Source organism: Oncorhynchus gorbuscha, linkage group LG04, assembly GCF_021184085.1.
Source record: "Oncorhynchus gorbuscha isolate QuinsamMale2020 ecotype Even-year linkage group LG04, OgorEven_v1.0, whole genome shotgun sequence".
Lineage (NCBI taxonomy): Eukaryota > Metazoa > Chordata > Actinopteri > Salmoniformes > Salmonidae > Oncorhynchus > Oncorhynchus gorbuscha.
In genome coordinates this window covers 62,667,928-62,739,487 of record NC_060176.1, presented here as the reverse complement: position 1 = coordinate 62,739,487, position 71,560 = coordinate 62,667,928, and the positions used below count along the sequence as shown (strand labels likewise).

General features: G+C 45.1%; 4 protein-coding genes across 4 annotated transcripts in view; 3 read left to right on the top strand and 1 right to left on the bottom strand.

Annotated features, from left to right (window-relative positions):
• Positions 1 to 4,223, top strand: part of LOC124034448 (CCN family member 1-like) — a 6,399-nt gene extending 2,176 nt beyond the window's left edge. The window contains exons 1-5 of the mRNA XM_046347673.1: positions 1 to 1,154; positions 1,472 to 1,685; positions 1,922 to 2,287; positions 2,447 to 2,649; positions 2,887 to 4,223. The exon at positions 1 to 1,154 is cut by the window's left edge and continues 2,176 nt beyond it. Coding sequence (XP_046203629.1) covers positions 1,083 to 1,154; positions 1,472 to 1,685; positions 1,922 to 2,287; positions 2,447 to 2,649; positions 2,887 to 3,189 — 1,158 coding nt within the window. The 5' untranslated portion in view covers positions 1 to 1,082 and the 3' untranslated portion in view covers positions 3,190 to 4,223. The remainder of the gene's footprint in view (positions 1,155 to 1,471; positions 1,686 to 1,921; positions 2,288 to 2,446; positions 2,650 to 2,886) is intronic.
• A 2,531-nt stretch (positions 4,224 to 6,754) lies between these two features.
• On the top strand, positions 6,755 to 10,876 carry si:dkey-90l8.3 (LIM domain transcription factor LMO4.1). Its single transcript, XM_046345380.1, has 5 exons — positions 6,755 to 7,064; positions 8,013 to 8,249; positions 8,997 to 9,093; positions 9,532 to 9,690; positions 9,786 to 10,876. The coding sequence occupies exons 2-5, from the start codon at positions 8,032 to 8,034 to the stop codon at positions 9,792 to 9,794; spliced, it is 483 nt and encodes a 160-aa protein (XP_046201336.1). The 5' UTR covers positions 6,755 to 7,064; positions 8,013 to 8,031; the 3' UTR covers positions 9,795 to 10,876.
• A 27,789-nt stretch (positions 10,877 to 38,665) lies between these two features.
• bcl2l16 (BCL2 like 16) lies at positions 38,666 to 40,587 on the top strand. Its single transcript, XM_046347672.1, has 3 exons — positions 38,666 to 38,835; positions 39,141 to 39,776; positions 40,379 to 40,587. The coding sequence occupies exons 2-3, from the start codon at positions 39,297 to 39,299 to the stop codon at positions 40,508 to 40,510; spliced, it is 612 nt and encodes a 203-aa protein (XP_046203628.1). The 5' UTR covers positions 38,666 to 38,835; positions 39,141 to 39,296; the 3' UTR covers positions 40,511 to 40,587.
• Positions 40,588 to 41,630: 1,043 nt separating this feature from the next.
• On the bottom strand, positions 41,631 to 44,385 carry LOC124034446 (tubulin beta-1 chain). Its single transcript, XM_046347671.1, has 4 exons — positions 44,227 to 44,385; positions 43,204 to 43,312; positions 42,981 to 43,091; positions 41,631 to 42,850 (listed from the first exon to the last, which is right to left on the bottom strand). Exons 1-4 carry the CDS (start codon positions 44,281 to 44,283, stop codon positions 41,790 to 41,792), a joined length of 1,338 nt encoding a protein of 445 aa, XP_046203627.1. The 5' UTR covers positions 44,284 to 44,385; the 3' UTR covers positions 41,631 to 41,789.
• Positions 44,386 to 71,560: the final 27,175 nt, after the last annotated feature.

The window sequence follows — 71,560 nt, the reverse complement described above, 5'->3', positions numbered from 1 at the left end:
CCACGTCACCGCGAATCTCATAGTGTTTTTCAAAATTGTATCTTTGGATGACGTCATGGGATAGAACTTTTTAAATGTTAGATTTTTTCTACTAAATGTAGAAATGCATCGTTTTCACACATGTAGACACTGGTACTGTGAAAATGGAGATAATGAAAATGAGGTTAAAAAGTGGTTGCCCTTTAAGCTACACTTGATTGAGCTTTCAAGGCAAAAGGGGGCTGATGGGGAGAATTTAAATTGCATACTCCTACTCCTCCCGTCCTCTCCCTGCCTCCTTCTCAAAACCCATTTGAGGAGAAGGTTCGGGTGGAGGGAAATCTGGCTTCCCATCTAATGGGTTTTAAGAAGGAGGCGAGGAGAGAGGACATGAGGAATATGCAATTGAGATTCTCCCATGGAATAGTCCCAAAAGTGCAAACCACACCAATCTGGCGCTAAAGAAAGGCTCAATCAAATGCTCAACCTATTTGAAAGAAATCAAATACTATTTGAAGCCACTCCACACTTAGCTTACTTATTATGGATTTATCAGCAATGATCTTTTCTTGTAGTTTCTCAATAGCATTAGGGACATATGATAGTAAGCTGTCAGTGCACTGAAGTGCCTACAGAGTTGTTTTGTAATATAACCAGGGTTTCTCAGTATGGTAACATAGCAATGGTGCAATTTCTTCCTCTCCTACTCCACTCACTCAATCCCCCCTTGATTCACTTTCTCTTCCTCCTTGAGAGGAGAGCTGATGTCACAGGGAGGTGGCGGTCTGCCCATGTCTATAAGTACAGGCACCACAGAGGGAATCTCTATATGAAGTGGAGCTAACCCAGCTGAGCAGTGCTGACCCATGCTGAGAAAAGACACTGCAGGAGAACAAAGAAACACTATCGACTGGTGTACCTTTTTAGTGCGCTCAAACAGATGAAGGAATAAGTGAACTGACAGACAGACTTCTCTCCTCTGGACTCAGGTGCAGGCTCTGGACAGTATATCATCACAGACACTAGGTATCTATTCTAGAATTAACAACCTCCAGGGCGGAATCTTTATCTCTAATTTAAATTGTGTAATCTACACCTTCGGGATGTTTTCTCTGGTTAGTTTGAGACGGACCGTCTCCACACTGTTCGTTCTCCTCTCCAGTGCTGCTGTCATGGTGAGTTTCAAAGATGCATTCTTACCTTCCTGCCCTCCTTTTATTTATTCCCCATTCACTCTTTCTCTCTACACTTTGCATGACCATATTTACATTGTGTTTCTGTTTTTTATTTTTCTATGTAAAAATATTTTTTACAAATATAATTGTTGAACTTTTTGGGTATTTTGTTACAATGAATAAAGGCACTGAGATCAATATACTATTGTATCAGTAGTCACAGAAATCAGCCTGGAATGCATTCCCCTCACCTCCACCCTACTGCTGCTGTGCTGACCCTTTCTCACATTTAACACTGACCCCGCTGTCTCTCTCAGGTGGAGAGTGACTGTCCTACCCAGTGCTCCTGTGGCCCCTCGCCGCCATCGTGCCCAGCGGGCATTAGTTGGGTGACAGATGCCTGTGGCTGCTGTAAGGTGTGTGCCAGGCAGTTCAACCAGGACTGCAGCCCCAGCCAGCCCTGTGACCACATCAAGGGCCTGCACTGCCACCTGGGGGCTGGGGGAGACCCAGAGAGAGGCCTGTGCCGAGGTAAGGACCAGGAGCACCCCTAACATCAGTGGGAGAGATATGAGGTGGTTGGGCCAGTATGGGAGTATGCAGAATTATGGGAGTAGCAGCTGGGTATGGGTTTTTCAGAATTGTAGTAAGATTTTGATCATTAGATTGATCCAAGTAGATAGTTGTCAAATGCTCAGCATCATGGTAACACACTACCATAGGGGTATGAAGTCCACAGTGCTGCTAATGTCTCTGTTTCTCCCCAGCGGAGGCCCAGGGCCGGCCCTGTGAGTTCAACGGGCGTGTCTACCAGCATGGGGAGGACTTCCAGCCCAGCTGCCAGCACCAGTGCAGCTGCATGGACGGGGTGGTGGGCTGCATGCCACTCTGTCCCCAGCAGGTACCCTTGCCCGACTGGCGCTGCTCCCAGCCAAGGCTGGCACGGCCCTGGGGCCGCTGCTGTGAGGAGTGGGTCTGTGATGACAAAAATAACATCAGTGAGGACCCAGAGGAACCTCCACAGGCAGCCCTACCTGACCCACAACCCCTCCCAAACCACATCAACAACCAGCTCCAGGCCCAAGCCCTGGCCCAGCCACACTATCAGGCCAGCACTGGAGTCACCTTTAGAGGTACAGTAAAGCCTAACCTAAAGGGCCAGTTTCCCAGGCACAAATTGTCTAGTCATGGCTTTTCAGTACAGGACTAGGCTGAGAAACCGGCCCTATATGTTTGTTTTTCCCAAGCCTTACCCTACATGTTGCTGATAACTCTGTCCTTTTCTTCCACAGAGTTGGTGTCCCTCCCCAGGTCCCAGGTGTTGCTAAGCGCCAGATGCCTCCCTCAGACCACTGATTGGACGGAATGTTCCACCACGTGCGGGATGGGCATCTCAAGCCGGGTGACCAATAACAACGCAGAGTGTCGGCTGGTCAGAGAGACACGACTCTGTCAGGTCCGCCAATGTGACCTGCTGCTTACCCCAGCAATCAAGGTAAAGTGAGACACATGGTTATCAGATGTTAATGCGAGTGTAGCGAAATGCTTCTAGTTCTGACAGTGCAGTAATATCTAACAAGTAATCAAACAATTCCACAACAACTACCTAATGTGGGAAATTGCATTAGAGCACATATAACATTTCACTTTTAATTATGATAACTTTTGTAATATATATATTTTTTGTGGAATACATAGCTCAGATGTCTAACTCTGTTTGTTGACTGTCCAGAGGGTAAAGAAGTGCCAGCGTACAGTGCGGCCTCAGGAGCCAATCAGGATCAACTTTGCTGGCTGCTCCACAACACGCCGCCATCGACCTCACACCTGTGGCTTCTGTGCGGATGGGCGATGCTGCACCCCTTCACTGACCCGCACCGTCCGCCTGCGCTTCCAATGTCCCGACGGAGAGGGCTTCACACGCAACGTCATGTGGATCCAGAGCTGCAGCTGCAAGAAGAGCTGCCACAATCACAGTTCCCCTTCAAGGCCCTCTGTCAGCCTGCACAATGACATCCACAACTTCAGGCACTGAGGCAGGCTTAGGAAGATGCCCAACCCTAGCCTCAACACACTAGACAGGGCTACTGCATGCTAACCTCTCCCCATCTTCCACCCACCCTCTGCCCAGGGATAGCCCTGCCTTTCAGTCCCTTCCTGGACACCAGCCTCTCCCTCCTGCACCAGCGCCAGACTATGGGAGAGAGAGCCTCGGCTAGGTGGCCGTTCCATCCAACCAGGCAGAACTATCGCTTGCACTTTAAGCTTCCTGACACGTTGCCACAAGTTATCTGATATGAGAGATGTGGAGCAACTGCTCTCCACATCCAGGTCCAGTGTCCCTTCCCTGTTGATGACACAGTCACAGAACTGTTCTGGTGGAGGGGGAGGGACAGCACTGAGCACAACAGACTATGGATGGCCTGATGTGACTTTCTTGATGTAATTTTGAACTTGTAAATTAATCAGTTTGGTTGTCTGCTTTCCCCCCTCATTATTTATAATTTGTATTTGTTAACATTGTCAAGTTCCTCTTTAACCACAGAGGAACAAGGGAAAAGGAATGTATATGTATGTATGTGAAAGACATACATCACTTTTTGTCATAATAGAGATGTGTAAATTAGTGAGGCCAGTGAATGTGTAAGGATGTGATGAGTGACGACCATGGGCAATCTCATACATTCATTAAGTGTTTTGTCTGATACATCGATGGTAGAAAGAGGACAGGATATCATTCTACAAATTCATCAATGATTGTAATTAACTGTATATTACATTGTGTAAAGGTCAGTGTTTATGTGTGTGAGAGAAAATGAAAGGGCGAGAAACAGAGTGTTTACATGTGTGTATTTGTGTCATATGACAGAGTATAGTGTACAGACTTCACTCTTAGTGGAGTGGCAATTGATGAAGATCACCTCATTTTCCGGGGTGTGTTTTTATTGCCTCATAGTATAGAGACTTGTACTGGAGGGAAGATTGTATTTGATATATTTAAGATTTCTATATTGTTTGAATTCTTATCAATAATACTCTGAAAAATTGAATAAAAACATTCAACATGTGCCCCTCTCTGTCTTACTTGTGTTTCTCAGAGAGGTGTGTTAGTTGATGGTGATTTAGATGACAGTATCGGGTGGTTGGTCTGAGATGCTACAGTAAAGGGGAAAGCAAACATCTCTCCTGAGTTGGGATAGGATCACAGAAGGTGGTGAGTCTGACATGTACCTTGTAGAGGTACTTTATTGCTGAGTACTAGAGAGGGGAGCTGTGCTGAAAGCCAGCCTGTTGTTTTGTGGTTAGGGCTGGGGCCGGAGAGAAGAGGCTGGGTCTCCAGTGTGGCCGGGGTCAGTACTCTAGCCACGATCATGTTCCCTTGTGTCTTTATACATACAGGCTGGTCTCTGCAGCACAAACATCACAGCAGCCTCCCAAATTCCACACCCCGTCCTCCTCCCTCTGTCTCCTATCTCTCTCCTTGTCTATCTATTCCACCCTGACCTCCTCCAGTGTCTATCACACCACTATCTACAGACCTGGTCCGGCTCGGAACAGACTGACTTCCAGTGTGCCTGTTGCCTAATTGGCATCTCTGAGGCTGTTACAGCATGGGCCTACTGTTTAATGTATTCTGATCATCTCAATGTATCATCTTTTCACCTGCTCAATGTAATCCGTTTGAAATTCAGGTTTGGACACATCAATCATACACTATAGGGTTAGATAAGGGTATTCAACAGTTTGATTTCTTATGAGCCTATACATTCTCCTTGCATTTTGTTCACTGGTCCACTGACAGACAAAACCCTACAGAGCACACATGGCATTCCATCATCACCATAGAAACCGCAGTACTATCTGCCATCGTCTCCGATAAAGGCCCCAATCCTCCTATTGGCTGTATCCCTTCTGACTGTACCACGTTTCTCCAAAGACTATGGTCTCTAGTGTTTGTCTAGTGGGAATATTTGGTGTTGTAAATTCAGGGAAATAGTATCGTTCTCAGAATTATTGAACACTGGAGCTGATGTCCAAGGACAACGTTTGACAAAACAGCTGTCAAAGAGGCGCTCTTGCATTTCAGTGAAAACCATGGCAATATGAGAACTGGGGAGGAGGTTATAGGAGGCTGTGTGATAGTTGATTGTTCAAGGGAAGAGTATTAAACTGGGTTATAATATCATGGTATGTATTTTTATAAGGGTCCAGTCCATATTAAACAGAAGCTTTGTCATGTACTGATAGTTGAGAGTCGGATGATTGTTGACTTACACTAACACATATTATATGAAAGCAAAGCATCCGGTGAAATGAGCATTACTCAAAGGCAGTGTATAAATGTAGTTCTCTCCCCTGTGAATTATTTTGGCTGTAGCCTCCTTCTGCGGTGGAGTTGACTTTGTCCTGGACACCAGACTGGAAGTTACAGGTGTTGTCCAGCCTCACAGAAAACTGAGTTTCAGCATGGCCATAACATAGGAAGAGGAAATATGTCAGAAATAAACAGGGTCTGTGGGAAGTAGTGGTATGGTTGGGGCCTGGGTGGAAGGTTAACCAGAGCAGAAGAAACTCCCCCAAAAACATAGCATCCTCTGCAGAAGACAACTGTCATATAAGTAAATTAAAAACACCATTTTGTTTTGTTGCAAAAATTATTATTCCGAAGAGAAATGTCACTCTAAACAGGAGTTACACCAAGATATAAACATTCCAGCAGTTGGGGTGCTGCAATCTGTGATATGTATTGTGTAACACAACATTTAACTTGTCCCGCCATATAACTCTGAAGCATATCTTTACATTCAAAAATTATAGGGAAAAAATAACACTGGGTGGACATTTTCTGCAGCACAGTTTTCCAGTACACTGAAGTTCTCATTGTTCATTGCCCACTGTTGAAGAGACAGTAGGCCTACAACACAAGAGAACACTGTTCTCTACTGGCCCCTAGTAAGCAGTGCAGGTTAGGTTGAGCTTGGGCGAGGACATGGAAGCTAAGGTTAGGCTTATGGCTAGGGTTTAGGGTCAGGGTTGAGCCAGGCTCTCCCTTTGACCCAAGGTCAATGTAACCACTGTGTATTTGGCCTTCTCTAATAATAATACTAGGATTTAGTCTTATTTGAAAATGTTTTATTTTCTTATTGTTGATCCCCAGCTCTTTATTTACTATGAAATATATGATACGGAAATACATAATTTAATTTACACAAAATATAGTAACTATTCAAATAAACTATATTCAAATAAATGTATTGCCACATCTCGCCCAAACTTCTCTTAAAAGTAAATGGTAATGTCTAGTAAACCAAATTTGTATGATTCCGAATATATGAATTGTAAGGTGGAAGTGGTTATTGACAGTTTATGCGTTTTAATTGCACATATGAATTGTGGACTGGATTGTCATATTTGGAAACAGTTTAGTTTGGTTCAATCTAATGAGAAAATGTACAATGGCCCTCTCCAAACACATAAATCATTTTGACAGTAACCCCACCCCTGAGAGTCTAGTGGCTGCGCACACTGCATGTTAAAAACGTCACCAAGAAGCGAATTAAATACCCGCTTGCGCAATTCAGTTAATAGTGTAGCTGTCAAAGACGCTAGTGATAGTTGAGAGTCGGATGATCAATGTAATTGACTTAAAAATATGTTGCATGCAATCTCTTTAAAACGAATTTTATTACATTGTATCTTTGATAACGTGCGCTTTTTCCTTTTTGATAGTGTTTAAATCTTTCGAAAATGTTGTCGCTTTATTTGTGGGATATGGATATCATAGAAGCGCTAGTTTGTCACAGTCAGATTTAACTGTTGTTGAAACATTATCCGCTGTCGTCCATTGTTTTGTTTCTGCTTTTTTACAACAACTTCTCCACGTCTGAATTCTCTGGAACGCACATCAAGGTGAGCATCTTATCTTCTAAATGCTCCTATGATACGTTAATAAGCAGCCTATTTTGATGACCAAATTACTTAACGTAATGTTCAACTTAATTTTAATTCCATGAAATATACATTTATATACAGGCTATTTTCACCTAATCTTGATTCGATGTTGTGTGATGGTTCGAAGTTCATCCCGAGTCTCCTTTTTTTGTGACTGCTATTGTTTTTCTTGCACGTGAATCACTGACACTTACTTCTGTGTTTCACTGTATCATTTCCTTTATAAAAAAATGCTATTCCTAACCAGGACCTTATTCAACATAGGAAAGTGTTCCGCATGAATAGATAGCACAGCTCCCTTATCTTGTGGAATATAAATCAGTAGTTTTTTTATTTTGATACCTGTAAATGGCAGGTTAAACTGGTGTTAAAAGTCGTGTTATAAATGCTATGTTACAGTTTTTAATATAATGTAGCTTATTTTGTTCAACCAGTGAATATATTATTTGTTGGACTTTCTACATTATTGGTGAGTTGTGATGCAGGCAAATGCACATTTGCTAGATATACATTGTCTGCTTGGTATTTGGAATAAAACAAATCCTTCACCCAACCACCTAATATGGGCATCATTTATTCAAACCTTAGTTTACAGTTTACCTGGCTTGTCCTGTAGTGTAATGTTCTTGAACTAGCAAACATACAGAAAGTAAAGTTGTGGGGAATTAATTTCTCTGAAAATATAGTAAAACATGAGCATGTTGACTAAATACTAGTTAAAACACTTGGATTAATGTTGCCCATGCATGCTTGCTTTAATGGTCACCTGTTAGGACTTCTGGATATCCTGACCACTTCCAGTAGTAGATAATTGGAGGCTCCCTGCTTACATTGTCCATGAGGTCATTGTAACAGTTTTCTACCTTTGCCATGAAGCTTAAGTGTCAACATTGTCTTTGTTTCCAGGAGCTTCTGAGGGCTCAGCATGGTGAACAGTCAGCTGGTTGGTGGTGTGGCGTCACCCCCCAGGTCGTGTGCAGGATGCGGGGGGAAGATCACAGACCGCTTCCTGCTCTTCTCCATGGAGCGCTACTGGCACACACGCTGCCTCAAGTGCTCCTGCTGCCACGCACAACTAGGCGACATTGGCAACACCTGCTACAGTAAAGGAGGCATGATCCTGTGTAGGAGCGACTATATCAGGTGAGGTCCTAATGGGACTCTGGGGAGAGGACAGGAGGGGGAGAATCTAGACTTTAGCTCCCAGGCTAGGGCACTGAGACTGATCTGACTCTGGGGAGAGGACAGGAGGGGGAGAATCTAGACTTTAGCTCCCAGGCTAGGGCACTGAGACTGATCTGACTCTGGGGAGAGGACAGGAGGGGGAGGATCTAGACTTTAGCTACCAGGCTAGGGCACTGAGACTGATCTGACTCTGGGTAGAGGACAAGAGGGGGAGAATCTAGACTTTAGCTCCCAGGCTAGGGCACTGAGACTGATCTGACTCTGGGGAGAGGACACGAGGGGGAGAATCTAGACTTTAGCTCCCAGGCTAGGGCACTGAGACTGATCTGACTCTGGGGAGAGGACACGAGGGGGATAATCTAGACTAGCTCCCAGGCTAGGGCACTGAGACTGATCTGACTCTGGGGAGAGGACAGGAGGGGGAGAATCTAGACTTTAGCTCCCAGGCTAGGGCAGTGAGACTGATCTGACTCTGGGGAGAGGACAGGAGGGGGGTAATCTAGACTTTAGCTCCCAGGCTAGGGCACTGAGACTGATCTGACTTTGGGGAGAGGACAGGAGGGGGAGAATCTAGACTTTAGCTCCCAGGCTAGGGCACTGAGACTGATCTGCCTCTGGGGAGAGGACAGGAGGGGGAGAATCTAGACTTTAGCTCCCAGGCTAGGGCACTGAGACTGATCTGATTCTGCTGATCTGGCTCTGCAGGTTGTTCGGGCACAGTGGAGCATGCAGCACCTGTGGCCAGTCGATCCCGGCCAATGAGATGGTTATGAGGGCACAGGGCAATGTGTACCATCTCAAGGTAAGACCCTCTGGCAGTAAGTGGTTCACTGTTGTTAGTGTCTGTCACCATCAGTGCATTTGTAACAGGTTGTTTGTGTGAAACCAATAGATGTATACTTGAAACAAGATGCTTTATACACTATCCTAAAGTTACCTTGTATGTTGGAGTTTAGCGTTTGCTAACGCCCCAATAAAAAATATATATATTTAACGTTTATTTAACTAGGCAAGTCAGTTAAGAGCAAATTCATATTTACAACCTGGACGACGCTAGGCCAAATGTGCGCCACCCAATCACGGCCGGTTGTGGTACAGCCTGGAATCAAACCAAGGTCTGTAGTGTTGCCTCTAGCACTGAGATGCAATGCCTTAGACCACTGCGCCACTCGGGAGCCCACTAGAGTAAGGTGTGGACTTGGCATGAGGATTCTAACTCCTGTGTCTCTTTTATCCCTAGTGTTTCACCTGTGCCACCTGTAGAAACAGACTGGTGCCAGGCGACCGCTTCCACTATGTTAACGGCACCATCTTCTGTGAGCACGACCGGCCAGAGGTTGCACTGCTCAGCAGCCACCTGCCCCCACTCCAGAGTAACCCTGTGCTGCCTGACCAGAAGGTGAGAGAGGGACCAGGACCATGAGGCCTTTCACACTTTCATACACACTACTGTCAAGTACTGAACATTCTATTCCCCCCTGCTCTTTTCTGTAGGTGTGCTGAGTGGTTAGAGCAGTGCGGTGTGCCTTCATCCTTCCCTTGTCTCCAGAGGTCTCTCCATCCCTGCTCCTGATACTGTTGTTGTGGATCCTTTTTAATTCAACCTTTTCTTAAACAAGTCAAGTCAGTTTAAGAATAAATTCTTATTTTACAAGGACGGCCTAACCCAGACGATGCTGGGACAATTGTGCGTCACCCTATGGGACTCCCAATCATGGCTGATTGTGATACACCCCGAGATCGAACCAGGTTCTGTAGTGACGCCTCTAGCACTGAGATGCAGTGCCTTAGACATCTGCGCCACTTGGGATCCTCATCACCATCCACCATCTTGTCTCTTTGACCAGGAGGTTATTTTTACTTGCAGGATCAACTTCAGATGTGTTGTAATATCCATGCTTGAGACAGTGTACAAATACAACGTAATGGTGAGTCGTGTGTGATACAGTGCTGGTCTGCCCATCAAAGACAATATGGACCACATTAACTACTTCAGGACTGAGGTTACATGTTGTACTGTAAGTAAGGGACCCCCAATTCTGTGCACATCCAGAACTTTGGTGCTTGTGGACAAATCTCGGCATGAGTTTTAAGGGTATGGCCCGGACCCTCTCCAGGAAGAATAAAGCAAACCAAAATAAGCTTTTCCGTGGAGTCCACTGTCATAGTGGCATTGCTGTGGTTATCATTATTGTCAAGAATAACCCATCGCTTAGATAATGAACTCAGAATCCCTCTCAATGGCCTCACATCTGTTCCTTTGTGATGTTTAAACCATCATATGAATTGGGCTGAAGTCAAGGAAGAAGATAAATGTCCATTATTTTTCTATAATGCTATTGTGTGTTTCCCAGTAGAGTTCTATTTCCTGAATTAATGTTTCATTCAATTGAATTATGGATGCCTGTTCAATATGTGAAATGATCAGATGGAGACAGAAAATGCTATTAAAAGACTTGAACTGAAGTAATTGAAGCCTATGTACAGTTGGTTGGTCACATGACACGAGTCTTGAGGAATTACATGGTAAACTACTACCCGGTTGGTGTGGCATTTCCTCCCTGTTTGTGCTGCATAGCTCCCCTCAGCCCTGTATGGTGAAAGCCTGATTACCCCGAGGAATGGAATTAGAAGGCTACAGTCCTGACCATTTACAGAAGCAATTCAACTTGAGTGGTGTATCTGTGCAGCCTGCTGCAGTTCCTGCTCCTGGGAGGCTGAACTTTGGCCATATCCCGTGGCTGAATTTATTAAAGACTAATCTGGGAGCCGGCCTAATTAAAGGGAGGGGCTCCTACGCATCCAGCCAGCGTGTCTTGTCTGTAGGTTAAAAAAACACAACAACAATCTTGATGCTTGGACGGTTTACCATGTTGCAATTGAAAGACACAAGCCAGAGCTTTTCTTATCCCCCTCTGCTGCTCTTGGTTGTTCAAAAGAATGAGCTTTGATTGCTGTTAGGATCTGCATTGGCTAACTTGCTTGACCTTCCTTGAATGTGTCTGTTTCATGTACTGTAAAACTGGATATGACACATCTGTAGCCTGTATAGTCAGACATGGGTGTGTAGACCTGAGTGGTTAAGGCTTTAAGAAATACAGTTTGAGTGAATCAGATGACAGCATCTGCTGTGCTTCAAATGAGGTCTGTACTTTCACACCTTTGCTAGGAGCATGGCAGCCATCAGAATTGCGCCTTAATGTGCTTAGCTATTTCAGAAGTCCCACTTGTCATGGTAGGTGCTGATACTGCATCAATTATTTATTCCACGTTTGATTGAAAAGCATCACGCAAATTCATTAACTTATGGAAATGATCACAATTACAAATATCTTCATATCTAGATAGTGAGGAAATCAAATCTCAAGCCCACCACTCCACAAGTTACACTTTGCATTCAAACCAATCAGGCGTCGTCTGCATATCACTAATTAGCCCAGCATTTTCAGATGCCAATTAGCAGGTCTCCTAAAAAATATGTTTGCCTTGAGGCGTTGTTTTTTAAAGCCAGAGACGTTGCAGGTGTGTGGCTCACCATCTAGCCTAGCTTCTGTTATAGGAAAGTGTTTATACTCACTAATTCCTCATTAATCATATTAACACATGCAGATGAGTGTAATTGCCTTCGCTTCTACGCCTCACACTGTGTGAAGAGACCGAGATGAGCCAGGATATTTTTTACAAGCGTATGAAGAGGAAGAGAGGGTCTGAGTGGTGTCCTTCTGCCCAGCGACTCCTCTGATACAGATCCAAGATGTGTCCAGCTGTATGATGATGATGATCCATTGTCTCTGTACCAGCAGGACTGGCGGGAAGATCATATATGTTTCATGATCTCCCGAGAGGCCAAGGAGAGGGTTTGGAGCAGTCTGACAATGTGCTGGAGTTAAGAGACAGACACACAGACACCATTTAAATCCTCTCAGCTCAAGCGGTCTGGCTGCTGTTAAATGTGTTCCAGTGAGAATACAGTATGTCAGAGAGCTATGTGCATGTGGTCACCGTCAGGAACAGAGCCAGAGGCTGCTGAAAGGGTGTCTGTGTTGATAGACAGGCCTGCAAGCTGAGGTGATGTTCGCCTACAGACATGCATAACATTCATGGTAACAGGTTTCCAGTAAAAAAACACCATCTGTTTTTTGTTTGTTAAATTATCTATTGAAAAGCCAAGTATGTATAGTATGTACTGTTGCCTAAGGAATTGCAACTATGCTAAAAATCCTTCTTGCGACCATAAAATTGTCCTGTCTGCTAAAACAATAGTGAACAGGCTTAATAACAAAGAAAAAAAGACTTTACAAATATGAGCCTCACACAAGAATGAGAGAGAGAGAGAGGTAGATGTAGAGTGGAGAACAGTTCCCGGCCCAATCAGAACGCTTTGAATAATTAAACTGATCGGCTTAATTAGCTCAATTAGGTTAATTTGACCACGGTACACGGCCATATGGTGAAAGGAAACAAAAGAGGGGGGAACTAATTCAAAGTAAAATAATGAGGATTTGAATGAACTGCTTCCCCAGACAGCAGCGCACAGGGATCAGGAGCCTGGTACCATAATTAAAGTGCTGTAACGCTGGCAACATCTCTCCTTTATTTCTTCTATCTGTGAGGGCGCTATCCATCTAATTAAATCTGTAAATAAATTAGCAACATTGAGGGTTCCTGCTTGACTTAACACCGCCTGCAATCCACCCCGCCCCCCCCCCCCCAATAACAAGCTCACTTTACTCCCATCACACATGTCTACAACAGAATGGATGTGCAGTGCAAGCAAAGGTTTTACCAAATCTGATATTAACAACAGGTTGTAGATAGAGTGTGTGTGTGTGTGTGTGTGTGTGTGTGTGTGTGTGTGTGTGTGTGTGTGTGTGTGTGTGTGTGTGTGTGTGTGTGTGTGTGTGTGTGTGTGTGTGTGTGTGTGTGTGTGTGTGTGTGTGTGTGTGTGTGTGTGTGTGTGTGTGTGTGTGTGATTGTGTATATGTTCATGATGGAGGTTGTGCTATCATGTTTGTGCAGGCTGATGTTTGTGTTTGCTCCCTCTCATAACCCCAAACTCTTTTAAATTGAATCTACCCTGAACACCAGGATAACACAGTGACACCAGACCCTATCTCAGTGACACCAGCCCCCCCCCACAGGCCCCATACCCTATACCCCACACCCAAAGGGATATTGACTCAAAGAGCATAAGGTAAACATAGCTGCATGTTCTGCTCAGTAACTACCATGCTCTCTAGTATAAGGTTCACATGTTAAAATGTGAGTACCTAGGTAAGTCTATCTACCCTCTGGGCCAACCTGTCATATCTAGTTTGTCCCTTTGAAAAACTGCCCTTGATATGTTGTATTCCCACCTCTCTTGTCACATTTAGATCATGATCCTAGTTCACCCTGCTCTCCTGTCTCTCTTTCCTCTTCACTCTCACAACCTGCAACCTCCTTCCTTGGAAACAGGCTTTTCAATAAAATGCATTTAGACTGACAGGGGTCGATTGCATATTAAATGAACAACCACTTAAGGTTCTGAGCGAAGCGGAATGCTGCCAATTAGAAAATATGAAGAGCAGGCATGTATTCAGCTGTCATGACCATGGTTGGCAGAAACAGAGGGGTGGATGGGGGAGCACAGAACATACCAATGATTTGACATACAGTGCCACAAAACACACTGTACACATTATTTCTAATCCTATATACTGACTAATGGTTGAAGCTCCAGCCGCTCTGGTGTAATGCTGATTATCCCAGGTGCGGTCCATGTTAGGGTAAACCCACAGGGTGTTGTATCGATACATAAGAAGACAGACTGGAGACCCCCAGGGGGAGTAACGTAATTCTCACCTGAGAGACGGGGGACAGATGCTGTTCTGAGATGAGCTGTGACCTGTTTGTAAATGGAACTCCGTGTGGGATGCGGATAATTTAAGAGTCTATTCTCATACAGTATAAATAGTGATGACCTTATTTAGTTAGTTCCACTCTAGTCTTCCTGTCCCCAACTGAAAGGCTCCAGAGGCTCTTAGGACACCAGAGGCTCTTACTCTCCCTTAATCCTAATTTTAACCAGTGAGAGGAGAAGTCCAAAAATGACCATAGATCAGCTTCTACTGGCAACTTCATAAAACTTTGTTCCAGAGCACTATAGTCTCTACATCTTGAGACAAAGTTATATTATTGCTCAGAAGAAATGTTGTGAAAGGCCAAGGCCTCGTCGGCAGGTTTAGTTAGTGTGTGTTCCAACCCCCTCTCACTGGAGCCAGGTGGAACACACGTGCATTCATTAGCGCTCTGTTAATGAGGAGCAGATGCAACATGTTCTCTCTCTCCCTCATTCTCTCTCCCTCGTTCTCTCTCTCTTTCTCTCTCTCCCTTGTTCTTTCTCTCTCTCCCTCATTCTCTCTCTCCCTCATTCTCTCTCTCTCTCTCTCTCTCTCTCTCCCTCTCTCTCTCTCTCTCTCTCCCTCATTCTCTCCCTCATTCTCTCTCCCTTGTTCTCTCTCTCTCTCTCTCTCTCTCTCTCTCTCTCTCTCTCTCTCTCTCTCTCTCTCTCTCTCTCTCTCTCTCTCTCTCTCTCTCTCTCTCTCTCTCTATCTCCCTTGTTCTCTCCCCCTCGTTCTCTCTCTTTCCCCCTCATTCTCTCTCCCTCGTTCTCTCTCTCTCCCTTGTTCCCTACCCCTCATTTCTCTCTCTCTCCCTCGTCATCTCTCTTTCCCCCTCATTCTCTCTCCCTCGTTCTCTCTCTCTCTCCCCCTTGTTCTCTCGTTCTCTCCCTATCAATCTCTCTCTCTCTCTCTCTCTCTCTCTCTCTCTCTCTCTCTCTCTCTCTCTCTCTCTCTCTCTCTCTCTCTCTCTCTCTCTCTCTCTCTCTCTCTCTCTCTCTCTCTCTCTCTCACACACACACACACACACACACACACACACACACACACACACACACACACACACACACACACACACACACACACACACACACACACACACACACACACACACACACACACACACACACACACACACACACACACACACACACAATGCTGGCCTCAACTCTATTCAACCCTGTTGTGGAGGTCTTTCACAGCTCAGACGAGTGGGCCTCATTAAAGGACATTTGTCCAATTTAGAAGAATGACTGAGATCGTATATCATTCTCTCTCGTCACTCTATTTGTATCCCCAAGGAACTGAGTGTATATAGTTCAGTTTGAGTTTTGAACACTAAAATGTGTTCTGGTGGCGTGGTTGGGTTGACTCCCTTGGCCTCACATTCACCACCTTAAAGTTTGAGTTTTTCCATTGTTGTCTAGAGTGTCAATCATACAGTATCACTGTAGTCTTTGATAATAGCTCACAGATGTGATATTCTTCTCTACATCACCAGCAGCACACTGTGCTCTAGATTTGCAGCCATGTGTAATGAATGGCCTTCTCCCACTCCTCAAGAGGGCATGCTTTCAAGGCACACTATCCCTAATTGTCCATTAAAGTTAACTCACACCATCCCAGCCAAGCTTTCTAATTGAAGTCCTTAAAATAAGAGAGCCAGCCTTCCAGGGGAGCTCTGATAGTTTGAGCACTGCCACTTTGGGACTGAACTCAGTATGGTCCCGGACTTCCAGGCCTATGGGGCTGGACCTCTTCTATCCCGGCCCATGGGGCTGGACCCCTTCTATCCCGGCATATGGGGCTGTGGACCCCTTCTATCCCGCCCCATGGGAATGGACCCCTTCTATCCCGGCCCATGGGGCTGGACCCCTTCGATCCCGGCATATGGGGCTGTGGACCCCTTCTATCCCGGCCCATGGGAATGGACCCCTTCTATCCCGGCCCATGGGGCTGGACCCCTTCTATCCCGGCATATGGGGCTGGACCCCTTCTATCCCGGCATATGGGGCTGTGGACCCCTTCTATCCCGGCATATGGGGCTGTGAACCCCTTCTATCCCGGCATATGGGGCAGGACCCCTTCTATCCCGGCCCATGGGGCTGGACCCCTTCTATCCTGGCATATGGGGCTGTGGACGCCTTTTATCCCGGCCTATGGGGCTGTGGACCCCTTCTATCCCGGCCCATGGGGCTGGACCACTTCTATCCCGGCCTATGGGGCTGTGGACGCCTTCTATCCCGGCCCATGGGGCTGGACCCCTTCTATCCCGGCATATGGGGTTGGACCCTTGCTATCCCGGCCTATGGTGTTGGACCTCTGCTCTCCCGGCCTATGGGGTTGGACCCCTGCTTTCCCAGTCTATGGGGCTTGACCTCTACTATTCCATTGGGCAAATTAAGATTCTACATCTGTAGTATCATTCTACCATTACACTCTTCCACTTTATGGGGCGGCAGGGTAGCCTAGTGGTTAGAGCGTTGGACTAGTAACCGAAAGGTTGCAAGTTCGAATCCCCGAGCTGACAAGGTACAAATCTGTCGTTCTGCCCCTGAACAGGCAGTTAACCCACTGTTCCTAGGCTGTCATTGAAAATAAGAATTTGTTCTTAACTGACTTGCCTAGTAAAATAAATGTAAAAATTAAAATTGAGTCAGTGCATGAAGGTTTGTCTGAGCTGAAGTCACGTATTGTACATAAGCAGGAGAGGATGATGTCGATCAGAAGTGGCGCAGCAGCTGAAATGTCACTGTGTGGCCGGATGCTCTGGCATTTCAGAGAGAGATATTATTTCAGACAGAGGTTAGAGATGTGCTGACCTGATTTAGGGGTCAGTCTGCACCTCATAGTGTGCAAGGGACTGTGGTTTTCCTATGAGTATGTGACACTGGCAAAGGCCCCAGCCAAACAGCTGGGGGAAAGGTCTTCTTGATGCAGGGTGGTGATGCTTAATGCTAGTGCAGTAGGGCAGAAAGCCGGCTCTACTGAGAGTCTGTGCCTTGGTCTCTGGGATGATAAGAAGAGCCTGAGTGCCCTCCTCCATGTTACCTCCCCACATTTGAAATGCCAGCCAAGGGCAGAGTTCTCCCCAGCCAACCCCCATGGAGACCCACCTCACTGAACCATGGGGCACCTCTACACCTTATCAGCGCTCACACAGATAAAAGCGGGCCATGGTAGTGTGTGTGTGTGTGTGTGTGTGTGTGTGTGTGTGTGTGTGTGTGTGTGTGTGTGTGTGTGTGTGTGTGTGTGTGTGTGTGTGTGTGTGCGTGCGTGCGTGCGTGCGTGCGTGCGTGCGTGCGTGCGTGCGTGCGTGCGTGCGTGCGTGCGTGCGTGCGTGCGTGCGCGCGTGCGCGCGCGTGCGTGGGGGGGGTGATATGTGTGTGTGGGTGAGTGTGTGTCACACGCTCAAGGCAAGCAAGTCAAACCACTGTATACATGTTTCTCCACTCCACTAATGAAGTCAGTTTGTGGTTTGTCACCTCAGTGTTTCTGTGTGAGCCGTACCAAACTGTTGTCGAACTGAACTTTCTATTCACAGTCAAGGTTTAGCGAGGTAGCAGAAGATAAGAGATCTGTCACTCCACTCCAACAGTCACTCTACTATCTTGGTTTCTATTCTCACAGTCTATTTGCTTATTCTCTACTGTTCATGACCTCAGTGACTGCAGAGAGAGAGGGATAAGCATATCTGAAAATGAGACCAATTTGTGTGAATTGTTTGCACAATGTGTATGGAATTAGTATGTTTACAGACAAGAGTCTTTGAGCTTTGTGAATTGTGCTGTACTTCATTGGGCTTGACATCAATAAGAGCTATTAAGGCGATTAAGTTGACTCGATTGTTCCCCAAAATACAAAATGTTCTCGGTGGCTAATGATATTTGTGATTGTGTGTTCTATAATTGTGTAAGTCAATGAGTAACTCTGATAAGCCGCATGGAGCCGTAAGTCAGGGCAGTGTGTAAGAGAGTGAATATATGTGTATATCAGAGGAGGCTGGTGGGAGGAGTTGTAGGAGGACAGGCTCATTTTAATTGCTGGAATGAAATCAATGGAATGGTACCAAACACATCAAACACATTGATTCCATTCCAGCCATTACAATGAGCCCTTCCTCCTATAGATCCTCCCACCAGCCTCCTCTGCTATATATGTGAGCACCCTTCACCCCATACCTCCTGTATGTGTTTTTGAACTTGGAGATGAAGTCATCTGCAGTGCTCTAATGAGAGGCAGGACTCTCCAGTCCCCTCGGCTCCCCTCCATTTTCTGCTCCCATAGTAATGGGAAAATTGGTCTGTCTTTCCGCTCTACTTGGGATTGGCAGTGTTGATAAACAATGTAGGGACAATTAAAGGCAGTTTCATTGAGAGGCACTCACATGAAGCTCAGACGTGGTTGGTGGCTGATACCCATGGGACTGTGCAACTGCAACAAACTGAAAGGTCCCCTCCTAAATTCCTTTCAAACATCCCCACCATTAGGGGGTAATGTCCAATACTGCAGTAACCAACATTTGTCTGTACTGATATGCTCAGCTCGTGAGACAGCCACTACATGTGCACATTCCGCAAACTGCATGTTTTAGCTTGGTAATATCATATGTCTCTGTCTCTGTCTCACATTCTGCCCAGCTATGTTACTCTGATAGCTCAATTTAGACAACTCTGTCTAGAACATAGCAGGAATCATACTCAGGATAAAATCCCACTTTGTTTGAATAAGTGATCATTTTAACAGTCTCTATAACGTTTTTACAGAACTCACACATGGCTCGGATGAAGACCTATTAGGGAAATGTCTTGCTGTGCTGCAGCTCCTCAACTAATTATAATTGTGCTGGCAAAAGGTCCAGTATGACTTGGAGGTGGAAAGGCAGCAGAGCCCGGTTTGTGTTCATTGGGGGGAGAAATGTGAAGGTGTGGAGGGGGATGGGGGCGTTGTTTATGGGCTAAGTGAAGTGGACCATCACGAAAGGAGTCAAGCAAAGGCAGAGTAAGTGACAGAGAGAGCGATTAGAGGAGAGAGAGAGAGAGAGCGGTATGAAAGAGGACTCAATGCAGGACTCAATCGCTCTCATCAACTGCACTCAGCAACAAAACACTCCCACCAATCCCTCTGCCTCCACAGTGGAAGCATTTAGCAATGGGATATCCAACGCCAGACCAACCCTTGTTTTGAGTGTGTGGGCCACTCACTATTGTAAATGCAGAGGCTCCTTGTGGTTTTTCATATCAAGTCTTTCCTTTTATAATCCCACATTTATACGTACATTCAACCCAATCGATACATTTGACCCTTTCCCCAATATCCCGAATCCAAACCGCACACTCTGTAAACCCCATTTCAAACAGTTATCATAATCAGTTCAGTTACAGTGTGTTTGGAAAGTATTCAGACCCATTGCCTTTTACAACTTTTGTTAAGTTACAGCTTTTTTTCTCAAATTGATTCAATTGTTTCCCCCCTCAACATATCACATTTACATAAGTATTCAGACCCTTTACTCAGTACTTTGTTGAAAAACTTCTGGCAACGATTACAGCCTCGAATCTCCTTAGGTATCATGCTGCAAGCTTGACACACCTTTATTTAGGGAGTTTCTCCCATTCTTCTCTGTAGATCCTCATAAGCTCTGTCAGTTTGGATGGAGAACATTGCTGCACAGCTATTTTCAGGTCTTTCCAGAGATGTTCGAATGGGTTCAAGTCCGGGCTCTGGCTGTGCCACTCAAGGACATTCAAAGTCTTGTCCCGAAGCCACTCCTGTGTTGTCTTGGTTGTGTGCTTAGGGTCGTTGTCCTGTAGGAAGGTGAAAATTCACCCGTCTGAGGTCCTGAGCACTCTGGAGCATGTGTAACAGTATAACTTTAGACCGTCCCCTCGCCCATACCCGGGCACGAACCAGGGACCCTCTGCACACATCAACAACAGTCAACCATGAAGCATCGTTACCCATTGCTCCATAAAAGCTGCGGCCCTTGCAGACCTAGGGGAGCCACTACTTCAAGGTCTCAGAGCAAGTGACGTCACCGGTTGAAACGCTATTTAGCGCGCACCACCGCTGACTAGCCGTTTCACATCCGTTACACATGTTTTCATCAAGGATCTCTCTGTACTTTGCTCCGTTCATCTTTCCCTCGATCCTGACTAGTCTCCCAATCGCTGCTGCTAAAAAACATCTCCACAGAATACCGCTGCCACACCCAGGCTTCACTGTAGGGATGGTGCCAGGTTTCCTCCAGACGTGACGCTTGGCTTTCAGGCCAAAGAGTTGAATCTTGGTTTCATCAGACCAGAGAATCTTGCTTCTCATGGTCTGAGAGTCCTTTAGGTGCTTTTTGGCAATCTCCAAGTGGGCTGCCATGTGCCTTTTACTGAGGAGTGGCTTCCGTCTGGCCACTCTACCATAAAGGCCTGATTGGTGGAGTGCTGCAGAGATGGTTATCCTTCTAGAAGTTTCTCCCATCTCCACAGAGGAACTCTGGAACTCTGTCAGAGTGACTATCAGGTTTTTGGTCAACTGCCTGACCAAGGCCCTTCTCCCCCGAATGCTCATTTTGTCCGGGCGGCCAGCTCCAGGAAGAGTCATGGTGGTTCCATACTTTTTCCATTTAAGAATGATGGAGGCCACTGTGTTTTTGGGGAGCTTCAATGCTGCAGACATTTTTTGGTACCCTTCCCCAGATCTGTGCCTCGACACAATCCTGTCTCGGAACTCAATGGAAAATGTCTATGACCTCATGGCTTGGTTTTTTCTCTGACATGCACTGTCAACTGTGGGATCTTAGGTAGACAGGTGTGTGCCTTTCCAAATCATATCCAGTCAATTGAATTTACCACAGGTGGACTCCAATGAAGTGGTAGAAACATCTCAAGAACGATCAATGTAAACATGATGCATCTGAGCTCAATGTCAGGGTTTGAATACTTATGTAAATAAGGTATTTCTGTTTTTTATTTTTTATAAATTAGCAAACATTTCTAAAGACCTGTTTTCGCTTTGTAATTATGGGGTATTGTGTGTAGATTGATAATAATTGAATCCATTTTAGAATAAGGCTGTAACGTCAAACAATTTGGAAAAGGGAAAGTGTCTGAATACTTTCCGAATGCCCTGTATCTATGGCTACCCGTGCTCATACACCCACGGACCCCACACATATTCTGCTTGCTTATTCCACTTCTCAAACTTTAATTATTTGTCTTCCAGCCCCTTCTTCTGCCTCCATGAGCATGCTCACAATCATGACTCTAACTCTCTTAGGGGGGTGTGGTTAAATCCCCACCAAAACATATCTAGCTTTACAGCTGTTGGCCCACCTCTGAATAAAGATAAAAGGTATAATTGTGTTAGGTGAGCCAGACTTCACTCACAATACTGGAGCTAATTGGCCATAAATGAGTCCATCTGTTTTGATTTGGAATTCAGTGAGGCAACAGGATAATGTCTCCCTCTGACCAGTCCCCCTCCTCGTCCCCCTTCTAGTCCCCCCCGGCCTCCCTACTCCCGCCCCCACCTCACTGCCAGGACCCAGAGGACCACCTGGCCTCACCGTCTGTGACCACAACAGTATTGTCTCTACTACACAAGCTCAGAGCATTCTTCCTCTTGACACATAGGATGTCTCAGGATGCCATAGCTCACAGTTCACCACAAAACAGTCAGCAACAGCAGCCGTGGAAAGACTATGTCTTATGTTTACCGGGTCTTTGTATGTCCTGTGTTTGCAATAACAAAAACACAAACTGGATCAGTATAACATCAACAACTCAACAGCATACCTCTTAATGCCCTCCATTAGATACACATTCAATACAATCATGCAACAATTCCATAATCTCCTAAAATAAAGGGACATTAACGTATCACAACATTGTAATAACCCTTTACCCTTTGCTCAGTTTAGACTCACATTTGACTTGTTCCACTCCAACAGGTCCAGACCTGTTGGCAGCATCCACAGACCTCGAATCTCAAAATCCCCAAAGCCTAATCGGGTTCTGTGTGTTTGCACAGCTTGCTGATCAACATGTTCTATTATGACCTCAGAGCAGATCAAACTGTCGGACCCTTTCTGGATCAGTGTGGATGGATGCAGCTTGCCCCACACACCTAGGTCCTAGTATGCCTTCAGGCTGTGGACATGTCCCATGAGAGGGATTCATAAAGAAAGTACAAAGTAAGGGCTCGATTAAATCCATGGCGCTGAAGACCTGCACTAGCATGATAGAAATTGAAAGGCAATGTCCGAGCTCAATAGGAAATTACTTTTAAATGTAAATCGTGCTACATCGCTGATCTTCAGCGCTAGGGAATGAATCGAGTCCTAAATGTGGTCTTTATACTCGCTGTGAGCTCCATGATCCCTACTCTACTGGCTCTGTGGTTGTGGCAAGGAGGCCACAGTACTTCTTGGTTGGGGTTGAGAGTGGCTAGCCTTAAATAGCGCTCAAATTCCCTCACTAACTATATTCTACCTCTGTTGACAGGCCTGGAACTAAGGCTAAACTTCAGTTATTATGCATTGTAATGTAATGCCTTATATGATCAATAGGGAGGATTAAAGGGCAAAACGCAAGCAGTAATTGATGTGGGAATTCAGTAATAGATGGTGAGAAACAAAGCTGTCAGAGTAATTGTGGGATAGAGTTGAAAAAGTAAAAGTCCATTCACGTTAAGGACTGTGGTGTTTCTGTAAGTGTCTGCTGATGCAACTCTGTTGGATCTTTGTCACAATTGTTATTTGTATTAAATTTCCTCCAATTCAGATTGTAGGTGATCACATGCCGTACCTCTTGTCCTTGAGCGAGAGAGCGATAGAGCGATAAGCGAGAGAGAGTGTGTGTGTGTGTGTGTGTGTGTGTGTGTGTGTGTGTGTGTGTGTGTGTGTGTGTGTGTGTGTGTGTGTGTGTGTGTGTGTGTGTGTGTGTGTGTGTGTGTGTGTGTGTGTGTGTGTGTGTGTGTGTGTGTGTGTGTGTGTGCCCGCTCTTCTTTTCACCCCAGGCGCTCTAATTGAGTAGAGGCTTCCGTTATATAAACAAGAGGTACATCTGTAGTTGAACATGTTAATCTGGTGAAGAACAGTCAGACAGTGCTGGTTGAGAGTGATACAGATTCCAGTGGGTGAGCTCTCATCATGTCACACGTCTGACAGTGAGAGGGAGTTATTGGTATGGAGAGACAGCTCATATTCCACAGGAGAGTCAACTCTCACCCTTCCTCAACAATGAACAGAACATTCTCTCAGCTCTATTTCTGTAGGCCGAGGTCAGAGCACATTGGTAGAGACTGTTATACATTTTAATAGCTTGCTAAATTCATCCAGGTTTGGAGAGGTTTAGGAGGTGGAGAAGAGAAGAGGTTTAAAGCTGGGTGGTCCAATGGGTCTAACTGCTAATGTAGGGTAATATAAAGAGAGGACACTTGAATAACAGTTGACCACTTTAGGAGGCTCAGCACCCACTCTACCTTAACCTGACCTAGACCTCAAAACTGTATTCTATCCATATAATTTACTGTCCCCCATAGAGCTCACCATATCTGAGATACAGTACATATATATATATATTATATGATCACCTGCATAACTTTATGAAGAAAAATGTGAAAATTGTGGAGGTTAACTTCAGAAGCAGAGGCCGAGTCAGACAGCGATCACAGGCAGATAACCATTCAGAGAGACACATTCATCATTCATCTCTCTACTGTCATCGTCCCAGCATGAAGGAAATGTGGCTTCTGCATCTACAGTAAAGAACCTAAAGCTAGAATCGTTAGATGCTACATCCACTTTTGGACCTATAAAGTAATGAGATATACCCATTGATTCTTGAAGAATATAACTTATAAAAGCCTCATGAGCATATTTCAACTGTCGCACCCCATCAAAATAGAAGCTTGTTTTACTCCAATATTTGTAAACAATGTAAATGTAAAAAACACCGAAGAGCCTCAAAACATGATTACAACTAAACATTTGTTTTATTTTTTAAATGAAGGATTCTAGCTTTAACACCTTCTCGGATTTGGCTTTTGGTATCTGAAGAGCTTGTACAGCACAAGAACATCTGGAGGAGAAGGTAGAAATCGATAACTGCTATCCTCGCCTGATGGGCCCCTAATTTCCTCCCTGGCAGAGAGGGAAACAATAGCGGGCATCAACACCTTCAATTGGCGGAATGGAGGTGGGGTGGGAGACAGCGGGACACAGAACACAAGTGGGTCACCTCTCCTCCAGACACTAAATGGACCTCAATCGATTGCATAAATTCAGTCTGGTGGGAGACTGAGAACAGGTTTGGGTAGGGAAGCCATTAAGACTGGTTTGGAATAAAAGGCAGTAACAGGGGAGGGAAAATGGAGTGGATGTTTGAGGCCAGGTGGAGATAGGGAGGTATAGGTATCTTCAATTACTGTCAAATTCAGAGCAATTTCTCCTCTTTCTGCCCAGCCCTCCCTCTGTGAGGGTGATAGGAGGCTCACACAAAACAAAGGTATAGAGGGGGTGTTTTTCCATTCACTTGTCTCCTTTTACCTTTCTTAGTCATCTTGCAGCTTTGTATTGAGCTGAGTGTTTTTATAGAAAAGGTCAAAAACTTCAGTGTTTCAAGTTCTGTGTAGATAAGAAACTTCCTGAACACGAGATATAGATACAAATGCATTACAGATAACAGACAGACAGGATGGAAGGAGCATATTGTTCCAATTGATAGAGGAAAAAACTGTTTGTGTTTCTGCTTTTTCTAGTCATTACAATGGGTAGCACGCAGAGGTCACAAGATTCATCTTCCATCGTAAATCCTTTATGTTCATTTACACCACTGGTCAAGACTCTAATGTTTCCCTTTCCTTCTTTGTCTTGATTGGGAGGCTATTTGCCGTGGATGACAGAGGATGAGTTGTGGGGATGTTATTGTGCTGTCTTCAGATGCCGTTTCTACAGCTTTCCTGTTGCTAGATGTTCTTCAAATCAAATGTTATTAGTCACACGAGTCGAATACAACAGGTGTAGACCTTTTATTTATTTTTTAAATTTTATTTCACCTTTATTTAACCAGGTAGGCTAGTTGAGAACAAGTTCTCATTTGCAACTGCGACCTGGCCAAGATAAAGCATAGCAGTGTGAGCAGACAACACAGAGTTACACATGGAGTAAACAATTAACAAGTCAATAACACAATAGGAAGAACAAAAAAAAGTGGAGTCTATATACATTGTGTGCAAAAGGCATGAGGTAGGCGAATAATTACAATTTTGCAGATTAACACTGGAGTGATAAATGATCAGATGGTCATGTACAGGTAGAGATATTGGTGTGCAAAAGAGCAGAAAAGTAAATAAATAAAAACAGTATGGGGATGAGGTAGGTAAAAATGGGTGGGCTATTTGCCGATAGACTATGTACAGCTGCAGCGATCGGTTAGCTGCTCAGATAGTAGATGTTTGAAGTTGGTGAGGGAGATAAAAGTCTCCAACTTAAGCGATTTTTGCAATTCGTTACAGTCACAGGCAGCAGAGAACTGGAACGAAAGGCAGCCAAATGGGGTGTTGGCTTTAGGGATGATCAGTGAGATACACCTGCTGGAGCACGTGCTACGGATGGGTGTTGCCATCGTGACCAGTGAACTGAGATAAGGCGGAGCTTTACCTAGCATGGACTTGTAGATGACCTGGAGCCAGTGGGTCTGGCGACGAATATGTAGCGAGGGCCAGCCGACTAGAGCGTACAAGTCGCAGTGGTGGGTGGTATAAGGTGCTTTAGTGACAAAACGGATGGCACAGTGATAAACTGCATCCAGTTTGCTGAGTAGAGAGTTGGAAGCAATTTTGTAGATGACATCGCCGAAGTCGAGGATCGGTAGCATAGTCAGTTTTACTAGGGTAAGTTTGGCGGCGTGAGTGAAGGAGGCTTTGTTGCGGAATAGAAAGCCGACTCTTGATTTGATTTTCGATTGGAGATGTTTGATATGAGTCTGGAAGGAGAGTTTACAGTCTAGCCAGACACCTAGGTACTTATAGATGTCTACATCTATATTGGAACCATCCAGGGTGGTGATGCTGGTCAGGCGTGCGGGTGCAGAAAGCGAACGGTTGAAAAGCATGCATTTGGTTTTACTAGCATTTAAGAGCAGTTGGAGGCCACGGAAGGAGTGTTGTATGGCATTGAAGCTCGTTTGGAGGTTAGATAGCACAGTGTCCAAGGACGGGCCGGAAATATATAGAATGGTGTCGTCTGCGTAGAGGTGGATCAGGGAATCGCCCGCAGTAAGAGCAACATCATTGATATATACAGAAAAAAGAGTCGGCCTGAGAATTGAACCCTGTGGCACCCCCATAGAGACTTCCAGAGGACCGGACACACTGCCCTCCGATTTGACACACTGAACTCTGTCTGCAAAGTAATTTGTGAACCAGGCAAGGCAGTCATCTGAAAAACCGAGGCTACTGAGTCTGCCGATAAGAATATGGTGATTGACCGAGTCGAAAGCCTTGGCAAGGTCAATGAAGACAGCTGCACAGTACTGTCTTTTATCGATGGCGGTTATGATATCGTTTAGTACCTTGAGCGTGGCTGAGGTGCACCCGTGACCGGCTCGGAAACCAGATTGCACAGCGGAGAAGGTACGGTGGGATTCGAGATGGTCAGTGACCTGTTTGTTGACTTGGCTTTCGAAGACCTTAGATAGGCAGGGCAGGATGGATATAGGTCTGTAACAGTTTGGGTCCAGGGTGTCTCCCCCTTGGAAGAGGGGGATGACTGCGGCAGCTTTCCAGTCCTTGGGGATCTCAGACGATATGAAAGAGAGGTTGAACAGGCCGATAATAGGGGTTGCGACAATGGCGGCGGATAGTTTCAGAAATAGAGGGTCCAGATTGTCAAGCCCAGCTGATTTGTACGGGTCCAGGTTTTGCAGCTCTTTCAGAACATCTGCTATCAGGATTTGGGTAAAGGAGAACCTGGAGAGGCTTGGGCGAGTAGCTGCGGGGGGGGCGGAGCTGTTGGCCGAGGTTAGAGTTGCCAGGCGGAAGGCATGGCCAGCCGTTGAGAAATGCTTGTTGAAGTTTTTGATAATCATGGATTTATCGGTGGTGACCGTGTTACCTAGCCTCAGTGCAGTGGGCAGCTGGGAGGAGGTGCTCTTGTTCTCCATGGACTTCACAGTGTCCCAGAACATTTTGGAGTTGGAGCTACAGGATGCAAACTTCTGCCTGAAGAAGCTGGCCTTAGCTTTCCTGACTGACTGCGTGTATTGGTTCCTGACTTCCCTGAACAGTTGCATATCGCGGGGACTGTTCGATGCTATTGCAGTCCGCCACAGGATGTTTTTGTGCTGGTCGAGGGCAGTCAGGTCTGGAGTGAACCAAGGGCTATATCTGTTCTTAGTTCTGCATTTTTTGAACGGAGCATGCTTATCTAAAATGATGAGGAAGTTACTTTTAAAGAATAACCAGGCATCCTCAACTGACGGGATGAGGTCAATGTCCTTCCAGGATACCCGGGCCAGGTCGATTAGAAAGGCCTGCTCACAGAAGTGTTTTAGGGAGCGTTTGACAGTGATGAGGGGTGGTCGTTTGACTGCGGCTCCGTAGCGGATACAGGCAATGAGGCAGTGATCGCTGAGATCCTGGTTGAAGACAGCGGAGGTGTATTTGGAGGGCCAGTTGGTCAGGATGAAGTCTATGAGGGTGCCCTTGTTTACAGAGTTAGGGTTGTACCTGATGGGTTCCTTGATGATTTGTGTGAGATTGAGGGCATCTAGCTTAGATTGTAGGACTGCCGGGGTGTTAAGCATATCCCAGTTTAGGTCACCTAACAGAACAAACTCTGAAGCTAGATGGGGGGCAATCAATTCACAAATGGTGTCCAGGGCACAGCTGGGTGCTGAGGGGGGTCGGTAGCAGGCGGCAACAGTGAGAGACTTATTTCTGGAGAGAGTAATTTTCAAGATTAGTAGTTCAAACTGTTTGGGTATGGACCTGGAAAGTATGACATTACTTTGCAGGCTATCTCTGCAGTAGACTGCAACTCCTCCCCCTTTGGCAGTTCTATCTTGACGGAAGATGTTATAGTTGGGTATGGAAATCTCTGAATTTTTGGTGGCCTTCCTGAGCCAGGATTCAGACACGGCAAGGACATCAGGGTTAGCAGAGTGTGCTAAAGCAGTGAGTAAAACAAACTTAGCGAGAAGGCTTCTGATGTTGACATGCATGAAACCAAGGCTTTTTCGATCACAGAAGTCAACAAATGAGGGTGCCTGGGGACATGCAGGGCCTGGGTTTACCTCCACATCACCCGCGGAACAGAGGAGGAGTAGTATGAGGGTGCGGCTAAAGGCTATCAAAACTGGTCGCCTAGAGCGTTGGGGACAGAGAATGAAAGGAGCAGATTTCTGGGCATGGTAGAATATATTCAGGGCATAATGCGCAGACAGGGGTATGGTGGGGTGCGGGTACAGCGGAGGTAAGCCCAGGCACTGGGTGATGATGAGAGAGGTTGTATCTCTGGACATGCTGGTTGTAATGGGTGAGGTCACTGCATGTGTGGGAGGTGGGACAAAGGAGGTATCAGGGGTATGAAGAGTGGATCTAGGGGCTCATTGTAAACTAAAATAATGATAACTAACCTGAACAACAGTATACAAGGCATATTGACATTTGAGAGAGACATACAGTAATCACAGGTGTTGAATTGGGAGAGCTAGCTAAAACAGTAGCTAAAACAATAGGTGAGACAACAACAGCTAATCAGCTAGCACAACAACAGCAGGTAAAATGGCGTAGGCTAGACAGGGGGGGTCGGATTAACTACACACAGAGCCTGAGTGCTGCTGGGGCCGACAGATAAAACATAAACAAGCAGAATGGAGTACCGTGATTAATGGACAGTCTAGCACACATCAGCTATGTAGCCAAGTGATCAGTGTCCAGGGGGGCAGCAGTGGATGGGGCAGGGAAGCTGGACTGGCGAGTGTTATCCAGGTTAAAAAAACAGTTAGCAGTGGCTAACAATGACTAAATAGCTTGTAGCTAGTTAGCTGGTTAGCTTCTGGAGGTTCTTGAGTGTGTTCTAAAAATAAAAAATAATGGCGATTCCGTATCACATTGGGTGAGGCAGGTTACCGGAAGGTATAAACAAATTAAAAATCGAAAAGGGAAAGTAAATATGGGTCCAGTGAGTGTTTGGGACGCGGCGATTCAGACGGTTAGCAGGCCTGTGCTAACAAGCTAACAGTTAGTAGGCCAGGGCTAAACAAGGTAGCAGTTAGCGGACCGGGGCTAAACCAGCTAGCAGGCCGAATTAGCAAGCAAGGACGTCGCGATGGGGTGAGTCTGTTTATTCCTCTTCATGAGGTGACATCGATAGACCGGTCGAGGGTCCGGATATTGTAGCCCAGGAGTATACTTCGGTGGTAGCACAGGAGCTCTGTAGTAATCGCTAGCCAGGAGTAATCATCCGGGGTTGCGGTTAGCTAGATAGCTAGTTGTGAAGAATCCAGCTGAAAATTTTCCGTTTGCGGTGGGAATCCGGTGGAATCCGGGGATAAAAAATAATAGGTCCGTTATGCTCTGGTTAGAGTTGCGTTGTTCGAACTAGCGAGATTTCCGAGCTAAAGGTTAGCTGATGACCGGTTAGCTGAAGACCGCTAGCAATGGTTTGCTGACTGATAGCTGGTAGCTAGCTGGTAGTTAGCTGGCTAGCTTTAGTTGAGGGGTTTCGGATCCAAAGTAGATATAAGTACTTTAGAAGAAAATAGCTACATTGGGTGAGGTGGGTTGCAGGAGAGTATTTAGATGGAGGTTTAACAAAATGTTTTAAAAGATATGCGAATAAAAATATGTTTAAAAAATATAAAAAAAACATATATACAAGGGACACGACACGACAAGACGTTCGACTGCTACGCCATCTTGGACCATCACCTTACAGTGAAATGCTTTCTTAAAGGCCCTTAACCAATAATGCTGTTTTTGTTATGCAGGTGAATGAGGACCCAAAAGCAACTTGGCGAAAACAGAGTCTTTAATCCAGTAAAGTAAATCTACAATCATAAAGCATAATTCCACTCGTAATGATGAGAACAGACTGGAGACTCGATCATGAACTGCAGGTTGCCTCGGGAAGGCACTTGAACGTAGCAGACTCAGACACCTGCTCACCACGCAGCATCTGAGGGAAACACGACACGACAGGGCGATACACAGACACAGCACAGTGAACAATAGACAAGGATCCGACAGGGCAGAAACGGAAAACAAGGGGAGAAATAGGGACTCTAATCAGGGGGAAAGATAGGGAACAGGTGTGGGAAGACTAAATGATTGATTAGGGGAATAGGAACAGCTGGGAGCAGGAACGGAGCGATAGAGAGAAGAGAGAGAGGGAGGAAGAGAGAAAGAGGGGAACGAACCTAAAAAGACCAGCAGGGGGAAAACGAACAGAGGGAAAAGCAAAATGACAAGACAAAATAAGACAAACCATGACAGTACCCCCCCCACTCACCGAGCGCCTCCTGGCGCTCTCGAGGAGGAACACTGGCGGCAACGGAGGAAATCATAGATCACAAATGGTCCAGCACATCCCGAGAAAGAACCCAACTCCTCTCCTCAGGACTGTAACGAAAAACGATAAAAAGGGAAACTAGGGTACTACTCTAAAAAAAAAAAAAAAATGAGACACGGGTAGAGAACTGAAAGCTTTAGAGCAAACAGGACCAAACAGGCCAGGAGAGTAACAACTAGGGACAGACTGAGACACAGCAAGGGCAGGAACAAGAACAGGAGAGATGCGATGGCAGGGAACAGACTGAGACCCAGCAAGACCAGGAGCAGAAGCAGAATTTTTTTTACCAGACTTCTTCTGCGCGCAGTCTGAACACGCAGCCACGAAACGGCGCGTGTCACGCTCCTGAGTAGGCCACCAAAACCGCTGGCGAATAGAAGCAAGCGTACCCCGAACGCCGGGATGGCCAGCTAACTTGGCAGAGTGAGCCCACTAAAGAACAGCCAGACGAGTAGAAACAGGAACGAAAAGAAGGTTACTAGGACAAGCGCGCGGCGACGCAGTGTGCGTGAGTGCTTGCTTAACCTGTCTCTCAATTCCCCAGACAGTCAACCCGACAACACGCCCAACAGGAAGGATCCCCTCGGGATCGGTAGAAGCCACAGAAGAACTAAAGAGACGGGATAAAGCATGAGGCTTGGTGTTCTTAGTACCCGGGCAATAAGGAATAACGAACTCGAAACGAGCGAAAAACAACGCCCAACGAGCATGACGCGCATTCAGTCGTTTGGCATAACGGATGTACTCAAGGTTCTTTTGGTCAGTCCAAACGACAAAAGGAACGGTCGCCCCCTCCAACCACTGTCGCCATTTGCCTAGGGCTAAACGGATGGCGAGCAGTTCGCGGTTAGCCACATCATAGTTACGTTCCGACGGTGACAGGCGATGAGAAAAATACGCACAAGGGTGGACCCCATCGTCAGTATCGGAGCGCTGGGACAGAATGGCTCCCACGCCCACCCCCGACGCGTCAACCTCAACAATAAACTGTTTAGTGACGTCAGGTGCAACAAGGATAGGAGCGGATGCAAAACGCTTCTTGAAGAGATCAGAACAACAATCATACGACCGGTGAGGAGGAAGGGAGTTGGTTCTGGACCGACTGAAGACCGTGCGCAGACCATGATATTCCTCCGGCACTCCTGTCAAATCACCAGGTTCCTCCTGAGAAGAGGGGACAGAACAAACAGGAGAAATAGCAGACATTAAACACGTCACATGACAAGAAACGTTCCAGGAAAGGATAGAATTACTAGACCAATCAAAAGAAGGATTATGACACACTAGCCAGGGATGACCCAAAACAACAGGTGTAAAAGGTGAACAAAAAATCAAAAAGAAATGGTCTCACTATGGTTACCAGATACAGTGAGGGTTAAAGGTAGTGTTTCATATAATATACTGGGGAGAGGACTACCATCCAAGGCAAACATGACCGTGGGCTCCCTAACTGTCTGAGAGGAATGTCATGTTCCCGCGCCCAGGCTTCGTCCATAAAACAGCCCTCTGCCCCAGAGTCTATTAATGCACTGCAGGAAGCTGCCGATCCGGTCCAGCGTAGATGGACCGGTAAGGTAGTACAGGTACTTGACGGAGAGGACCGTCTAGTAGCGCTTATCAGTCGCCCTCCGCTTACTGATGAGCTCTGGCCTTTAACTGGACATGAAATGACAAAATGACCAGCGGAACCGCAATAGAGACAGAGGCGGTTGGTGATTCTCCGTTCCCTCTCCTTAGTCGAGATGCGAATACCCCCAGCTGCATGGGCTCAACACCTGAGTCAGTGGGGAAAGACGGTAGTGTCGGAGAGAGGGGAGACACAGTTAACGCGAGCTCTCTTCTATGAGCTCGGTGACGAAGATCTACCCGTCGTTCAATGCGAATAGCGAGTTCAATCAAAGAATCCACGCTGGATGGAACCTCCCGAAAGAGAATCTCATCCTTAACCTTAGCGTGGAGTCCCTCCAGAAAACGAGCGAGCAACGCCTGCTCGTTCCAGTTACTGGAGGCAGCAAGAGTGCGAAACTCTATAGAGTAATCCGTTATGGATCGATTACCTTGACATAGGGAAGACAGGGACCAGGAAGCTTCTTTCCCAAAAACTGAGCGATCAAAAACCCTTATCATCTCCTCTTTAAAGTTCAGATAATTGTTAGTACACTCAGCGCTTGCCTCCCAGATAGCTGTGCCCCACTGCCGAGCCCGACCAGTAAGGAGTGATATGACGTAGGCAATCCGAGCTCTCTCTCTTGAGTATGTGTTGGGTTGGAGAGAGAACACTATATCACACTGGGTGAGAAAGGAGCGGCACTCAGTGGGCTGCCCAGAATAACATGGTGGGTTATTAACCCTAGGTTCCGGAGGCTCGGAAGAACCGGAAGTAGCTGGTGACACGAGACGAAGACTCTGATACTGTCCTGAGAGGTCGGAGACCTGAGCGGCCAGGGTCTCAACGGCATGCCGAGCAGCAGACAATTCCTGCTAGTGTCTGCCGAGCATCGCTCCCTGGAACTCGAGAGTAGAGTAGAGAGAATCCATAGTCGCTGGGTCCATTCTTGGTCGGATCATTCTGTTATGCAGGTGAATGAGGACCCAAAAGCAACTTGGCGAAAACAGAGTCTTTAATCCAGTAAAGTAAATCTACAATCATAAAGCATAATTCCACTCGTAATGACGAGAACAGACTGGAGACTCGATCATGAACTGCAGGTTGCCTCGGGAAGGCACTTGAACGTAGCAGACTCAGACACCTGCTCACCACGCAGCATCTGAGGGAAACACGACACGACAGGGCGATACACAGACACAGCACGGTGAACAATAGACAAGGATCCGACAGGGCAGAAACGGAAAACAAGGGGAGAAATAGGGACTCTAATCAGGGGGAAAGATAGGGAACAGGTGTGGGAAGACTAAATGATTGATTAGGGGAATAGGAACAGCTGGGAGCAGGAACGGAGCGATAGAGAGAAGAGAGAGAGGGAGGAAGAGAGAAAGAGGGGAACGAACCTAAAAAGACCAGCAGGGGGAAAACGAACAGAGGGAAAAGCAAAATGACAAGACAAAATAAGACAAAACATGACAGTTTTAGGAAAACACACAAAAAAAAGTCATAAAAATATAAAAAATGACTTAAAGACACAAATTTAAATGACAAAAAGTAAGAGATAAGAGTAAGCAGCAGTGAATAACAATAGCGGGGCTACATACAGCGGGTACCTGTCATGATCGTTGGAATGAATGGACCAAGGCGCAGCGTACTTACAGTTCCACATGTTTAATAAATATGCACCTCACCAAAAACAATACAGACGGAAACGAGACGTGATGTTCTGGGCTGCTCACAGGCAGCTACACAAAAACAAGATCCCACCCAAAACAGGTGGAAAAAAGGCTGCCTAAATATGATCCCCAATCAGAGACAACGATAGACAGCTGCCTCTGATTGGGAACCATACCAGGCCAACATAGATATGCAAAAACTAGAGTACCCACCCTAGTCACACCCTGACCTAACCAAAATAGAGAATAAAAAGGATCTCTAAGGTCAGGGCATGACAGTACCGGTACAGAGTTAATGTGTGGAGGCACCGGTGTCAAGGTAATTGAGGTAATATGTACATGTAGGTAGAGTTAAAGTGGCTATGCAAAGATGATGACAGAGAGTAGCAGCAGTGTAGAAGAGGGGAAGGGGCAATGCAAATAGTCTGGGTAGCCATTTGATTAGCTGTTCAGGAATCTTATAGCTTGGGGGTTGAAGCTGTTTAGAAGCCTCTTGAATCTAGACTTGGCACTCCGGCACCGCTTGGCATGCGGTAGCAGAGAGAACATTCTATGACTAGGGTGGCTGGAGTCTTTAACAATTTTTAGGGCATTCTTCTGACACTGCCTGGTATAGAGGTCCTGGATGGCAGGAAACTTGGCACCGGTGATGTACTGGGCCGTACGCACTACCCTCTGTAGTGCCTTGCGGTCAGAGGCCGAGCAGTTGCCATACCAGGCAGTGATGTAACCCGTCAGGATGCTCTCGATGGTGCAGCTGTAAAACCTTTTGAGGATCTGAACCTGCTCCTCTCTAAACCTGCTCCCCTACAGCCCCATCGATGAGAATGGGAGCGTGCTCGGTCCTCCTTTTCCTGTAGTCCACAATCATCTCCTTTGTCTTGATCACGTTGAGGAAGAGGTTGTGTCCTTGCACCACACGGTCAGGTTTCTGACCACCCTATAGGCTATCTCATCATTTTCGTTGATCAGGCCTACCACTGTTGTGTCATCAGCAAACTTAATGATGGTGTTGGAGTTGTGCCTGGCCGTGCAGTCATGAGTGAAACAGGGAGTAGAGGAGGGGACTGAGCACACACCCCTGAGGGGCCCTCGTGTTGAGGATGAGCGTGGAAGATGTGTTGTTACCTACCATTACCACCTGGGGGCGGCCCATCAGGGAGTCTAGGATCCAGTTGCACAGTGTTTAGTCCCAGGGTCTTTAGCTTAGTGATGAGCTTTGAGGGCACTATGGTGTTGAACGCTTTGCTGTAGTCAATGAATAGCATTCTTCCATAGGTGTTCATTTTGTCCAGATTTGAAAGAGCAATGTGGAGTGCAATAGAGATTGCATCATCTGTGGATATGTTTGTGCGGTATGCAAATTGGAGTAGATCTAGGGTTCCTGGGATAATGGTGTTGATGTGAGCCATGACCAGCCTTTCAAAGCATTTCATGGCTACAGACGTGAGTGCTACGGGTCGGTAGTCATTTAGGCAGGTTACCTTAGTGTTCTTGGACATAGGGACTATCGTGGTCTGCTTGAAACATGTTGGTATTACAGACTCAGACAGGGAGTGGTTGAAAATGTCAGTGAAGACACTTGCCAGTTGGTCAGCGCATGCTCGGAGTACCCATGCTGGAAATCCGTCTGGACCTGTGGCCTTGTGAATGTTGACCTGTTTAACGGTCTTACTCACATCGGCTGTGGAGAGCGTGATCACACCGTCGTCCAGAACAGCTGATTCTCCCATGCATGTTTCAGTGTTACTTGCCTCAAAGCGAGCATAGAAGTTATTTTGCTTGTCAAGTAGGCTTGTGTCACTGGGCAGCTCTCGGCTGTGCTTCCCTTTGTAGTTTGTAATAGTTTGCAAGCCCTGCCACAAGCCCTCCCGCTCCTTGAAAGCAGCAGCTCTACTCTTTAGCTCAGTGTGAATGTTGCCTGTAATCCATGGCTTCTGGTTGGGGTATGTACGTACAGTCACTGTGGGGATGACGTCCTTGATACACTTATTGATAAAGCCAATGACTGATGTGGTCTATTCTTCAATGCCGACAGAAGAATCCAGGTGCTAGCAAAACAGTCCTATAGTTTAGCATTGCTCACAGTGAAGCTCTACATGATTCTTTAAGGTTCCAGCAAAGACCGGAATTTTCCCAAAGAAACAACATGCGATCAAGCAGTCAAATTATAATATTCCACATTTCTGTTCTCAGACCAATTGAATGTGTTAATGTGTGTGTGATGCTGGGGAAGCTCTGAAAACCTCTCGGCAAGGAGAGAAGCAATGAACCAGTAGAAAGAGAGAGATATACATGTACATGTGGTCTTGGGGGGCAGATATAAGTGGATGAAAATGAGCAATGTAAAACACAATAATATCATTATTTCTTACTCTCGTCAAATTGTCCATAACTGGCACGATTTTTCCACAATATCCTTTGTTTGTATGAGAAAGACAAAACATTAAACATCCTATATCTACACTATATATACAAAAGTATGTGGACAACCCTTCATATTTGTGGATTCTGCTATTTCAGCCACAACCGTTGCTGACAGATGTATAAAATCGAGCACACGGCCATGCAATCTACATAGACAAAGATTGGCAGCAGAATGGCCCAACATCAGTGCCAACCTCACTAATGCTTTTGTGTCTGAATGTTCCAATATCTAGTGGATGCCTTCCCAGAAGAGTGGAGGCTGTTATAGCAGCAAAGGGGGGACTAACTCCATATTAATGCCCATGATTGTGGAATGAGATGTTCGACGAGCAGGTGTCCACATACTTTTGGTCTTGTAGTCTATTTTGTTTCACCAAGGACATAGAAACTACAGTAAGCAACATACTCACGTACTCTCAAATACTTCAGCTCTCAACAAAAGCTGGTGTTGGAAAGCAATTATCTTGTAATCAGCTTGTCAGATGAAACTGTCAGAGTGATTTTGTTTCATCTGGTTAGACACTTTAGTTTCCCTGGCAGGGACTGAACCAACTTCAAAGGGCCCTGTAGCCTACAGTAAAACTCTAGACAGGAAGTTCCCCCCCTGCAGATGTTGCCACATGAACATATGAGAGCCCTGATAGCAGGTACTATCAACGATGTCACTTCCCCTGCACCCTGTCTCCTGTCCCTGAGGAGGAGAACCATGTTACAGTCTCATTGTAACGTTCTAGCATTGTCTGTTGAATGTGTTGAAGAATAATAAAGTACCTCTCTCATACGGCATCTATCTATGGGGAAGGATGAGGGGACTTGTCATTTTTCATATCTCCTTCTGCATGTACAGTATGTGCCAGATGGGCAAACACACGGAGCTGCTGACGATGCTACTTGAGCTGGTCTTTGTCTTCACTTATAAATCAACGGAGTAAACAGGACTACATGACTTAACCCTAATTGAGCCTGTAAATCTCTCTGGGTAAGAGCGTCTGCTAGATGACTAAAATGTCAATGTAAATGAGTGCATCTGATGGATCCCCAAATGCCCCATCAGATTAACGGGTACGTAGATAGTTAACACACAGGCCAGTGTAGATGCACACATGAACACGAGTGTGTCATTAAGCCATACACTGTCGCAATAAGAACCCGTTCTTTTTGTCTCTTTAAATCAACAGACAATTATTTGGTTGCAATATGCGTAATCACAAGAATAAAAACAAAACGTATTGAAACCCAAAATGCTTGACAATGTGTTGAAGATAAACGATTGTTTCCATGTTGCTGGTGCCATGGCCATACAATATACTGGTTGTATATACAAAGCTGCAGGGGAGGAAGTACAAAGGAAACCATTTCCTGGTCTCTGTTATTTCAATCAATTACAAACCTACAGTATTGCAAAACCATAATTTACAGTTCAATACTGACTGCAACTTACAAGCTCAAATCTGTTTAGTGACACACCACTGCATCCTAGTGGAAGTCCATGTGCTTGCATGCGGCTTTTATTGCCCTGCACTCCACTGGTCAGCATTATTCCTGGTGGAGGAACAGATAGGTAGATTGGCAGACTCCCATTGGAGGAAAACAATGGTCAATAGAGGATAGCCTTCAGCACCTCTTAAAGCCTACGCTTCCTTACCACATTCCCCTGACTGGCACCACACAGATTACAGACAGGCTCAAAGAAGATCACTGGAAGAAACACAAGCTATGCTAAATTTGTATGTGAAGGAGTAGGATTGTTGTTGTATGTTTATCGTGATGCTGTGTGAGTGTGCGTGTGTTTGTGGTCTCTGAATTAAAATACCACAATCAAACATCAATGACAAATGTTCCAGAGCTAAAACTGTATAATTGTACATCTATGTAAGGCTGCACAACATCACAGTATGAAATCTGGTTTTGATGAGGGCAGAATCCAAAAAGAAACATCTCTGAATGGTTTTCAAAGGTAATAGCTCAGTGAAATATTAAACCTATCAACTGATGACTTTATTTTGGCCCGCCTCCTCTTTGACTGTCTTCACCAGTATGATCTCACAGACTGTTCAAATGAACCTGTTTCTATACTGAGCCACAGACACACTCTCTCTAAGATCTATATTTAACTTTGCTTGTGTTGGAATGGGGATGTGTGTCAGAGGGTTGATGATTGTGCATATGACGCAGGAGTTCAGTGTCAGTTTCCAACAAGGCCTCTAAATTTAGCCCAGGCTAAAGGCAGCAACGAGCGGACCGGTTGGCGACCCACTCCTGCTGAACTATATACTGCTTTGGACCCTCTGTTGTTCCGCCACCTGCACCACTAATTCCTTTTTGTGTTTGTGTGTGTGTGTGTGTGTCTTGGTACCACTTGTGTTTTGGTGGAAGGGAAGGGGTGAGTTTTAAATACTTTCTCTGTTCATTGCTAGTGTTGTTTATTGGGAATGTGCGCATTTGCTGTATTAGTTGATCATTCAGAATGTTATATTCAAATATTGTATGATATGTCTGTGTAATATGATATTAGTCTAATAAACATCATAATGGAGTTGGAGAAAGGCACAGATTTGACTAACATTAACTGAAAATAATTCCACTTGTTTTGTTTATAAAAGGTATAATAAGTGCTAAATGTTTTTTTACCCACTGTGCTGTTCAACATGTACAGTGTAGAGGTTGATGATTTGTTTGTGGTTTCAGGTGATTGGATCTCTCACCCTCGATGAGGAATTGACATTGCTGAGAGGATGGCTGATGGCAACTTGGCACAGGGACTGTTTATCTGTGAACGGCCCACTGCTCTAATGCAAGTCACAGCGTTGTGATTTGCGACAGGGTGTCAGTCAGCCGGAAGTGATGGGTCAGTCAGAGGGGCTAGAGAGCAGGGGTGGCATAAACAGCCCTGACCCCCTGGTACGAGAGGCCTATCTGATGTTACATGACTATATAAACTATGTGATCGCAGGGCCCGACGGCCACATTGGCCCACCCCCTACTGCCACAGCAGCAGCCCTGCGCCATGCTGGGGATGAGCTGCTAGTTAGGTTCCCCATCTTCTTCAGGCGTTGGCCACGCGTCTTCCACGATGTGACCGAGGCCACAGCCTGTCCCATGCTAACCGCCATCCTGGATGAGCACTTTGCCACCACCACCCCTGGGGGGCGCCGACGGGACCTGGCCTGGAGTGCGGTGCTGTCTGTGTATGTGCTGGCTGGCCAGATGGCCCTGCACTGCCATGAGAGGGGCATGGAGGGAATCCTGCCCCAGCTTAAGGAGTGTGTGGGGGGTTACGTGGAGAGGGTCATCTGTCCAGAGATTCGGGACAAGGGTGGATGGGTAAGTTTACTAGTCAAGGTTCTTCACTGGCAAAGTAAGACTAAGGCCTAGATTCAATCAGATCAAGCGTTAACCAGTGATGGCAGACAGCCACATAATGGATGTTTTGGCGGCGTTGGAGCCGTTAAATCGGTGAGCATCTGATCTTACGATCATTGTCACGAAGCCACACCCGTTAGAAGTTCAGAACAAGAAAGTGTAAGCTATATAGAAATAATTACGCTCCAATTATAAAATATAAAATCAAATAATGAGGGTTTTCATCAGTCTAATTGAGGTGTAGATTACAGCTCATATTCCAGGGTTCAAACTTGGTAACAAGGCTGGCTGCATGGGATTTATTTTCATGCGACTCTGCAGCCAATGGCAATGTCCGCTTTAGGTATAATGCCAGGAGCCGCTTGTGAATTTGACAACTCTAATGCAGATCCACCTCCGACATCGCCAAAACAAGGACATCGCTTTAATAAGGATGTCGGCTAAAGCAGATGTGATTGAATAGAGCACTAGACTACAGTTTAAAATGTTAGGTTGTCCTGTTGTTGTGAATCTTAAATTCTGTTTCATTCCTGGGATCTAATCACATTTTCTGTTGATGGCAGACAGGCTTTGTGTCCCGCTTTGGGCAGAAGCAGGACTTGGAGGGCCAGGTGAAGAAGGTGTGTTGCTGGACTCTACTGCTATTGGCTACCAGTATCCTGTCCTATTTCCTGTGGAAACGAATCAAATCTTAAACAACACCCCCACCTGGTGACCACAATCAGATCGCTCCAAAAGTACGCTTATTGAATAAATATTTTCCCAAAGCATATATTTTCCAACTGTATTTCAATGTCCCACTATTGTCTATTTTAAACCATTGAGGTGTGCAATCATGCTGGTAAAAACATTACCTCAGTAATAATGTGCCAGGCAGTTACGGGACTTTGCATTAGACGTTGACGTAACAGTTTCAGGGCTCAACATACAATAGGCTCCCAGTATTAACCAGCCAGCTAGTTTACAACTGAATCATAATTCAGTAGAGATAAGCTTTTCACTGTGTCAGAGGTGTCAGCCAAGGATATTTGCACAACTGAAACCGAAATGCCCTATCCAACATATATTTTTTGTTGCTGAAAATGCTCCATCCAGGCAGCAAATTCTGATTATTTTTCCCTACATCAGATATCTTTGAGCTGGTTTGATTGGTCAAGAGGCCAATTAATGAAACACCAGATATGGGCTGCTTGTGTAAATGCAGACTTTAGCTTGTCAAGTTCAACCCATGTCATACATAAATGGTGAATCGACAGGCATGTTCTAATATTACTCAGACACCTTTGACATTGTCAGCCAAATTAGCAATAAACTTCATGATAGTCTACATTTGTGCTCACTAACATCGAAATAAGGAACGAGAGGGTTTATGAAACACCACTTTAGTCTGTCAACATCACAGGGGATAAAGTCCTTGGATAACTAGCATGGTTAGTGCTACAGGGCATGTTCTGTCAGACTAAATCATAGCTTGAAATGGCTAATTCTAAACAGATTTACCATGAGTTTAGCTCACTAATCAGATTTCAGAGGCATGGCAAAACATGCAAAAACCTGAGCTATGCCTCAGAGAACTAGCACGATTGTGCTGGGGAACACTGTAGCCCCTCATCTTACTATGTATAGACTACATACATCAATAACTTCATAAATGCACCAACACCTGCGCTACAATTATGAAACTGTGGTTACATTACATTTGTCATTTGATTGTTTTCATCACTGAACTATTGCCTAGTTGAAGAACTGTTGTTGTCAGAATGATGTGCGACATGCTATTACTGAAGCAACCATTAAATTGAGAAATACAGCATATTAAACAAAAGAAATTTTATTGACATGTTTCTGTACAGACAAGAAATGACAGGAATAGCAGAGGTGACAAAACAAAAAGGACAGGTAACAGAACACTAGAAAGGTCAAGACTGACATGTCAGTGAATTATACAGCTTGGATGTGCACAATTACGAACATTTAGGCCAGCTCCTCTTCTCCCTCCTCTTCAAACTCTCCCTCCTCCTCAGCTGTGGCATCTTGGTACTGCTGGTACTCAGACACCAGGTCGTTCATGTTGCTCTCAGCCTCAGTGAACTCCATCTCGTCCATACCTTCTCCGGTGTACCAATGGAGGAAAGCCTTACGCCTGAACATGGCAGTGAACTGCTCTGAGATACGCTTGAACAGCTCCTGGATGGCTGTGCTGTTGCCGATGAAGGTAGCAGCCATCTTGAGGCCACGGGGAGGAATGTCGCAGACTGCAGTCTTGACATTGTTGGGGATCCATTCAACAAAGTAGCTGCTGTTCTTGTTCTGCACGTTCAGCATCTGCTCATCCACTTCCTTCATGGACATGCGTCCACGGAAGATGGCAGCCACTGTAAGGTAGCGTCCGTGGCGGGGGTCGCAGGCGGCCATCATGTTCTTGGCATCGAACATCTGCTGGGTGAGCTCAGGCACAGTGAGGGAGCGGTACTGCTGGCTTCCCCTGCTGGTGAGGGGGGCGAAGCCAGGCATGAAGAAGTGGAGACGGGGGAAGGGCACCATGTTGACAGCAAGCTTACGGAGGTCAGCGTTGAGCTGTCCTGGGAACCGCAGGCAGGTTGTGACACCGCTCATAGTTGCCGACACCAGGTGGTTGAGGTCGCCGTAGGAGGGAGTAGTGAGTTTGAGGGTACGGAAGCAGATGTCGTAGAGAGCCTCGTTGTCAATGCAGAAGGTCTCGTCAGTGTTCTCCACTAGCTGGTGGACTGACAGGGTGGCATTGTAGGGCTCCACCACAGTGTCTGATACTTTGGGTGAGGGCACCACGCTGAAGGTGTTCATGATGCGATCGGGGTACTCTTCACGGATCTTGCTGATGAGCAGGGTGCCCATGCCCGAGCCGGTTCCACCTCCTAGTGAGTGGGTGAGCTGGAAACCTTGCAGACAGTCACAGCTCTCGGCTTCCTTCCTCACAACATCCAGGACTGAGTCCACCAGCTCAGCTCCCTCTGTGTAGTGGCCCTTGGCCCAGTTGTTTCCAGCACCACTCTGGCCTGCAAAACAAGATATTAGATAAATTATTGTAGTCTAGTACTCTATTCAGTTTATGTACAGGCAACATTATGAATATGATTTTTTTAAATATTAAAAAAAACTGTACAAATATGAAGCAGAGAGACCTACCGAACACAAAGTTGTCAGGTCTGAAGATCTGGCCGAAGGGTCCAGATCTCACAGAGTCCATGGTCCCTGGCTCCAAGTCGACAAGCACTGCACGAGGCACATATTTACCACCTAGACAACCAGGAGGAAAATGAAAGAGCAATGTCAGAACCATACACAATCAATTGTGAGGGATAAGGAATTTGACAAATGTGGTTCTACATTAAAACGAACAAGGCTTTACCTGAGGCTTCATTGTAGTAGACGTTGATCCTGTCGAGCTGAAGGTCACTGTCCCCATGGTATGTACCAGTTGGGTCAATGCCATGCTCGTCACTGATCACCTCCCAGAACTGCAAGAAGAGCATTCGGATTTAGTCTACAGCGCAAAATATAATTCATATCAGGTAGGCAAATATTCCATTCAAAGTGTGATCCGTTAATCAAATGCGTGGAAGGCCTAGGCAATTAGATAGTTTCAATATTCCATTTGATCACGTCAAAGGATCAATTCGGCTATATTGCATGGTTCGTTATAGGTACATAAAATGTATGGTTGGGTATCTGGAATGAAAATCTCCCTCCCGTAAAATTCCGCGCGCGCGGCATGACCTCCGATTGGCTGAAATCCATTAGCAATGGTTTTGAAAATGTCGAAACGTCACTTGATGAAACACCGCCCACATCTACCAAAAACCGGGCGCGGCGTGCTATCAATGATACGAATGTGGGTCATAATATGGGATTGAACAAATGGCCCATTTCCCTCCCCCAAAGAAATATGTTTATTGCGACAATAACCGAAATGTAGTCGCTATTTAACAGATGACTTGGAATATAGCATCACTGAGGCCTACTTCCCCCTTTGCGCATTGCAGTAGGGCGAGTAAATAGTCGTTATCCATACCCACATTTAAATTGATCAATTTGACATTTAATAAAACAATTTCTTAATACACATTTATGTATATTGTCTCACTCGCCAGTAGTCTATAATTTAAGGATCATTCCAGTCCAAATAAAACCGGTCGAATAAAGATAGAGTAGCGCATAAAAATAATACCATCGCTCCCCCCCCCTTCTTCCCACTCACCCATCAAAACAATAACGGTAATCAATATAGGTTAGGAATATTAATTGCTTGCATTTCCATTAACAGTACAGTTCTTTGGGTGTGGTTAACTGGACACGCATACAAAGAAACTGCGATTTTACGCAGTTATTTATCGCACGATTTGCATCAAATTAATAAAAACAGATGACAAACCTTAGCGCCGATCTGGTTTCCACACTGTCCAGCCTGAAGATGCACGATTTCCCTCATTTTTACTTTGAAGGTAGAACAACTCTTATGCCAATAAAAAAACCAGTGGCTTGGCGTCCTTTCTTAGAGTGCGCTAAAAGAATGGTCTCCCTGACTATATAAGAGAATTTTGTGCCCGCCCCTTAGATTCTATGTCACCAAGTCTGACAAATCTATTGGCTAATATTTCTCAGGCTCAATTATTGACACGCTTATAGACCAATCATATTCACAAAGAATGATTTTCATTGGCCTCTTCTGTCTATCAATCAAAAGATACACAACGTGTGATCCTCACGTAAATCTTGAAGATTTGTCCTTATGCCAGCTAAAATCACATCTCATTTTAAACTATACTTTCTTCACCATATTTTGATCCAATAAACCACACAGAGTACATGATTAAGAGAGGCACCGGTTGACTATTTAAAATATGTGGAACCTTTTCACATAAAATGGTAGAACTAAGAACAACCTCACAGATGTAATATAAATGCACGTGGCTCATTGTTACATTGAAATCCTTCCTGTCATAATTATTTCAGTTTCTTGGGGTGAAACATAGCTATTTCGTTTCTCGATTTACATTTTCTCACATGAGATGGATCCAACATCATGTCACATGTTTTCTGTCAAGAAAGGGATCTAATATGTCATCGAAGATATGTCAGTTGTTTTGTTATCATAACACAACATAGTCTACAGCCTTTGATACTGTCCCGGAAACCTTTGATTAGATTATATGTACCCAGAGTCATTTATATCCCTAATTGTTATCGTTGTTGTTACATATTTCTGAATATGGGCGCCTCCCTTTTTGCGCATTGTAAAACATGGCTGCCTCGGCTGTGTCAGGGCTTTACAGACAGACTGCTTGACTGCTCCTTTCCCCTTACAGGCCACAGTGAGAACTTCACAACGGGATTATTATACTTAAACTAAATCGAGACGAAATCCTGCATATACATAGTCTATTGTTGTGAATGAATCCATGTCTGATTTATATAACGTCAATGTATTACCATTTCCAACAGATGACTCTGACCTGGGGCCCCAATGTAACCATCTCCTTGGTATGTATTACTGATCACAACATAGTCCAGTCATGAAGTGACAGACAGTCCAATACAATGTTTCATCTTCCATGTTAAATTCTATTAATCTTTGTACTGGCATAGTCTTAATGATATAATACGAAAAACCACATAAATAGTGCAATGAAACAGCTGAAATCCAATTTGGCATGAGATGGGGAGGTTGGGCTATTGATCTCAACACCAGCGAGACAGACACTGTCTGGAAGGATGAACAAAACAGGGAGGGGTGTGGCAGCAGCAGAGAAAGACCTTGGGAGGGGAGCAGTGCATGCCTGTTTTAAAGAGTGCTGGAATTAGGGTAGGGGGGGGGTTATTGATAGTTAATATGTGTGTCAGGGGGAGAAGGTATCTGAGACGCCAGCACTCTCCTCTTGCATGGGCAAAGTAGCTATGCGCTGAACGACAGAGGAGAGACACCCAGCTGACTCTGTTTTTTAATTTTATTTTTTATTTTACCTTTATTTTACTAGGCAAGTCAGTTAAGAACAAATTCTTATTTTCAATGACGGCCTAGGAACAGTGGGTTAACTGCCTTGTTCAGGGGCAGAACAACAAAGTTTTACCTTGTCAGCTCAGGGATTCGATCTTCCAAACTTCCGGTCACTAGTCCAACACTCTAACCACTAGGCTACCTGCCTCTGTCTAACACTTCCTCACACTTTCTTCATGGCCCCTGCATTCTTCCTCCACGGTAGTGTCTAGTCACAGACGACAGGGAAAGGGTGGGTGTGTTAATAGTAACAAAGGGGGAGAGAGTGGGGCTTTGTGAGGACAGGAAGAAGGTGAGCCTGAGGAGAGACAAAGAGAATCAATCACAAATACATTTCCTGAGTAACATCCTATACAGTGGAAGCAGCTCATTATGGTTTCATACAACACCTTTCCCATACCATCCTCTGTCTGGGCACACACATCCACATTCTATTTCTATCTCAGCCTTTTTAATCTACAAAGTAGCAGAAAGACAAGGGCTGGACCTATCCAACAATAGACAGCCTCAAGACAGGACTGGAGGTGTGGTATTTTCTTTTGATTCAAACCATTTTTATCCCTCTGCAGTAAATTAATTATTCATCTAACTTTGGAGGGGAATAGAGTCTGACTGTACACTAAGTTGTGTGATGTCATGTGATGTGAGGCTGAGCGTGTCTACTGCACATCGGCATAAAAGCATCTCTGAGTCAAATTGAGGGCGTTTGCTGTCCTCGGCTCTTTGTGGACATAATGTCACCTCATTATATGCTTACAGTAACTTGCAGCTTGGCTGTCCTACTAGACTAGAGCTCTCCAGAAGGTTGATGGTTAAATGACTCGGCATCTTCCCTACATCTTCAGTAGACTACTGCATCCTCTGTGTACTGCCAGATAGTGTAGCGGACAGTGGTACACTACACCAATAGAAACATGATTACAACTGTAGATATAACAGAATCAGTATTATACTGTATCTCTATGACTTGACTACACTGTTCTCAGGGTAGAGTGTGAGGAAGAGTTAGACAGAGCTCCACATTCATGTTACATAACAAAGAGACCATGACCGTGCAAAAAAAGACACCCTGGCAGAATGCAAATGCTAGCTAGTGTCAGCTACAATAGTTACTGTGTTGCAGTGGGCATGTCGTGATGCTATTCAATACTGTGTTTTCTAGCAGCGAGGAACAAGTACACACAAGTCAATTTCTAAATGTATGCTGATTTGCAACAAATTGACAGTAGAATTCTAAAGCACTGTAAAGTACTTGCCACGCCCAGTCCTCCTTCGCTATTCAGCATATTGGTACAGACAGATGCCTACTCTCTACAAGAGGGTTCTACCAACAATTATATGGGCAACATTTGGGTAACATTTAGAATTTCCAGTGAATATCTGATATCTTTGTAAAGTTTGGTCATTGGAGACAGCAGAAATCAGAGGTGGTCTTTCCTGGCCTGGCCTATACAGTAGAATTGTGGGTGAGCGGGTGGAATGGGGATGTGGTTAATAATGCAGGCCAGGTGTTGGACAGGAACAGCTGTGTCTCACGCTGATTGTGTACTGTACAGTATGTCTGCTGATGGAGCCCAGTGATTCAGACATATCAGGTTACTCTCCTCAGTATTTACATTTACTCTGGAATGCTGTTACAATAAATGGCTGTGTCTGATTCCGATCTCTCATAGCGTAGTAAGCTGTGTATCACCATATCTATCCCTAATGAAGAGTAACAATCTGTGAGTGAATGGGTGGGATTCACTATTGTAAGAGCGAGAGGGGGAGGGGCACTCCTTCAGTGGTGGGGGAGTAGGCTAGGCTGCATTGTGAATAATGGAACAGTGCCCAGATGCAGAGAGGGAATACATCATTCTTCCATTGATTTTCCTGAGATTGGTCATGCATGCTATCCTTCTGTGCTTTTCTCTCTTCTCTCTCTGTCTCCATGGCTGGTCCACTGGGAGAACAGTCAGTCAGGAAGCACAGCTGATGCTAATGCTGCCAGACACTCAGCTCCAGACTATGCAGCACATCCACTGAGCTTACTGATGATGATGATGCATACACAGAGAACATCAGCTGTGGCCCGGAGAAGTCCAGATCTCCGCTGTGACACTTATCAAAACAGGCTATCACATCGCTGGCAATATAATATGCTGGTTATGTAGTGGGCTATCACTGCCACTGGCTGAATGACTGAGTGGGATAATGATGGTGGCTGAGATTAAGGTAATTGATGTTGTAATGGTAGAACAAAATGGGGGATGGGTTTGTATTGATTAAGGATGAGTCACTGGATCAATTTGGATTTATAGCCTTCTGGAGGGGGAAGATGTAATACTACTGTATCACTAATTTAGGGATTTGAGATTAAAAGTAGATGCATTCTTTCCCAAAAACAATGTAAATACATTTAAGATATCTTGTAATAAATACTGGCCCACTAGACAGCACTTAGCAACAGCCTCATATCTAGTTTTATGGTTGGATGTGACAGAGCATATTTTGAGATATTTATGAGATGTTTCAAATCATTTTGATCAATCCTGGGAGTGTTCATTCATTAATACATTACATTTGCACTCTTTCAAGTGAGTCTTTAATCAAATGAATGTGGTTTACCAATCAAATGTGTTTTTCTGTGGTGTTCTTTCCTTTTTTCTAAGAACGGGGATTCTCTCTAAGTGGTTTAAATGAGCTCTATAGTAGTGACATTGATTTGAATCAATCAATAAATTATTGCCTACCTTTCCTAGTGTTTTATGTAAGCATATTGGACACTACTACAGTCACCCATAATGAAACAGTGAGTAATGGGATATGGGTAAACCAGTCTTAAAACTGTTACCAAAAGATTACAATCTCTGGGACAGCATCCAAACAGATGCTCATTTGGTATGATCTTTTTCAGAGGCCTGCTACTGGAGGCAGCTGCTAAGCAGTCCATTGTGTGTTCTGACTCCATACCACTCCCTTGTTACAGGCCAACTCCCAACACTTCCGGCGAACAATAACGTTCCAATCATCTACTGCCATCTTCTGGCTGTATTGAAAACCAGTGTCATGTTATATTGATTATTGAAAAAATACGTCCCAGGAATCTGGCGATCTTGTATTAATTCACAATTTCCAATAGATCCACATTAGGGTGTTTTGGTTCGTCAAAACAAACCTTGAAGGTCTATTAAAAACTATGAGAAATTGAAGAACATGAAATGAACCATGAGTATGATCATGCTGAATCATTTCAATGTGTTAGATGTAGGGTTTTACTTCCTGTTTTCTCTGACTACCAGTGTCCCTGTTTCCTAGTGACTATCATCTTGTTGCCTAGTGACTATAATGTTGTTGCCTAATGACTATCATCTTGGTTTTGAATGAAATGAACTCCAACTGTCTCAAGAGGGAATATTGTATGTTTATCTTGAAACAAAATTACATTTCAACGCAGATGTTTTATAAAGCAAAAGCAAACCTTTATTTTTTTATTTAGAATATACAAAACAGTACCTAGTTGTCAAAAAGATAAAACACAAGCACAATATCATTGGTTTTTACAGTGAAGGTGATTGGGAATGATTTGTGTTGTTTGGTAGGCCTGTTGTGTAGTGGAGTAGCTGCAGACCAACATGACCAACGATGAGGGTCCGACATGCAGAAAGTAGAAGACTGATCATTATGGCTCCTATAGCAGAGTTTGTCTTGTCTTGGTGCAAGGTGGTTGGGTAGAGGTGCCTGAGCCAGAGTTGTTCTTCTTGCAACCACCACCACCACCTAACAATGCACAACCTTTTATTACACTGGAAAGATACAACAGAGAATGGTGGTAGAATGAGCCTGCTGACATGGGAATAAGGATTTAGTCCATTTAGCCCACGTGCAAGAGCAGCATGCATACCGACGCTTTTCCCCATGACTCTTTACCGTAACAGCATGAATGGCATGGTGATATTCAATTCAGGAGAAGATCATTGATTTTGAATTGAAAAAAAATCAGATCAGTTACCTGCTGGGAGGATGTTATCCTTAGAGTATCCCTTCATGTTCATGTTTCTTGCTGGGTTGTACTGGCCCAGCAGCAAAATTATCTCCATTAACCCATAAGAGTCTAAGCCATGTCTTAGCCAGGGGTGGGGGGGGGTTCTACTAAGCTATATGGAATTGTTTTAAGAAGGTGATACCAAGGATAATTTAGTTATGATTTTGATTTTAAGACCCCTTGTAGTATAACAAATATATATATGAAAGAAATGAGATATTTTTGGCTTTAGCAGTATTAACCCATTCAAACGCATTTAATAACATTCACTACATGGAACAACAGATAGTCCCCCCCAAAAATCGAAATAAAGTTCATTCTGAAGCGTCATTTGTTTTTATTTCTATTTTTTACATGTATTTAACCCCTTATTTTCAACTAGTACCTGGGAGACTTGTGAGGCCTGTGGGGCCCTCATGAAAAAGTACTACTGAATTACTACTCATCACTAATACACAAGATCTACACAAACATACTGGTTTTACTACTTGATTGCTATTGAGATGTGTAGTAAACCAGTTGTCACGACTTTCGCCGAAGTCGGTCCCTCTCCTTGTTCGGGTGGCGGTCGACGTCACCGGCCTTCTAGCCATCACCGATCCACTTTTAATTTCCCATTTGTTTTGTCTTTGTTTTCTACACACCTGGTTTCAATTCCCCCCATTACATGTTCATTATTTAACCCTCTGATTTCCCCATGTTTGTGTGTGTGTTTGTTTTATTGTTAGGCTTTATCTGACGGCTGGTATTATTGTTGCCGGGTTTTGTTGTTACGCCCGTTTATTCGTGGTACCGGTATTTTTACAACACCATAGTATTATGTTTGTACTGGTGTTTTTCTTTATTAAATCCCTTGTCCAGCTCTCCTGCGCCTGACCACCAGTTACCCACAGCCATGACACCAGTAGTGATTTATGTAGTAATTTAAGAAGTAATGAGTGATAAATTAGGATGTTTCACTACTGGTGAACACCACACATTTCCTACTCAAATCACTACATAATTCTTTCTTAATGATTGATTAATTACTGAGCGTTTGGGTATCTACTACTTAAAACCTACACATTCCGACATGTTCACTATTGAATTGTTACATATTACTGCTGTATGTAAATGTTATATTTCAGTTTATCATTTTTTAAATAATTTTGCAAAAATGTCTAAACCTGTTTTTGCTTTGTCATTACGGGGTATTGTGTATAAATGGATGAGAAAAAATGTTTCAATTAATTTTAGAATAAGGCTGTAACGTAACAAAATGTGGAAACAGTCAAGGGTCTTAATACTTTCCGTATGCACTGTACGATTTAAAACGTCCACATTCCTACATAATTCCTCCAATATTCATAAAACAAGAAATACGTTTATAAAAAACTCAATTGTATTTAAAAAAATAAAATGTATTACATTAATTCAATTAATTACAACACTTTTAGTCCATTTGACGTCTTCATTCAGCTTTGACATCGCTGTCTTGAGATCCTCTTTTTTTTGTTGCAGCCACATTTCTCCACAAGAGAAAATCAATTATAAGCCATTACCAATCACCTGCTGACTGTGTTCACATAAGACAACACAGAAAAATATTTGATAAACAATGTTAATCGTACCAACAATGGCCTCCAGTTTTATGTCATGGTCCTCCTTGACAACAGGTCAAAAGGGGTAAGTAGAATCTGTAAGTATACTAATGTGAAAATACTGTACATGTGCATACTGGTGGTGCACGGGTCAGGTATTTGTTCACCCACACCCGCCGGAATTTGCTAATAACCCATCAGCAACCACCTGACTATATGTGATAAAGTGAAAATCTGAGACCCGCACCTGACCCTAACCCGCTAGTATAGAAAATGTGCTATAGGCTACAGTCAAAGACTGCAGAACAAGGGGTTGCAGGACTTAGATATGTTTCTGCTTACAATTTCTGACATGCTGGTAGGCTATTTGTTAGTCAACTTATCTATAATTATATACATGTAGGCTATTTGTTAGTCAACTTATCTATAATTATATACAAGTAGGCTATTTGTTAGTCAACTTATCTATAATTAGATACATGTAGCTTCTCTTATGCATATCATTTCAAGTTTGCATCTCACTATTACACTTTATACATCACAGAGGACAGAAATATAACTAAACCAATTGACAGAAACACGTTTTTTTCAGCTGTTAAAAAAAATAAGGTTTATTAATTAGGAAATTATGGAAAATATGAATAACATTCCACCCATGAGGCCACTAGAGGGCAATTTGGTCATTTGACTCCAGGATAGGGCTACACGCTTGATGCCATCTCTAGTGTAAAAGTCCCATCAGGCATGAGCTGCTTGTCGAAATCTTACACTGTAGCAGCGCAAGTCTCTTGTGGAGCCGGCATGCTCACGCCCAGATTTAGTTGAAATGAATAGGAGTGTCTCACACTCTGCAAAAGTTAGGCCTATGCATTCCATCTGATGGAGCAGGCCAGTAAAACACATTTTTCTGCTACCTCATTGTTGTTGTTTTTTAGAAACTGACAAGTTATACCATTTCTGTGTGTAAACAGCTATTTTCCCATTTCTGGGCAAGTGAACATAATCTTCGGGCAATCAAAACATACTGCTGATTTTGCAGATGGGAAAGTACCTTTCCGACCTTAAAATCAGTCTCTGTGGGGCATGACAGTGTAAAACGTTTTTTTTTCTTCTAATCAGGTCACAGTTTTAAACTGGAAAAACTCCTGGACCTGTAGGAAGGATGAAAACTCTATCAAACTGCAGCAACCCTGTTCATACTAATTATATTTTAAATCTTACTGGGGTTTTAAGTTACACAGACACAACTGGACTTAGACAATATAACTAACAGGGATGAGCTTGTTTGATGCAGGGTTGCATCATGTAGGCCCATATATACAGTACATCTGTAATTAAAAAGGTACAGGTGAATTAACACAGTCTAACCTGTCATCACTATTTGTTGATTTATAAATGTTTTTATCATGAGAGGTTTGTAAATTCACTCTGACTATCTACTCCGATTTCAGAGCACTCTCGTCTGAGTGTGCCAGAGTGCAGAATAACGGATGAATTTACCAACACTCAACACCAGTTGAATATTTTAACATGTAACCTTTATTTAAATAGGCAAGTCACTTAAGAACAAATCATTATTCATAATGATGGCCTACTGGGGAACAGTGGGTCAACTGCCTTGTATCAGGGGAAGAATGACAGATTTTTACCTTGTCAGCTCAGGGTTTCAAGCCAGCAACCTTTCAGTTACTGGCCCAACGCTCTAAACACTAGGCTACCTGCCAACCAACAATTAGTTAGCAAGTCTGAAATGTCATAGTTTCCTAGTTTCAACTAGCACGTGAACAAAGTGTCAGGATTTGGCCAGGGTTGTTCCGGTTTTTGGTCACTAGATGCCCCCATTGTGCCTTTTGACCTTTTGTTTTCCCTTGATCCCCATTATTATTTGCACCTGTGCCTCGTTTCCCCTGATTGCATTTAAACCCTTTGTTTTCCTCTGTTCTTTGCTTTGTGTTTGTATGTTAGCACCCAGCCCTAGTACTATGAGAACTCTTGTTAATCCCGGTGGACTCTCTTGTGGAATTCTGTTTTTTGTTCTTGTTTGTTTGTTTTTTTGAGTATCTTTTGAGGCTTTTTGTGCTTTACCTTCCACCTTGTGGATTTACCTTTTTTGTCTTGGAGGATTACCTTTGTTCTGGTAGGATTCCTTTTGAGGTTGTGGAGTTACATGTTTTCCTGAAGAACTTCACTTTTTACTTCATTAAATACACCGTCTCAAGTACTGCTGTGTCTGCTTCATCTTCTGGGTTCTGCCGACTATTCGTGGTTCAGTTGGTTAAGTGACTGTTTCTCACTCCGGAGACCCGGGTTCGTAACCAGGTCCTGACAGAAACACAGAGCCAAAAATGAACCCAGAGGCAGCCAGTTCCCAGGACCTTGTTGCCATGCTGTCCCACCACCAGGAGACTGTCCAACGCCACGAAGCCGCCCTGGTTCAGCAAGAGGCCTTAATGGCTAGACATTCTCATCTTCTGTCGGAGATGCTGACTTCCATAAAGCAGATATCTGATTGACTGACCCTGGCAACAGTTCCTGTCCCAGTACCTCAGATTCACGTACCCATGGCATTTAACCCTCTGGCTGAACCTCGTCTTCCACCTCCCCAACGGTTCTCAGGTGATCCAAGTGCTTGTAAAGGGTTTCTCACCCAATGTTCTCTCTCCTTCGAGCTGCAACCCTCGTCCTTCCCCACCAACCGGTCTAAGATCGCATATATCATCAACCTGCTGTCGGAAAAAGCCCTGGCCTGGGCTACTGCTGTGTGGGATGCCCATAGTTCCTGCTGTGCCAGCTACTCTGCCTTTGCTGAGGAATTCAAACGAGTGTTTCAAGGCCCAAGCAGTGGTCCTGACTCAGCCAAACAGCTCCTGACTCTCCACCAAGGTCGGCGCAGCGTGACGGACTATGCCATCCAGTTCCGCACGGTGGCAGCAGCGAGTGGCTGGAACAACGAGGCGCTCACAGTGTGCTTTCTGAAAGGCCTTTCCGACACTATCCAAGATGAACTGGCCACTCAGGAACCACCGGACAATCTCGAGTCCCTGATCAAGTTGGCCTCACGCATTGACCAGCGTCTGAGAGAGAGAGAACTCAACCGTAGACCTCTAGCCCCTATCAGTCCCAGCTCCGAGTCCCCACCTTTATCCTCGCTGGCTCCACCGGAACCCATGCAGATTGGACGCATCTCCCAGGCTGAGAGAGACCGCCGGATGAGGGAGCGACGCTGTCTATATTGCGGAAAACCGGGCCATTTCCGTTCCACGTGTCCCGGGCTCCAGGGAAACGCTCTGTCCCGTACAGACCGGGGGGAACTGTAACGGGAAACATAACCTCCTCCCATCCGTCCAACTCCCGTCTGCTCATTCCAGTCACCCTTTCCTGGGACAACCACAAGCTTCACCTTCAAGCCTTGGTAGACGCTGGAGCCGCAGGTAACTTCATGGATGGTGTCTGGGCGAAGGAGAATGGCGTTCCCTCTGAACCTCTAAGTGACCCCATGAGGGTTACTACATTGAATGGATGCCCTTTGGGATCTGGACTTGTCACTCATGTCACTACCTCCTTGCGACTTTCAGTTTCACAACACCAGGAATTGATTAACTTTCATTTGATCTCCTGTTCCGAGTTCCCTCTCGTCCTTGGATACCCCTGGCTTCACAGCCATAACCCTCACATCGACTGGTCTGTGGGCACTATCAAGCAGTGGGGTCCTACGTGCCAAGCTACTTGTATTTTCCCGAATTCCCCGAGTTCTACTCCCGAGTCTTTAGAATCCATCGACCTGACCCGAGTTCCCGAGTGTTACCATGATCTCAAACTGGTATTTAGCAAACAGAGGGCCACCATGCTACCACCCCGTAGACCTTATGATTGCCCCATCGAACTGTTTCCGGGCACTTGCCCTCCCAGGGGTCCGATCTTTTCCCTATCTCCACCCGAACGAGCTGCTATGGATACCTACATCAAGGACGCTCTGGAAGCAGGCCTCATGCGTCCAACCACCTCCCCGGCGGGAGCAGGGTTTTTCTTTGTAGCCAAGAAAGACTGTGGATTACGTCCTTGCTCCGACTACCGGGGACTCAATGCCATAACCGTCCGTAACCGTTACCCGCTACCCCTTATGGCCACAGCCTTCGAGCTGCTCCAGGAAGCAGTTGTATTCACTAAGCTTGACCTGCGGAATGCATACCATCTTGTGCGGATCATACCTGGTGACGAGTGGAAGACCGCTTTCAACACGCCTACTGGTCACTATGAATACTTGGTGATGCCCTTTGGCCTGACCAACGCCCCAGCGGTGTTCCAAGCACTCATAATCGATGTGCTTAGGGATATGCTTAACATATTTGTGTTCGTTTACTTGGATGACATCCTCATCTTTTCGAGCTCTCTTCAAGAACACACTAAGCATGTCAGACAAGTACTCAAACGCCTCTTAGACAGCCATCCTGTACGTTAAGCCGGAAAAATGTGAATTCCATTCATCCCGAGTACAATTCCTGGGATTTGTAGTGGAACCCGGTCGAGTCCAAATGGACCCCAGGAAGGTAGGGGCGGTAGCGGATTGGCCCACCCCCAAATCCGTTAAGGAAGTTCAGCGTTTCCTGGGCTTCACTAACTTTTACCGCAAGTTCATCAAGAACTTCAGCTTGGTGGCAGCCCCTCTCTCAGCTTTAACCAAGGGTGGCAATGCAAGGTTTTTGTGCGGAAGAGAAGCTGAGACGGCCTTCCAAGGACTCAAGCAGCGCGTCCTCTCAGCTCCCATCCTGATACTACCGACTACGGATGAACCGTTTGTGGTGGAGGTAGACGCCTCAGAGGTTGGTGTTGGAGCTGTCCTGTCTCAGAGGGGTGAAGACAAGAAGCTTCATCCGTGCGCTTTCTTCTCACACCGGCTTACCCCGGCTGAGAGGAACTACGATGTGGGGGATCGTGAACTCCTAGCGGTTAAGATGGCATTGAAGGAATGGAGACACTGGCTCGAGGGGGCTTCTCACCCGTTTCAAGTGCTTACGGACCACAAAAATCTGGAGTATATCCAGCAGGCGAAGCGGTTGAACTCTAGACAAGCTAGATGGTCTCTTTTCTTCAATCGATTCCAGTTTATCCTCACCTATCGGCCCGGGTTGAAGAATCTCAAACCGGATGCCCTGTCCCGAGTCTACGCTCCTGCCATTCGAGATGACACGGACATGCCTGTCCTTCCTGCTGCTAAGATCGTGGCTCCGATCTCGTGGCAAGTTGAGGATACCGTGAGACGAGCTCAAGCTATTGAACCGGACCCGAAAGGAGGTCCTGCCAATCGGTTGTTTGTCCCCAAGGCAGTGAGGACTCAGGTCCTTCTTTGGGGGCACTCCTCTCGCCTCACCTGTCACCCGGGCGTAGGTCGCACCTTGGAGTTCATCCAGCGTAAGTTCTGGTGGCCTACCATAAGAGAAGACGTTGCCACTTTCGTCAATGCCTGCCCCGTGTGCTGCCAGGGCAAATCTTCTCACCTCCCGCCCGCAAGGACTCCTTCACCCTTTACCTGTTCCCCACAGACCCTGGTCCCATATCTCGTTGGACTTTATTACTGGCCTTCCTCCATCCCATGGCAATACTACTATCCTAGTCATAATCGACTTTTCAAAGGCGGCCAGGTTCGTCCCTCTGACTAAGTTACCTTCTGCCAAGGAAACGGCTGAGTTGGTAATTAATCATGTGTTCCGAGTCTTCGGCATTCCTCAAGATATGGTTTCTGACAGAGGTCCCCAGTTCGCCTCTAGGTTTTGGAAGGCCTTCTGCCAACTCATGGGAGCTTCTGCCAGTCTATCTTCAGGGTACCATCCGGAGTCCAACGGCCAAACTGAGAGGATGAATCAAGAGCTGGAAACCACCCTCCGATGTATGACTCGTAACAACCCGTCCACATGGTCGTCCTTCATTGTTTGGGCCGAATACGCGCACAACACCTTGCGCTCCTCCTCCACTGGTATGTCCCCGCACGAGTGTCAGTTTGGCTATGCCCCTCCATTGTTCCCGGACCAGGAGGCAGAAGTCAGAGTGCCTTCAGCCTTGAAGTTCGTCAGACGCTGTCGGCTTATGTGGAGGAAGACCCGTCTTAATCTTACGCGTTCCTCACAGAGGTACCAACAACAAGCCAACAGACGTCGCCGTCCCGGGCCTGCCCTGCGCCCCGGCCAGAGAGTCTGGCTCTCCACAAGAGACTTACCACTACGGGTGGAGTCTCGCAAGCTGTCCCAAAAATACATCGGTCCCTTTAAGGTTGCCAGGAGAGTTAACCCAGTTTCTTATCGCCTACACTTACCCAGATCCCTTAAGATTAATCCCACATTTCACATTTCCTTATTAAAACCTGTTGTTTTTTCTCCCCTTGTCCCGGCAGACAGACCTCCCCTCCGCCTCGTGTCATTGGAGGCCAGCTGGCTTATACCGTCCATCGGATACTGGATTCCCGCCGGGTGCAGCGGTCCTGGCAGTATCTGGTGGACTGGGAAGGCTACGGTCCCGAGGAGCGCTCCTGGGTTCCTGCCAAAGACATACTGGACCCTGACCTCATTCGTCAGTTCAGGGCCCTCCACCCTGAGAGAGCTGGTAGGAACGTCAGGAGCCGTTCCTAGGGGGGGGATTCTGTCAGGATTTGGCCAGGGTTGTTCCGGTTTTTGGTCACTAGATGCCCCCATTGTGCCTTTTGACCTTTTGTTTTCCCTTGATCCCCATTATTATTTGCACCTGTGCCTCGTTTCCCCTGATTGCATTTAAACCCTTTGTTTTCCTCTGTTCTTTGCTCTGTGTTTGTATGTTAGCACCCAGCCCTAGTACTCTGAGAACTCTTGTTGATCCCGGTGGACTCTCTTGTGGAATTCTGTTTTTTGTTCTTGTTTGTTTGTTTTTTTGAGTATCTTTTGAGGCTTTTTGTGCTTTACCTTCCACCTTGTGGATTTACCTTTTTTGTCTTGGAGGATTACCTTTGTTCTGGTAGGATTCTTTTTGAGGTTGTGGAGTTACATGTTTTCCTGAAGAACTTCACTTTTTACTTCATTAAATACACCGTCTCAGGTACTGCTGTGTCTGCTTCATCTTCTGGGTTCTGCCGACTATTCGTGGCTCAGTTGGTTAAGTGACTGTTTCTCACTCCGGAGACCCGGGTTCGTAACCGGGTCCTGACACTAAGGATTCCCCACTTAATTCAATGAGGATTACATTTGCTTTTGCAATTCATTCTTTATCTATAACCTAGCGATTACATTACCAAACGTGTGCACTTGAATAGTGATGGGAAACCAAGGCTTTCTGAATGCTTTGGCACTTTCACCGAAGGTACTACGTTCATCTGTACAAACAATAGTATGCAATTATAAACACCATGGGACCACGCAGCTCTCATACCGCTCAGAAAGGAGATGCGTTCTGCCTCCTAAAGATGAACGCACTTTGGTGCGAAAAGTGCAAATCAATCCCCAAACAACAGCAAAGGACCTTGTGAAGATGCTGGAGGAAACGGGTACAAAATTATCTATATCCACAGTAAAACGAGTCCTATATTGACAACCTGAAAGGGCTGCACAGCAAGGAAGAAGCCACTGCTCCAAAACCGCCATTAAAAAAACAGACTACGGTTTGCAACTGCACATGGGGACAAAGAGCGTACTTTTTGGAGAAATGTCCTCTGGTCTGATGAAACAAAAATAGAACTGTTTGGCCATAATGACCATCGTTATGTTTGGAGGAAAAGGGGGAGACTTGCAAGCCAAAGAACACCACCCCAACCGTGAAGCACGGGGGTGGCAGCATCTTGTTGTGGGGGTGCCTTGCTGCAGGAGGGACTGGTGGACTTCACAAAATAGATGGCATCATGAGGCAAGAGAATTATGGTGATATATTGAAGCAACATCTTAAAACATCATTCAGTAAGTTAAAGCTTGGTCGCAAATGGGTCTTCCAAATGGTCAGTGACCCCAAGCATACTTCCAAAGTTGTGGCAAATGGCTTAAGGACAACAAAGTCAAGGTATTGGAGTGGCCATCACAAAGCCCTAACCTCAAACCTATAGAAAATGTGTTGGTAGAACTGAAAAAGTGTGTGTGAGTAAGGAAGCCTACAAACCTGACTCAGTTACACCAGCTCTGTCAGGAGGAATGAGCCAAAATTCACCCAACTTATTGTGGGAAGCTTGTGGAAGGCTACCTGAAACATTTGACCCAAGTTAAACAATTTAAAAGGCAATACTACCAAATACTAATTGAGTGTATGTAAACTTCAGACCCACTGGGAATGTGATGAAAGAAATAAAAGCCGAAAGAAATCATTATCTCTACTATTATTCTGACATTTTACATTCATAAAATAAAGTGGGGATCCTAACTGACCTAAGATGGGGAATTTTTATTAGGGTTAAATGTCAGGAATTGTGAAAAACTACATTCTTATCACACACATAATATGAAATGACCTAACATACAGTCAGAGATGTCATCTCTATCCTACTGTGAACATTAAGAATATAATCTTTACCATACAGCTCGCCACACCTGGTACATGTCAGAGCGAGAATAAAGATCAATGGACAGCCAATCAGCAAACAGCTCTTCACCAAATACTTCTGGGAGGTGTATGCCGTTAGAGGCTACAAAGTTATAGTATGTCTTCATAGAGAGTTGAAGAATGAATATTGATGTAGCCCATCACTCTCAAAATAACTCTCTGACCCTTTCTTGTTATGACTGTGTCACTGCTGTCACGGCATCGTAAGAAGTGGACCAAAGCGCAGCGTTGTGAGCCTACATTTCTGTTTATTAGGTAAATGTCGCCAACAAAACAAAGAAACAACTGTGACGCTTACAGGGCTATAGTGCCACTAACAAAAGTCAACTTCACACACTGACAAAAGGGGAATAGGCTGCCTAAGTATGATTCCCAATCAGAGACAATGAATGATAGCTGTCCCTGATTGAGAACCATACCTAGCCAAAACAAAGAAATACAAAAACATAGAAAATAGAACATAGAATGCCCACCCAAATCACACCCTGACCAAACCAAAATAGAGACACCAAAAGCTCTCTAAGGTCAGGGCGTGACAACTGCACTGATCCTCAATACTCCCATGGAGTTAGTATGCCGGACTACCTCCGCTTCCTCACGATCCTGGCATTCCATGTCTTTACCCAGGGGCCTCCCGGGTGGCGCAGTGGTCTAGGGCACTGCATCGAAGCGCTAGCTGTGCCACCAGAGACTCTGGGTTTGCTCCCAGGCTCTGTTGCAGCTGACTGCGACCGGGAGGTCCGTGGGGTGACGCACAATTGGCCTAGTGTCGTCCAAGTTAGGTAGGGATATCCTTGTCTCATCACGCACCAGCGACTCCTGTGGTGGGCCGGGCGCAGTGTGTGCTAACCCAGGTCACGAGGTGCACAGTGTTTCCTCCGACACATTGGTGTGGCTGGCTTCCGGGTTGGATGCACGCTGTGTTAAGAAGCAGTGTGGCTTGGTTGGGTTGTGTTTCGGAGGACGCATGGCTTTCGACCTTCGTCTCTCCCCAGCCCGTACGGGAGTTGTAGCGATGAGACAAGATAGTAATTACTAACAATTGGATACCACGAAATTGGGGAGAAAAGGGGATAAAAAATATAAATAAAATAAATATAAAAAACATTCACATACCCTGTCCCATGTACAGTTTGTTTACAAATGTACTAACGACCAAATCAATTGATAACAGTTGTAAACCATTCTGAGCAGTATCTTTCTATATAACAGATGGATTTACTGTATATAGCCTTGGTTTCATGCATGATAACATTAGAAGCCTCCTCCCCAAGTTTGTTTTATTCACTGCTTTAGCACACTCTGCCAACCCGGATGTTCTAGCCGTGTCTGAATCCTGGCTTAGGAAGACGACCAAAAATTCTGAAATCTTCATCCCTAACTACAACATTTTCAGACAAGATAGAACGGCCAAAGGGGGCGGTGTTGCAATCTACTGCAAAGATAGCCTTCAGAGTTCTGTCCTACTATCCAGGTCTGTACCCAAACAATTTGAACATCTACTTTTAAAAATCCACCTCTCTAAAAACACTTCTCTCACCGTTGCCGCCTGCTATAGACCACCCTCTGCCCCCAGCTGTGCTCTGGACACCATATGTGAACTGACTGCCCCCCATCTATCTTCAGAGCTCGTGCTGCTAGGCGACCTAAACTGGAACATGCTTAACACCCCAGCCATCCTACAATCTAAGCTTGATGCCCTCAATCTCACACAAATTATCAATGAACCTACCAGGTACCACCCCAAAGCCATAAACACAGGCACCCTCATAGATATCATCCTAACCAACTTGCCCTCTAAATACACCTCTGCTGTTTTCAACCAAGATCTCAGCGATCACTGCCTCATTGCCTGCATCCGTAATGGGTCAGCGGTCAAGCGTTCTCCACTCATCACTGTCAAACGCTCCCTGAAACACTTCAGCGAGCAGGCCTTTCTAATCGACCTGGCCGGGGTATCCTGGAAGGATATTGATCTCATCCCGTCAGTAGAGGATGCCTGGTTATTTCTTCCTCACCATCTTAAATAAGCATGCCACATTCAAGGAATTTAGAACCAGGAACATATATAGCCCTTGGTTCTATCCAGACCTGACTGCCCTTAACCAACACAAAAACATCCTATGGCATTCTGCATTAGCATCGAACAGCCCCTGTGATAAGCAACTTTTCAGGGAAGCTAGAAACCAATATACACAGGCAGTTAGAAAAGCCAATGGTAGCTTTTTCAAGCAGAAATGTGCTTCCTGCAACACAAACAAAAACAAACAAAAAAGTTTGGGGACACTGTAAAGTAAGAACACCTCCTCCCAGCTGCCCACTGCACCGAGGATAGGAAACACTGTCACCAGCCATAAATCCACGAAAATGAGAATTTCAATAAGCATTTTTCTACAGCTGGCCATGCTTTCCACCTGGCTACCCCTACCCCGGTCAAAAGCACTCCACCCCCCACAGCAACTCGCCCAAACCTTCCTCATTTCTCCTTCTCCCAAATCCAGTCAGCTGATGTTCTGAAAGAGCTGAAAAATCTGGACCCCTACAAATCAGCAGGGCTAGACAATCTGGACCCTTACTTTCTAAAATGATCTGCCGAAATTGTTACAACCACTATTACTAGCCTGTTCAACCTCTCTTTCGTGTCGTCTGAGATTCCCAAAGATTGGAAAGCAGCTGTGGTCATCCCCCTCTTCAAAGGTGGGGACACTCTTGACCCAAACTGCTACAGACCTATATCTATCCTACCCTGCCTTTCTAAGGTCTTCGAAAGCAAAGTCAACAAACAGATTACCGACCATGTCGAATCCCATCATGCCTTCTCCGCTATGCAATCTAGTTTCAGAGCTGGTCATGGGTGCACCTCAGCCATCCTCAAGATCCTAAATGATATCTTAAACGCCATCGTAAGAAACAATACTGTGCAGCCGTATTCATTGACCTGGCCAAGGCCTTTGACTCTGTCAATCACCACATCCCTATCAGCAGACTCGATAGCCTTGGTTTCTCAAATGATTGCTTCTCCTGGTTCACCAACTACTTCTCTAATAGAGTTCAGTGTGTCAAATCGGAGGGCCTGTTGTCCGGGCCTCTGGCAGTCTCTTTGGGGGTGCCACAGGGTTCAATTCTTGGACCGACTCTCTTCTCTGTATACATCAATGATGTCGCTCTTGCTGCTGGTGAGTCTCTGATCCACCTCTACGCAGACAACACCATTTTGTATACATCTGGCCCTTCTTTGGACACTGTGTTAACGACCCTCCAGACAAAGCTTCAATGCCATACAACTCTCCTTCCATGGCCTCCAATTGCTCTTAAATACAAGTAAAACTAAATGCATGCTCTTCAACCGATCGTTGCCTGCACCAACATCACTACTCTGGACGGTTCTGACTTAGAATACGTGGACAACAACAAATACCTAGGTATCTGGTTAGACTGTAAACTCTCCTTCCAGACTCACGTCAAACATCTCCAATCCAAAATTAAATCTAGAATTGGCTTCCTATTTCGGAACAAAGCATCCTTCACTCATGCTGCCAAACATACCCTCGTAAAACTGACCATCCTACCGATCCTCGACTTCGGTGATGTCATTTACAAAATAGCCTCCAATACCCTACTCAATAAATTGGATGCAGTATATCACAGTGCCATCCGTTTTGTCACCAAAGCCCCATATATTACCCACCACTGCGACCTGTACGCTCTCGTTGGCTGGCCCTCGCTTCATACTCGTCGCCAAGCCCACTGGCTCCAGGTCATCTACAAGACCCTGCTAGGTAAAGTCCCCCCTTATCTTAGCTCGCTGGTCACCATAGCAGCACCCACCTGTAGCACGCGCTCCAGCAGATATATATCTCTGGTCACCCCCAAAACCAATTCTTCCTTTGGCCGCCTCTCCTTCCAGTTCTCTGCTGCCAATGACTGGAACGAACTACAAAAACCTCTGAAACTGGAAACACTTATCTCCCTCACTAGCTTTAAGCACCAGCTGTCAGAGCAGCTACCAGATTACTGCACCTGTACATAGCCCATCTATAATTTAGCCCAAACAACTACCTCTCCCCCTACTGTATTTATTTATTTTGCTCCTTTGCACCCCATTATTTATATCTCTACTTTGCACATTCTTCCACTGCAAATCTACCATTCCAGTGTTTTACTTGCTATATTGTATTTACTTTGACACCATGGCCTTTTTTTGCCTTTACCTCCCTTATCTCACCTCTTTGCTCACATTGTATATAGACTTATTTTTTCTACTCTATTATTGACTGTATGTTTGTTTTGCTCCATGTTTAACTCTGTGTTGTTGTATGTGTCGAACTGCTTTGCTTTATCTTGGCCAGGTCGCAACTGTAAATGAGAACTTGTTCTCAACTTGCCTTCCTGGTTAAATAAAGGTGAAATAAATCAAATAAAACATCTGCAGAGGTTGTGATTTGAAGGGCCTATGACTGTACCAGCATCATCAGGTAATTTTGCTGCATATCATAAAGGCTATATTATCAAAGTCAAACCTAAGATTGATCAGTTACAGTTTCTTTCTGACATTTGGTGAACAGGAAGCCATGGGTTTGTGGGATCTCCTCCTTAGGAATTGATCAAGTATACTAGGAGACACCATAGAGGAGAAAGCAAGTATATTTCAGGTGAGAGTAATGCATGTTGTGTTGTGTGAGGTCAACCTATGAACTGTATACCTGTGGAATTATTCTTACTATCTATTTTTTATTTTTTTCAAATTTAACCTTTATTTAACTAGCCAAGTCAGTTAAGAGCAAATTCTTATTTACAATGACGGCCTATCCCGGCCAAACCCAGACGACGCTGGGCCAATTGTGCGCCGCCCTATGGGACTCCCAATCACCGCCGGATGTGATACAGCCTGAATTCGAACCAGGGACTGTAGTGACGCCGCTTGCACTTTGATGCAAGATGCAAGTGCCACTCAGTCGGTCTGCAGGGGTAAATGTAGTTGAAAAATGTCCATCTCTCCTCAGCCAGGGGTGAATGTAGTTGATTAAAGTCCCATCTCTCCTCAGCCAGGGGTGAATGTAGTTGAATAAAGTCCCATCTCTCCTCAGCCAGGGGTGAATGTAGTTGAATAAAGTCCAATCTCTCCTCAGCCAGGGGTGAATGTAGTTGAATAAAGTCCCATCTCTCCTCAGCCAGGGGTGAATGTAGTTGAATTAAGTCCCATCTCTCCTCAGCCAGGGGTGAATGTAGTTGAATAAAGTCCCATCTCTCCTCAGCCAAGGGTGAATGTAGTTGAATAAAGTCCCATCTCTCCTCAGCCAGGAGTGAATGTAGTTGAATAAAGTTCCATCTCTCCTCAGCCAGGGGTGAATGTAGTTGAATAAAGTCCCATCTCTCCTCAGCCAGGGGTGAATGTAGTTGAATAAAGTCCCATCTCTCCTCAGCCAGGGGTGAATGTAGTTGAATAAAGTCCCATCTCTCCTCAGCCAGGGGTGAATATAGTTGAATAAAGTCCCATCTCTCCTCAGCCAGGGGTGAATGTAGTTGAATAAAGTCCCATCTCTCCTCAGCCAGGGGTGAATGTAGTTGAATAAAGTCCCATCTCTCCTCAGCCAGGGGTGAATGTAGTTGAATAAAGTCCCATCTCTCCTCAGCCAGGGGTGAATGTAGTTGAATAAAGTCCCATCTCTCCTCAACCAGGGGTGCCAGCATTCACTGAGAGGCATCCTACTAGGCCCATGACTGTTCTACCGGACAGAGTAAAGAGACTGGGGTGAGTCACTGGGGCCTTTTCTCATGGCTTTGGCATAAAACCAGTAGATTTGCATTGATTTTGTTATGCATTTGTTTGAGTGCGCCCATATTTCACATGCTGAGTTGACCCCCTCTCCCCTGCCTTGTGTAGTGTCCCCTGTGGGTATGTCCAGATCTGGAGCAGTATGAAGTTGGGGCTGACCCTCTGGGCCTGGCTGGACAACAGCAGCGCTGCAATGCATCACTTTCCCTGCTGCACAGCAAGACCTGGCTACACTGCTACCAACAGTCTGGTGTGTGTGTGGATGTGTGTGCGTGTGTGTTAGATTATAACTCGCAAAGTATGACAATGTTATTCTAGCTAGTGTGGGAACGTATTTCTCAAAATAACAGTACACATTCCAATTGTGATGAGGTTCAGTGACTGTGTGCCTCTGCTTACTTGCAGATGACCAGCTCACTACCCCAGTAATGGAGAACAGGCTGGTCTCCCAGGCAGCAGCCTTTCAGCCCAGTACCATCATGGTCAAAGGTCAATAGCATATTTTCAACCATGGAACGTCCAGATAAATAAATGCCTGAATGTACAAAATAAATAATAATCTATCTCACCCTTCCCACACTTCTCCACTAATTTCCCTCCGTCTCCTCTATCGCTGGGGGAAGAGACCCTATCCCTGTAAACTGGAGGTTACAGTTACTATCCGACCCCGCTAAGGGTGGTCCTTTCTCAGGATTTTCTACAGTGGCCTATATTGGTCAAACGATTGTCGAAAATGGTAAGCTCTTATAACTGTAGGAAATAGTCGCATTGCACCAAACATCAGCACGCACCTGAGATTGACGCTCACATTGATCTGATACAAAATTATCATCCATACGTTTTACGGTAAGATTTGAGTGTGTATTTCTTTGATAGACAGCCTACTCACTATGTGGCTGTGTATGACAGATACCCTGTGGTCAGAGTACTGCTGTTCAACACCACAGGAGAGAGGGACTGCTGACATGCTAAAACTCCTAGTGGTGAGTACTACAGGTCTGGGATCAGATACACAGATGCTGCTCTGTCCTGCACTACTCTGCAGCTCTGGCCATGATCTGACTATTGTTCAGCACCCAAAGAAGCACAACACAGATCAAACACTGAAATATCAAATCTTCTCCCTTTGATGTCCTTGCAGCTATGCCAGTTTGATTCGACTGTGTTTTGTCCCAACATCACTGAAACATCACTGAAACTATTACGGAAAACAGGTGAGTTATCTTCTCTCTCTGGGCTTCTCTGTCTGGGGTTTTAACAGACAAGTCGTGCAAATAAATGTTTATTTACTGGAGCATAACTGCAACAATAAATATATGATTACACAAGTTGGAATATCTGTTTTCTTGGCTGTGTAAAATAACATGCTACCTCATTCATTGTCCAGCTGTAAAAGATGTCATAGATGTGTGTGTGTGTAGTCCTTTACACTCTTTGTGTGCTCTGCTCTTTTAGAGATCTGCAGAATTTCAATGTGTTGGTGGAGAACATGCTCACCCGTTGCCTGGACAACGAGAGCAGCTAGCAGAGCCTGAGTGGGAGAGAGAAGCAGCAGGGATCTGAGTCAGACCTGCTGATACAGGACAAGTTCTCCTTACTGGCCAAGACCAGGAGACACACCCCTGCATCCTCAGCGCCCTCCAGTGGATCAGTCAGGGAAAGGACACTGTGCTGGCTACTGCATGGAGCCACTATCTCAAATCAAATCAAATCAAATTGGATTATTTGTCCCAAATATAACAGGTGTAGGTAGACCTTACTGTGAAATGCTTACATACAAGCCCTTAAGCAGCAATGCAGTTTAAGAAATAGAGTTAAGAAAATATTTACTAAATTAACTAAAGTGAAAAAAAGGAAGCTTAACAATAATGAGGCTATATACAGGGGGTACCGGTACCGAGTCAATGTGCCAGGGGTACAGGTTAGTCGAGGTCATTTGTAAAGTGACTATGCATAGATAATATACAGCGGGTAGCAGCTGTAAATAGTCCGGGTGACTAATTGTTCAGCAGTTTTCCAAGTACAACCCAGTGTCATGGCTAAAACAGCACCACTAAGAGAGGCAGCCAGTGTCATGGCTAAAACAGCACCACGAAGAGAGGCAGCCAGTGTCATGGCTAAAACAGCACCACGAAGAGAGGCAGCCAGTGTCATGGCTAAAACAGCACCACTAAGAGAGGCAGCCAGTGTCATGGCTAAAACAGCACCACGAAGAGAGGCAGCCAGTGTCATGGCTAAAACAGCACCACTAAGAGAGGCAGCCAGTGTCATGGCTAAAACAGCACCACTAAGAGAGGCAGCCAGTGTCATGGCTAAAACAGCACCACTAAGAGAGGCAGCCAGTGTCATGGCTAAAACAGCACCACTAAGAGAGGCAGCCAGTGTCATGGCTAAAACAGCACCACTAAGAGAGGCAGCCAGTGTCATGGGTAAAACAGCACCACGAAGAGAGGCAGCCAGTGTCATGGCTAAAACAGCACCACGAAGAGAGGCAGCCAGTGTCATGGCTAAAACTGCACCACTAAGAGAGGCAGCCCACGTCACAGGCCTGGTCACAGGTAGTCTACACTTAGTATGAGTGACTCTGACACAACTGGACCCCTTGCTCAAGTCCTAAGGGATTATTGGCACAGTGGTTTGGATTCTGTTTGGATCAGTAGTTAGTTTGGATCCGTCTGGCTGTTTTTTTATGTAGGACATTGAGATACACTCAATGTTTGACAGGTATGATATCTGAGGTGTTTACAGCTAAGGGTCATCTTGAATAGAGGTGTGCTCCTTGTCCAGTGCGCTGTACTCAAGTTGCTCTGTCAGTGCAGGATCCTTGAGCTTTTATACTATGAAGTTATGCTGTTGGCCTACTGTCAGCAAGTAATATTTATTTCTGATAGAACTTGAAGTTTATTGATTTTCTCAGGGTGATTAAATTATGATCGGGGCGGCAGCGTAGCCTAGTGGTTAGAGTGTTGGACTAGTAACCGCAAGGTTGTGAGTTCAAACCCCCGAGCTGACAAGGTACAAATCTGTCGTTCTGCCCCTGAACAGGCATTTAACCCACTGTTCCCAGGCCGTCATTGAAAATAAGAATATGTTCTTAACTGACTTGCCTGGTTAAATAAAGGTAAAAATAAAAATAAAAATGATTGAGCTGGATTGTATTTTCTCTTAGAATTATTGTTTTGACTAATGTAAATAATGAAAATGAAAGTACAAATGGTTTCTAAATAGTTTATTTAAAAATGTTATTAATTGTGAGTAAAGATTTATTTTCATGTTCATTTGTACCCTTGCCTAGCACTGACTGTTCATACATACAGACTGACACATATTCCATGACCTTTGCTAGAGTTGCCCTGAAACAGAACAACATGCCTGTCTGTCTCTGTCTGCATGCCCCCTCAGTGAATGAATTCCCTGTAATGTCTTAGGTAAGCTTACAGACAGACACAATCTTAAAAGCTAAATGGAATGCAATATTTTGCCATTAGCCTTTACCTTCAAACTATTACAAGAGGAAGTTTGCTCCAATCCCCTTATCCTGTCTGAATCCTTTCATTACTTCAGCATCTGAGGGGGGTATCACTATGGCCAGGCCAGTGAAAGAAAAGGGTTAAAGTGGGATGTTTGTTTGGGTTCAGGGCCCCGCTAGGGGACGAGTGTCTCTCTCTCGCTTATTAGCCTCTCATCAAGATTACCATAGACACAAGGTCATAGGAGAGGAGCTCTACAATCTTAGAAAAAAATGTGCTATCTAGAACCTAAAAACGAATCTTCCTGAACTTTGAATAGAAAATATGATTAGTGGCATTTAATGAAACTGTTCTACGAATCAGTAAACATTTTCATGCTGAGCACAGAGATTTAGCCATACATCCTCTCAGGATATATTGGATATTGCTGCTGGACTGCATGTGGTAGTAGATTGAAAGCCTCAGTGACAAGCACATCAAAAGAGCAGAATATACACCAAACACACAATGAAACTAAAAAGACGATCTAATAGGATGTTACATGGAACATATACATTTCAATACATTTAGTCAATAGGATGTTACATGGAACATATACATTTCAATACATTTAGTCAATAGGATGTTACATGGAACATATACATTTCAATACATTTAGTCAATAGGATGTTACATGGAACATATACATTTCAATACATTTAGTCAATAGGATGTTACATGGAACATATACATTTCAATACATTTAGTCAATAGGATTTCAGAATCAGAAAGGCTAGTTAGTGTGGGATATTAGTGTAGCTGGTGCTTGCTGCTAGTTGACGGAGGCCACCTTTCCCCTTCCATGAAAAACTGCAGGGATTTGGTCATGGTTCTGCAGAGATTTTGCTCTCTGAGAAGATTGTACTATTTAGAATCCGATTACAGCAGGGACTCCCATTACAGGTCCCTGACTGAAGCTCTGGGATTGGTGGGCGGAAAGCAGACCGCAACACTGCAGTTATACTGTAACAAAGTAGGGTGTCCAATCCTAAACATATTTTGAGCAATGGGTAATATGTTGTGTAGATAATTCTCTAAGAAAACCAATGGTCCAAACGTAATGTTGCTACCATAATCTGTTCAAAAGTTATCGGAGTGTTCACCCTTGTAGGATGGTTAGAATTAAGGTGACTTAATCAATTGAGGCTAGAGAGAAAAAAAACTGGAAAATTGCATGGCATCAGTTAGGCTGCAAGAATTAAGGCTACTGGCTACCTGACAGACTCACTTTCCCATTAAACTCCCCATCTTTCTCCTCGAATCCGCTGGACATAAAACAATATAGAGGTAAGATGGATATCGATTTTGAGTCATGACGTAGTATTTTTCATATTTTAGAATACGCTTTTCATATTAATTCAAAATACTGTTATTTTTCGAAGATTTAGAATATGGTGTAATTGCAGACCACAATTTGGGGTGTTTATTGATGTAGGTGTTCCCTGATATCAAGAAACACCCATTGATACACTATATAACCAAAGGTATGTGGAAACCTGCTCGTCGAATATCTCATTCCAAAATCATGGACATTAATATGGAGTTGGTCCCCCCTTTGCTGCTATAACAGCCTCCACTCTTCTGGGAAGGCTTTCCACTAGATGTTGGAACATTGCTGTGGGGATTTGCCACAAGAGCAATAGTGATGTTGGGCACTGATGTTGGGCATTTAGGCCTGGCTCGTAGTCGGCGTTCCAATTAATACCAAAGGTGTTTGATGGATTTGAGGTCAGGGCTCTGTGCAGGCCAGTCAAATTCTTCCAAACCGATCTCGACAAACCATTTCTGTATGTGCCTCGCTTTGAGCACAGGGGCATTGTCATGCTGAAAAAGTAAAGGTCCTTCCCCAAACTATTGCCACAGTTGGAAACACAGAATCGTCTAGAATGTCATTGTATGCTGTAGAGTTAAGATTTCCCTTCACTGGATCTAAGGGGCCTAACCCAAAATATGAAAAACAGTCCCAGACCATTATTCCTCCACCAAACTTTACAGTTGGCACTATGCATTGGGGCAGGTAGCGTTTTCCTGACATCCACCAAACTCAGTTTAGTCTGTTGGACTGCCAGATGGTGAAGCGTCATTTCACTCTAGAGAACACATTTCCACTGCTCCAGAGTCCAATGGTGGCAAGCTTTACACCACTCCGCCGATGCTTGGTTTGCGCATGGTGATCTTAGGCTTGTGTGCAGCTGCTCAGCTACAGAAACCCATTTCATGAAGCTCCCAACAAGCAGTTATTGTGCCAATGTTGCTTCCAGAGGCAGTTTGGAACTCA

Coding starts and splice junctions, on each gene's coding strand:
- si:dkey-90l8.3 (XM_046345380.1), top strand. CDS start 8,032: ATGGTGAACAGTCAGCTGGTTGGTGGTGTGGCGTCACCCCCCAGGTCG. Junction 8,250..8,996: donor TGTAGGAGCGACTATATCAG/GTGAGGTCCTAA, acceptor CTGGCTCTGCAG/GTTGTTCGGGCACAGTGGAG. Junction 9,094..9,531: donor GCAATGTGTACCATCTCAAG/GTAAGACCCTCT, acceptor TTTTATCCCTAG/TGTTTCACCTGTGCCACCTG.
- bcl2l16 (XM_046347672.1), top strand. CDS start 39,297: ATGGGTCAGTCAGAGGGGCTAGAGAGCAGGGGTGGCATAAACAGCCCT. Junction 39,777..40,378: donor TTCGGGACAAGGGTGGATGG/GTAAGTTTACTA, acceptor TGTTGATGGCAG/ACAGGCTTTGTGTCCCGCTT.
- LOC124034446 (XM_046347671.1), bottom strand. CDS start 44,283: ATGAGGGAAATCGTGCATCTTCAGGCTGGACAGTGTGGAAACCAGATC. Junction 43,313..44,226: donor GAAACCAGATCGGCGCTAAG/GTTTGTCATCTG, acceptor CTCTTCTTGCAG/TTCTGGGAGGTGATCAGTGA. Junction 42,851..42,980: donor ACCTGACAACTTTGTGTTCG/GTAGGTCTCTCT, acceptor CTTGTTTTGCAG/GCCAGAGTGGTGCTGGAAAC.